The sequence below is a fragment of the Nicotiana tabacum genome, chromosome 19 (genome assembly GCF_000715075.1).
Source record: "Nicotiana tabacum cultivar K326 chromosome 19, ASM71507v2, whole genome shotgun sequence".
Taxonomy (NCBI): domain Eukaryota; kingdom Viridiplantae; phylum Streptophyta; class Magnoliopsida; order Solanales; family Solanaceae; genus Nicotiana; species Nicotiana tabacum.
In genome coordinates this window covers 66,914,319-66,986,407 of record NC_134098.1, presented here as the reverse complement: position 1 = coordinate 66,986,407, position 72,089 = coordinate 66,914,319, and the positions used below count along the sequence as shown (strand labels likewise).

Sequence of the window (72,089 nt, the reverse complement as noted above, 5' to 3'; positions counted from 1 at the left end):
GGAAGCGCAATCGACACTCAACCGAGATAACCCGACCAAGCAAACCCGTACAATGCCTCCTACCCAAACTCACCCATGAATAAAGAGAAGATATATTTCATTACTTAGGCAATGAGAAGGTTACATGAACAATCCAAATTTCATTACCATTCGAACTTCATTCAAGATCTCCCAAAATATTACATTACCCATTTATAGTTTAGAGGTGGAAACATATGATACAAATACAACATTACTAGTTTGACTTTTCCGACAGAATCATACAACCCACATTTTGTCAACGGAGCCTCTAATAGATACAAAAGAGTACTATGATAGTACCGGCAACAAGGGCCGAGATAAAGCGGGGTCAGCTGGGAAGAGGGTGCACTGCTATTACTGATCAAAGTTGTCTGCTGTGGAATCACCTACATCCATTAAAGATGCAGCGCTCCCAGAAACAGGGACGTTAGTACATGACGAATAGTACTAGTATGAAAACCAAACACCCCTTCAAGGATTGGAAGTACAACATGAATGTGACGAATCATAAAAGCAATAAAAGAGCTTAAATATCCGTTAAAACCATAACAAATTCATTAAAGATTTCAATAACATTTATAACTTTCAAGCTGGGGATCCTCTATAACGACCTCTACCACGATACCACAATCTCTACACAAAGCGGCCCTGCCGCCTCACCCCAATGTGTGCGAGTGGAGGTGTAATTGCAATGCCACAATGTCTACGCAAAGCGGTCCTGCCGCCTCACCCCAATGTGTACGGGTGAAGATGTAATCACAATACCACAATCTCTACACAAAGCGGCCTTGCCGCCTCACTCCAATGTGTGCGGGTGGAGGTGTAATCACAATACCACAATCTCTACACAAAGCAGTCGTGCTGCCTTACCCTAATATGTACGGGTGGAGGTGTAATCACAATACCACAATCTCTACACGAAGCAGACCTGACGCCTCATCCCAATGTGTGCGGGTGGAGGTGTAATCACATTGATTTCGTACAAAATTTTCTTCCCAAAAAGGGTGTGACATAATTAAATCAAAATAGAGAATCATTAACACATGAGGGTTCTGACACGTTATGCAATTTGGGAATTAATTTACTAGCTTAAATATCCCACCTCAATGGTGTTTCAAATTCGAACTATACACGATGGAGTTTTGTAAGAATACGAGAGTTCCGATACTAGTAGAAGAAGAGTTCAACCTTCATACCTCGAAAGAGCTTTCCATGTTGCAACAATAACGTCCTGACACTCCTAACGATACCGATCTATAAAATATGGGAGAATTACAAGCACGATTAGAGGAATTCGTATGGCAAGAGCTGCTACAATGACAACCCAACCTTTCCACAACCAGTTCAACAACAAAACCACCCAAGATTATCCAACAACTTTCCCACAATCCCTATTAGCTCATGCATGTGTAAGTCTGCTCTCATCAACCATAACCAACCCAAATCCGAATTTGGAGAATTGGGGGGGAGAAATTCTTACCTTTTAGATACCCTAGCAAGTTCCTCTTGATAAAATTCCAAGGCTTGATTCGAGTTGAGTGGTGAAATCCTTGGATCCTCCCATTTCTCTCTTTAGAATAGTTCTCTTATCTCTTTAAAATATCAGATAATCCCTCAAAAATGACCCCTAAGGCTAGCTAAAACGAAATGGGACCGGGTTATAAAATTAAAAAAATAAAGCCCTGATGTAGATCTGCGGTCGCATATCACTTCTACGGTCCGCAAAATGGACCGTATAATGGCCATCTGGAACTGGCCACTTTTGTGCGGGTATGTGATAAGTCTGTGATCCACAGATCAATTATGCAGTCGCATAATGGACCACAGAACCTCCTTTCGAAATTTCTCATATTGGTTCTGCGACGGATGTATGGCACGCGAAACAATTATGCTATCGCATAGTTGACCGCAAAACAACATCCAAAATTAGCCTAATTCCCTGCTTCACTCTGCGACAGATCTGCGGTCGCATAATGGACCATAGAAATGCCCTGTTCTGCAAAAAATTTCCTTCAACCCCCCCAATGATCTTTTCAACCCAAAAAGTCCATACCGCGACGAGCAAGCGATTTTCTACAATCCTCAAATGCATTAGCCTACCTCGGCACCACAAAACCCCGAATTTTAAGTGAAATTTTACGGGGCCTTACAATCCTCCTTGTCTAACGATCAACATGATTTTCGGAGGGAATAAGATTAATGGTGTAACCTTTTTAGCAGCAAAGAAGACAAAGGGTATCAGTGACTCATAGCAAAAGACTCCGGGAAGTCGTCGAGGACGATATCACCTTCACGGAGGAGAACACCGATGGACTCCTACTACCTCACAATGATCCTGGTAATTTCTCTTAATATTTTAGATTTAAAAATTAAACGTGTTTCGTGGACCTAGGGAGTTCAACCAATATTATTCAATGGAGAGTGCTGGAACAAGCCAAGCTAAGCGGAAGCATTATTCAGACCACAAAGATCCTCGTTGGGTTCAATTTGGCAAGCGCAACAACCCGAAGGGAAATTTTATTGCCCACAAATGCTGAATGGATCATGAAGACAACCCTGTTTGAAGTAGTAGATGGCGACATAGGCTACAACACTATTCCTGGAAGACCATGGCTACACGAGATGAAGGTTGTGCCATCAACATACCATCAATTTATGAAATTCCCAACTCCAGAGGGAATTAAACAAATAAAAGGAGATCAACCGGCGACAAGGGAGATAAACATGATACGTCCTCTTCAAGAGAACCGTAAACATAATAGGGCCCTCTCTTATGAAACCCTCACACTAAAGGGTTGGTTCCGGAAGAGTTTATGCCCAGAACCCAAATGCTATCGGGGAAAAATGCACCTGAAGCCTTGCATAATTCGATGCAAAAGAGCAAACTTTACGCAATGCTTGAATGAAAAATACTTTTATATAACAAACGTACCAAGCAACACAAGTACAAAAGTATGAAAAGAAGATTAAAGAAGAGCGAAAGCAAGAAAGAGTTGAGTGTAGAGAAGTTGAGAGAGTTTGAAAAACTGTGAAGTGTAAAAGAAGAAGAGTGAGACGTATAAGTAAAGGAATAGGCGGCTAAAATCGTGGCTATAATTACCTCGAGAACCTGCAAAAATATTACTGAATCGTGGAGTAACGTGTGTTCGGGGCATTAATTGCGGAGAGACGTGTGTCTGATCAAGCGTCAGAAACTTTTAAGAGGGGATCAGAAAATTTTCCGCCAAGGAAGGTATCTTCGCCGACTTTCCGATGACACAAAGATGTTCCACCGGAAAGCAGGGGGACTATCTGTATATCGGTTCACATTATATATTCGAATAATAGAGCGACACATGGAACCAGAGGTAGACAGAAAGCGAGGCAAGTAGAAGCCAAGACCTGAGACAGCAGCTTCAATTGACACCGGAAAGATCCCGAAGGGAATGTTGCTAGTAAAGACAAATGAATGTTTGCCACCCGATGACAGTCAATGAAGGATATTCTTCAGTATTAAATACACAATCCGTTATAGAGAATTTCGGCATTCATAGCCTGCCGTTACATATTCATCAATGATCCTCATAATTGTCATTTAAGAGGGGCTTGATCATAGGACCTTGTTCCCTTGGTGCAACTATAAATAATGGCTTTAATATTCATGGTAAGGGACGAATTTTCTCACAAACTTATGCTACATATTATTCAAAAGCTCAATAACACTTTATTTCTTGTATATTGATATTATTATTACTGCTTTCGGAAGCTCTGCTCCCGGAACCAAGCTATTTGCTGTCTTATCTCGATTTCAATGCTAAGTCTTGCATTTTATTTAATTTATTTGTCATTTTGGGATTAAATAGATTCGCTTGTCTATAAATCACGTTACAAATTCAACTTGTACCGTTTTACGGATAGACAATTATATAATCATTGACCTGCATCCATCTGTTAGATGAGAATAGCATTCGTTACCATTGAGTAGCATATTGATTACCTCCTTTAAGTCAGATTTAATGACCAAGGGATATGAGCTGCAATCCGTAATAACTCTGCAAACATATAGAGTAGTCGTGAAAGGAATATGCTTTGATGTATCCTAATATCCTGTTACTTTTATATTTCGGAAAACCCCTCCTATGCCTCCTTTTCCAGAATTATCAAACGAAGCTCCATTTATTGATCTCATAATTGAAGTGATAGTCAGGTGATCGCTTCCATTTGCTGTAGCTACTGGTATATTTTGGATTTACATGTGAGCCATTGATATAATTCTTTAGGAACCAAAAAGATATACAGTTTAACGTAATTCTTTAGGAACTCCTCCAAACAGTCAAATTAAGAGCAATCTTGTGGCATGCCCATGGTTTTGCCTTTTGTCATCTTACCCAAAATTCTTGAAGAACAAATGAAAATTGGCATCACCACTGGTGTGTATTCCCACCACATCCCTCGTTAGCACTTAGCACTAGAAGACAACTTAGGTTCGAATGACCCAAACGTTGGATCAATAATAATTCCACGACTGAGATTGGTGGAGAGAGGAAACTGTTGGAATCAGAGGGGTATTACTGTAATTGCAAAACTCGAATCTAGAGTTAACTATGATGTCGTGTCCTGCTGACTAGTGTCCAGTCCACCAGATATCGCCGTTTTAGCTTCCCTATCCCCCTTTACTCCCCTATTCCCCTGCCCTTATATTTTTAGCCATTCCAACTTACTACTGTTTCTCTAGTCTCTCTCTTATCCCACTAAAATCCACATTAACGGTACAAATCTTTCGCTCTTGTACCAATCTTTCTCCCGCTTTTCAATCTCTATCTATTTAATATTCTACGTAGCCTCCTTTAAACTTGTACTTACTTGATCTTGATTGGGATTTCCAGTAGCATTTGTTAAACCATTTAGCTAGTAGAGTAGAGCTTATAGTAATGGATCTGAAGGAAGTAAAGGTGAGTCATGATCCATAAGTCATGTATAGCGATCTCGTTGGCTTTTCTTTTCTGATTCTGATTGCTGATCTCGTGTTGTCTTTGGATGTTTTCTTTTAGGGATCAGAAGTAGAGGAAATGAAAACTTGCAGTGATTGTCATACCACAAGAACGCCTCTTTGGAGAAGTGGTCCAGCAGGTCCTAAGGTAAACGTTTCTAGATCAAAATCTTATTGAACTATTTTGTTTTCTTGTGTTAGCTACCTTATCATAGTTCTGATTTAATTTATTTTTTGTATTTAAGTCGTTATGTAACGCATGTGGGATCAAATACAACAAGAAGAGGAGGCAGCTTTTAGGTCTGGACAAAGGAAGAAGTGTTAGCAAAAAGAAGAGGAAAATCAGTGGAGAAAAAATAGTAGAGAAAATAAAGGACAGTCATTGAAAATGAAATTGATGGCATTGGGAGGCAAATTAAGAGAGGAAGAACAAGCGGCGATACTTTTGATGGCACTTTCCTGTGGATCTGTTTATGCTTAAGAAAATTACTACTATAACCCTAAGTCCTAGTAATAGTAGCTGTAGCACCAAGTGGAAACCCCTTGTATTCTTACTAATCAATTGACCCATTTTAGTCCAAGCGCCTTTTTGATTTTAGAGTTTCAGTTGTAATGCCTAATGAAGAGCAGCAGATGAGAATGAACCAATGTAGTAGTAAATCTTGATTCTTTTTGATCTATTTCGAATCTAGAGTTTGATTCAAATTTTGACTTTGGAATTTTGTCGTGTTACTTGTACTTTCTGTCGAGGATCTTTCAGTTCTGAATGCATCTGTTAGATAGACTCCATTAATTACCATACAAAGCATGAAACTCCTCTCTTGACTCGAGGGAAATTTCAGTTTTCAAACTGGGCATCCCAAAAGTAGAAATCCAGCTAATTTTGTTACTACTGAGTATTAAATTCAACGCCCATAAGTTGGTACTGGTACTATCAACACCATGCAATTTCACTATTAAAATATTCAATTTTGGTTGGTGTCAAGTGCATCAGGCTCACCAGTGATTACTGCTCTAGGGCGATTTTGAGTAGGCAGCCGTAACTATGTGCCAAATTTTTTAAATTCGTTACTGTCGCCTACATTATTGTCATTGTCAGCTTGCGCCACAGGATATTGTGTTAAAGAAACAGGGAAGAAAGGAAAAAAAGACAACGAACATAAGGGAAAAATTTATAATTGGTGGAAAAGTGGGGAAGAAAGAAAGAATTTGACTTTTAATATTTTTTTAGCTCATTTGTTTTTATAAAAATTAAACTAGTTGAATCTAAATATATTTGATACCTAAGATTTTGTCTTTGGATTAAACACTGAATATTTAGGGTGCGTGAATGATTTTATCACTTATTTTCCCTTGTTTGGTTGGTGAGTGAAAATTTTTTTTCCGAAAAATATATTCTAGTGTTTGGTTAGAGAGTATAAAATAATTTTTTATGCTGCTCTCCTCAGCCCAGCTTCCCCAAAATTCTTATGGTTTCTGTACTCCCTCTCCCCCCCCCTCCCCGAACACTATTTTCTTCAAGAATTTAATTATTCTTTTCAAAATTCACACAAACCCAAAGGAATTAATGTGCTGCTTTACCTTTTCACACAAGAACACCGTTGAAATTTGGGCTCGATAACTTAAAAAAAAATACTTTATTTTGTTGAAAAAGAAAGTATCCTTTCTACAACATGAAAAGAAATTACTCATTTTGTTGAATGAAAGAAAATATTTTTTCTACATCAGGAAAAGAAAATACTTAGTTTGTTGGAATGAAAGAAAATACTTTTTCTACATCACGAAAATAAAGTATACTCGTTTTGTTGAAGTAAAAGAAAATACTTTTTCTATATTATGAAAAAAAAAAGTGTTCATTTTTTTAAATGAAAAAAATACTTTTACTGCATCATTAAAAGAATATACTCATTTTGTTGAAATAAAAAAAAATACTCTATCTACAACATGAAAAAAAAGTACTCTGCAGGAAGTCCGATATAGGTCTTTGCACTAAGGCTGTGCATTTGGACCGGATATCCGAAATCCGAACCGATCCACTCTATTTCTGATTTTTGAATTTCGAATTTCGGATATTTGGATTGGATACGGATTATGTTTTATAAAATTTTGGATATTCGGATTGGTATGATTTTAATCCGATCCGATCCGAAATCCAAAATTATATGGACCTATATAAATACTACACTAAAATTTTAGGGTTAGGCTTATTCATTTTTCAGACAGCCCCTCACTTAGGTTATATCGAAATCTAATTCTCTCTCACATATTTCTCTGTCCAACTTCCGCCTCTCTTCAGTCTTCACTCTTCAGTGAAGAGTCTGAACCGGAACTCCAAATCTATATCCTCTCAAGTCTCAACCAGAAGAGTCTTCACAGTCTTCTCCAAGAGTCCAAAACTCCAAATCCCTGTTCGATTTCCAATTTGAGTCAAGAGCAAACGACGCAAAACTCTAATCGACGGTAAGACTGGCATCTCTCTCTAACTATTAGTTATTATTGATTTTATGGTTGCTTTTTTCCTCTTTCTTAGAGCTCAAAGGTGGTATTTTTTACCTTTTATTTCACGATAGAAATCAAATAGAGGTATTTTTGTGTGTGTGTTTTGTGTGAGTTAGAGAGAGATTACATGATCTTTTTTTCTGAATTTTTATGCTGTCTTTTTTCAATTTTTGTATGTATGTATCGATTTGGCTTTATGTACTGTCTTTTATGTCTCTTTCATGTTCTGTTCTTCTACTTCTGATTTTACTTTGATTTTTTTGTTTTGGCAGATGAAAAATGAGGCAGAGACACCGAATGAACTTCAAATTATTGAAAAATTTGGTGAAATGATGCTTCATATGATTCCACAACCAACAACAGTGAATCTCAATCTGGTTCGAAGAAAAGAAAAATGGTTAAAGAAAGATCAGTTGTTTGGCACCACTTCACCAAATTGCTTGTTTAGCGGCACAAGCAATTTGTTATCGCATATTCTCAAATATCCGAGCAATCCCAACAAGGCGAAAACAAGCCAGACAATATTAGCTTTTCAACAGAAAGGTCAAACAGGTGAAGTTTCACTTATCCCTTGAAAATTTGATCAAGAGGCATGTAGGAGGGGTTTAGCTCGTATGATTATTAAAGATGAACTTCCCTTTATTTCTATTAAAAAAGATAGATTTAGAGACTTTGTGAGAACTCTTCTGTTACACCCCGTGTTTTCGTACGTAAAAATACGCCATAAGTAAATTGATGAAAGCTCGGAAATGAGATATTACATCCCGCATTTTCATACGTTAAAGTTTCGTCAAAGTTTGACATTTAGAATAAAATACGACCCGAGCTAAAATATCCGGTATTTATGAACTAGTACCATACAAGGTACCACATGACCATAATAGTAAGGTGTACAAAGCGTGTTAAAATTGAGTAGTATTTTAAGTAATTTGAGATAATTCTTAATTATATGAGTAATTGATTGATTATTGGTTAATGAAGAATTAATTAGTTAAATAAAATATTAGTGGATAATTAAGACCTTGGGATAAGGCCTAAGAGGCCCAAAAACGTGGCAGAGACACCGAATGAACTTCAAATTGTTGAAAAATTTGATGAAATGATGCTTCAAATGATTCCATAACCAACAACAGTGAATCTCAATCTGGTTCGAAGAAAAAAGAAATGGTTAAAGAAAGATCAGTTGTTTGGCACCACTTCACCAAATTGCTTGTTTAGCGGCACAAGCAATTTGTTATCGCATATTCTCAAATATCCGAGCAATCCCAACAAGGCGGAAACAAGCCAGACAACATTAGCTTTTCAACAGAAAGGTCAAACAGGTGATGTTTCACTTATCCCTTGAAAATTTGATCAAGAGGCATGTAGGAGGGGTTTAGCTCGTATGATTATTAAAGATGAACTTCCCTTTATTTCTGTTGGAAAAGATAGATTTAGAGACTTTGTGAGAACTCTTCTGTTACACCCCATGTTTTCGTACGTAAAAGTACGCCATAAGTAAATTGATGAAAGCTCGGAAATGAGATATTACATCCCGTATTTTTGTACGTTAAAATTTTGTCAAGGTTTGACATTTTGGATAAAATACGACCCGAGCTAAAATACCCGGTATTTATGGACTAGTACCATACAAGGTAACACATGACCATAATAGTTGGGTGTACAAAGCGTGTTAAAATTGAGTAGTATTTTAAGTAATTTAAGATAATTCTTGATTATATGAGTAATTGATTGATTATTAGTTAATGGAGGATTAATTAGTTAAATAAGACATTAGTGGGTAATTAAGACCTTGGGATAAGGCCTAAGAGGCCCAAAAACGTAGCAGCCCCCCTTATAATTAAAATGACTCTTAAAAGTCTTGCATAGATGTCATATTGTGGAAGATTAAAGTGGCTTAGTCACCACTTGAAGTGGGCCCACACCCATTCAAACACACTTAAAGAATTGTGACCATTTTGCTTCATTTGGTCTCTTAGATTTTCAAGAGATTCAAGTATACTGTTCTTTCTATTAGAAACTCACGTTAGAACATATTGAAGAAAATCATAATATTTTACTATCCCAATACCAAATAACACATGATGGAGCACTTGGTAGGCATTGGATTTATATTACTATTGTGAGATTTTGCAATTATAAGGGAATACAGTGTAATTTTTCTCAAAACAATCGGTTCAGGTATGTTAAGGCTATCCCTTCTTTCTTTTTTGGCATGATCTATATAATACAAACGAAGCGAGCAAATTCACAACTTCCATAAATGACTCTATTCATAGAAGTATTAAAGGTGCCTATATTCTTGAATTCCCATGTGTCTTATTATTACATCTTTTATTCATGGATCTCAGAAAATACGTAAGTTGATAAAGTTACTTCATGATATTATTCAAAGGCATAATGGTCTTATGACATTCCGAGAGATTTTATTAATGTACTTCTCATGCATTGCGTTCATTTATACATATATATTGACCCATGATCAGATAGCGTTATATATGCGTATATATGTACATTATATATATATATGGGATATGGAAAAAAGGTTACGGCGTTATATACGCACCACCACCTGATCAGCTGGTATACGTTGATGATTTACCCACAGTGGCCGAAATGATATAATGGGATTCCCTCAGAGGCTTGATAATGATATGAACGTATATACCCATGCATGGTATGACATTTATACAAATATGCATGACATTATAATATTAAATGATTCACAGAGCTATTCAGATATACATGTTGAGTCTTTTACTCCATGTTTCTCTCATGTCTATTGTTTACTAATTTTTATTCCTTACATACTCGGTACATTATTTGTACTGACGTACCTTTTGCCTGGAGACGCTACGTTTCATACCCGCAGGTCCCGATAGATAAGTCGAGAGTCCTCCAAGTAGGCTATCAGCTCAGCGAAAGGTGTTGGTGCGCTCCATTTGCTCCGGAGTTGCTTGTTTGGTTATTATAATTTAGACGTGTATTGTTTGGTATGGCGAGGCTCTGTCTCGACCTTTATGACAATTATGTATTCTTACAGGCTTGTAGACAGACGTCATGTACGTAAAATATTTTATGGCCTTGTCGGCCTATGTTCAGTGTACGAGTGGTTATTTTGGTCTTATTGGCCGTATGTATTATGTATAAGTTGGTACTTCATGTTGTATTCTACTTAGCTCACGGCATCCTCTCCGCCTCAGTTATCTATGATAGTATGATACGAAAAGATACGTTATATTGGTACTCGGTTGAGTAAGGTATCGGGTACCTGTCGCGGCCCATCGGTTTGGGTCGTGACATCTTCAACCTTTATTTTATATTGCATCTCGTACTACTATGACTAAGGATTGTCTTGAGATATACCATGAAGAGAGACTTGCTTTGAAGTCAATTCTTAAAGAATCAAAACAGAGAATATGTATTACGACTGATACATGGACTTCAATTCAAAAAATTAATTATGTGTGTGTTACAACCCATTACATTGACAAGAATTGAAAATTGCATAAAAGGATATTGAATTTTTGTCCAATTACTAGTCACAAAGGTCAAGGTTTAGCTAGTGGTAATTCTAAGTGTTTACTTGAATGGGGAGTGGATAAAGTATTTACTGTGCCAGTTGATAATGCGAGTTCTAATGATGTGATGGTTAGAGAGTTATCCAAGCAATTTACTAGATGGAACACTAATTTGATGGAAGGTAAGCATGTTCATGTGAGATGTATGGCTCACATCATCAATCTAGTTGTTCAAGATGGGTTGAGAGAAGGGAGTGTGTCTGTTGAACGAATAAGACAAGCTGTTAGGTACATAAGACAATCTCCCGCAAGATGAAAAAAGTTTAAAGAATGTTGTGATCTTGATAGCATAACTTCTAAAAAATCATTGTGCTTGGATGTTCCTACTAGGTGGAACTCCACATATTTGTTGTTGAAGGTTGCTACAATTTATGAGGAAGCCTTTACAAAATATTGTGGTATTGATTATGGTTTGATGTCATGTATTTCTAATTGCATTTATGAGGATGGATAACCTGCTGGTCCACTTTTAAGTAAGGATTGAGATAGTTTAAGACGTATTGTGAAGTTTTTGGAAATTTTTTATGAACTCACCTTGAAAGTATCATGTACACTTTATATTACGTCTAATGTGCATTTTCTTGAAATATGTGTTGTTGATTCTTCTTTGAAAGAGTTGATGCAAAATGAAGATGCTTTCTTGAGAGAAATGGCAAAGAATATGAAAGAAAAATTTGACAAGTATTGGGGGGATCCATATAAGATAAACAAAATGATTTTTATTTCATGTGTGCTGGATCCATGCCATAAGTTTCATACTCTTTCATTTGCGCTTGCTGCTATGTTTGGAGAAACAGTAGGTGTAAAAATACAAGTGGAGATGAAAACATACATGGATACTTTGTTCAATGCGTATGCAATGAAAAATGGTGGTTCTGGTTCATGTCCATCTTCTCCATCTTCTGGTCCATCTTCTCCATCTTCTTCATCATCGCTCTCAAAATTCATGCTAGATTTAAAGAAGCATAAGAAATATGGCGGAGTTGACTCTAAAATGGAGTTAGATAAATATTTGGGTGAAGATGTTGAGGAAGACCATGAAAAGTTTAACATTATGGGGTGGTGGAAGTTGAACTCACCTAGATTTCCCACTCTTGCTGAGATGGCACGTGATGTGCTAGCCATTCCAATTTCTAGTGTTGCCTCAGAATCAGCCTTTAGCACCGGCGGACGCATACTTGATCTATTTAGGAGTTCATTGACTCCTAGATTGGTTCAAGCTCTTGTGTGTGTCCAAGATTGGATTCGGAATGAATCAACAACTTCGGTTAAAATTGAAGAAGATTTAGATAATCTTGAACAACTTGAAGCTGGTAAGCCTATCTTATTTCTTTTATTACTTGTGTTTAATGTATACTTTATTTGTATGTTTATTTAGATTACTTCTAAACTAATTTCTTGTGTTACTATCTTATTCTACATAATTTATTAATATGGGAAGAGAGCCTTACATTGTCGACATATAGTGATTTTTCATTTGTCGTACAAGCTCAGGTATTTCATTATCTTCAGTACACTTGCTTCTTGTTTTGCTGTATATTTCTGGAATCTGGATAGCTTAAACTATGTCTTCTTCTTTTTCTGAAAATGCTCTTTGAATTGTTTGAAATTACAGATTTTTAACTGGTTGTCTCACAGTCCTACTGAGAATCTGAGATTGAGAGCTACATTAGGCCTGGTTGCTGGTTGTGTTAACAGTATATCTGTGGCTTCCCAAAAGTTGGAACTTAGAACTCTTTTGTGTAATCTGTTAAAGAATTCAGTTTATTTGGTAACTGTTGGGGACTTTAGTAGTTTGGTTTGTTTTATTTTGTTATGAAAGTATGAAGATTGTGTTTTTTTTGGGGACTTTAGTTTGGTTTGGTTTGAAAGACAATTGTTGCATTATATAATATTTCAGATTATGGTTTGTTTAGTCCAAGAAAAAGCAGTTGAACTGTTTTAGGAGAAGAATGGTGTTTTCATCATATTCACTCAATTTTTTTTGATTCTGATTGAATGGTTCAGCAACAAGGTATTTTCTCCTAACTTAATCAAAATGGTTCAGAAACAAGGTGTTTTCTCCTAACTTAAGTCCTAACCAGCAATCTGGGTATGACTATGTGAGTATGACTTAATTCAGCAACTTTTAAAACGTCTTTGGTGAATGGTGAGTATGACTTAATTAAGTGACAATCTAACCTGACAATCCAAAATATTATCCTATCCAAAGTTTAAAATTCGATCCTATCCAATGTTAATTCGGATCGGATTCAGATTGCCTTTTTCAGAATCCGAAATTCGAAATCCGAATCCAAAATATGCTAAATCCGATCCGATCCGTGCACAACCCTACTTTGCACGGATTGCAAGGTCATCCCGAGTAAGAACCTCTCGACCCTTCATAGGCTCCTAGTCATGGACCTTAAGATCACGAGGAAGAGGGGAAAGAGGGTGATGTATAGCCAACGTAGGATCAAGTGGGGAGCCTTGACGGAAGCTAAAGCGCAAGAGTTGGGGGTCAAGCTATTGACTATGGAGGCTTGGAGGAGTAGTGGGGATGCAAGCGTTATGTGGACCACGACTGCACAGTGCATTAGGGAAGTCGCGAGAGAGGTATTAGGGGTCTCAAAAGGTTACTCTGGTGGTCACAAGGAAGACTGGTGGTGGAATGGAGAGATGAAAGGAAAAGTAAAAACCAAGAAAGCAACGTATTTGAAACTAGTGGAAAGTGTAGATGAGGAGGAGAAGAGGGCGAATATGGAGCATTATAAGTTAGCTAAGAAAGAGGCAAAGCTAACAGTTACGCCGGCCAAGACTGTAGATTTTAGTCGTTTGTATGAGGGACTCGAGGGCCGAGGTGGGGATAAGAGGTTGTTCAGATTAGCCAAGGCGCGAGAAAGAAAAACGCGTGACTTGGACCAAGTGAAGTGCATCAAGGAAAAAGAAGGTAGAGTTTTGTTGGATGAGAGGCTTATCCGTCAGAGATGGTAGACCTACTTTCATAGTCTCTTAAAGGAGGAGGGGGACAAGAGCATTATACTGGATGATTTGGAACTCACTGGGAGTCGTTGTGACTTTGGGTATTGTAGGGGGATTAGAGTTGATGAAGTTGAGGGGGCTATGCGTAAGATGAGCAGGGGCAAACCGATCGGGCCGGATGAAATCCCGGTGGAGTTTTGAAAGAGTGCGAGCAAGGCAGGCTTGGACTAGCTCACTAGGTTATTTAATGTCATTTTTAGAATGAAGAAGATGCCCGAAGAGTGGAGGTGGAGCACAATGGTTCCTGTATACAAGAACAAGGGTGATATCCAAAATTGCAATAACTATCGGGGTATCAAGCTGCTTAGGCATTCTATGAAAGTCTGGGAGAGAGTGGTAGAGCTAAGGGTGAGGAGGAGTATGTCTATTTATGAGAACCAGTTCGGGTTTATACTGGGGCCATCCACCTTGTTAGGAGATTGATGGAGCAGTATAGGGAGATAAATAAGGACTTGCATATGGTGTTCATCGACTTAGAAAAGGCGTACGACAAAGTTTCGAGGGAAGTTTTGTGGACATGTTTCGAGGCTAGAGGTGTATCTATTGCCTATGTTAGGTTGATTAAGGATATATATGATGGAGCAAAGACCCGAGTGAGGACAATGGGTAGGAACTCGAACCATTTTCCGGTTATGATAGGTATTGCATCAGGGGTCGACACTCAGCCCTTTTTTGTTTGCTCTGGCGATGGACGTACTGATGCGCCACATCCAAGGAGAGGTACCGTGGTACATGCTGTTTGCAGATGATGTTGTATTGATTGACGATACGCGAGACGGTATGAACGCACAATTAAAGGTGTGGAAGCAGACCCTGGAGTCTAAAGGTTTCAAGTTGAGCAGGAGCAAGACAGAATACTTGGAGTGTAAGTTCAGTGGCGAGACTCAAGGCGGGGAAGGGGAGGTGAGGCTGGACTCGCAGGTCATCCCTAGGAGAGGAATTTTTAAGTACCTTGGGTCTATTATTTAGGGGGATGGGGAGATTGATGAAGATGTCACATATCGTATTGGGGCAGGATGGATGACATGGAGACTCGCTTTCGGTGTTTTGTGTAACAAGAAGGCGCCACTGAAACTTAAGGGTAAGTTCTACAGAGTGATGGTCAGGCCAACGATGTTGTATGGGGCTGAGTGTTTGCCAGTCAAGATCGCTCATGTCCAGAAGATGAAGGCAGCAGAGATGAGGATGTTGAGATGGATGTGCGGGCACACCAGGTTAGACATGATTAGAAATGAGGTTATTTGCAACAAGGTGAGTGTGGCCCCTATTGAAGATAAGATGCGGGAAGCGTGGCTTAGGTGGTTTGGTCATGTGTGGAGGAGGAGCACAGATGCCCCGGTGAGGAGGTGTGAGAGGTTGACATTAGAGGGCCTACAGAGAGGTAAAGGTAGGCCAAAGAAGAGGTGGGGAAAGGTGATTAGGCAAGACATGACGGAACTTCAGCTGACCAAGGACATGACCCTTGATAGGAAGGTATGAAGGTCGAGGATTAGGGTAGTAGAGTAGGTAGTCTAGAGTGTTTATAATAGTAGTATTGGCACGCAGTCTCGCTTTCTGTTAGTAGTAGGGTTTTCATGACTAGCCGTTGTTTCCTTTCATTGTTGATCACCTTACTATCTTGTTGTTTTTATTCTGCTTTTATATAGCTTTTTGGTATTGTCTCTTCTTGTCTATATTTTCATTAATGTTGTGCTTATACTTTCCTGAGCCGATGGTCTATTGGAAACAACCTCTCTATCCTTATAAGGTAGGGGTAAGGTCTGCGTACATACTACCTTTCCCCAAACCCCATGGTGTGAGATAATACTGGGTATATTGTTGTTGTTGGTGGTGGGCGAAGTTAGGGTGGGTGGGGGTGTGGGGTGTGGGAGGGTAGGGGTTTGGGGTGGGTTGGTGGGGATGGAGAATTGGGTGGAGAAGGTTGAAAAAAGAGTTTTGGATAAGAAAAATATTTTTCTCCTATTGGAAGAAAATGAGTTAATGAAGAAAATATTTTTCAAAATATTTAAGCCAACAAAACATGAAAAAATTGAAAAATATTTTTCGGAAAATATTTTTCTTCATACCAAACACACCCTTAGAATAGTTTATTTTCTCCGCATCTGAGTGTGTATATTTTTCTACAAAATTAATAAGTATAAAATTCAAAAAACATTATAACAAATATTATATCCATACAGAAAAATATCAATTTATATGGTATTGTATAAATTGCTTCTTTTACCACATTCTAAAAGCTAGAGGTAGTTACATACAACACTAGTGGTGATTCGACGATAGTTGTAAAATGGTGGCAGATGGTGATGTTAGTTGTTTGAAGGAAATTGGCAATGATGGTTGTAAAATAGTAACTGGTGCCAGGTGGCTATGCTATGGTGACCAAAAATAATGGACATGCGATAGTGGTTGATGCAATGGTTGGTACTGTTGGATTATATTTCGCAGCACAAACAATCTCAATATCATATTCACGTGTAAATTAATATTTGACACACATAACTAATAATAATTATATCAAGATTAAGAGTATAAGTATATTGAATAGACTAGAGAAATTATTTTATTAAGTTAGTATAAAATACTTATCTCTACTTGATCCGTTCAATACATACAAAATGTACTAGCTCAAGAAGTCGGAATTAAACTATTTTCATAATCAAGATAAATTACATTTAATCTTATGCTACAACCATTCCGATGGTTTGTCCAATTCTATCATTAGATTGTGAACATAAACTTTATGACTTATAAGAACCGATAATTTAATCTTTCGTGTATAAGCTAAACTCTATACACTAAATAATCTACTATATAAGCAAAGGATACACAAACAAATACATGATCTATTTAAAATAAAATTTTATTGAATTGAATAAATAAATAAAAGATTGTTCCATAAAGAATACTATAATAATACACATGGTTTATAGTATATTCTAGCAGGTACTATCGAAGCTAGTGATAGAGGTGGTTGGTGACGACGACAACGTGGTGGTGGTAGTGCGGTAGAAGCTTGTGGTAGAAGTGATTGATAGTGGTGAATGTGGTATATATTATCGATTGGCAATAATGGTCGTGAATGAAAGCTGGTGGCGATTGATTGTCTAGATGGTGGTGATTTGGTTGTGGGGGTTGATGGTAGTGATTGTGCTTGGAGGTGGGCAATAGAGATATATGGTTGATACTGGTGGCGGGTTATGAAAGTGGATGATGACAATAGGTTGTGAAGATGGCTAGCAGGTCGTGAAAGTAGTTGTGGTTGATATTTAATAAATAGAATATTGGCAAAAGGTTATGTTTATAAGAATTTTTAAATGATTTTAAGAGTTTATATAAGATCCAAATGATTTAAATTTTGTATACGGTTAAAATCGGGCTCGCCCCTTATGTGACCAATCGAGACTGGAATATGATTGTCACGACCCAAAATCCCACCATAGGCGTCGTGATTGCACCTAGTATCTAAGACTAGGTAAGCCGATTTCAATTACATTTTGAAGCTTTTTTAAAAAAAAAATTAAATAAGTAATCAAAACTAATAGCGGAACAAATATGAATATATAACCTCTCAAGACTGGTAGTACTGAATCACGAACTCTAACTGAATACATGGGATGATCACGAGGACCGAATATACAATACTATTTGATTAAAAATTAACAGTACAATGAAATGAAAAGACTCCAAGGGACTGCGATGACCAAGCAGCTCTACCTTGAATCTTTACGATCCCTCTTTAACTCTGCTCAAGTCCGATATCTCCAATATCTGGCTCTGCAAAATAATGTGCAGAAGTATAGTATGAGTACACCACGGTCGGTACCCAGTAAGTATCAAGACTAACCTCAGTGGAGTATAGACGAGGTATAGTCAAGATACTCACTAGTCTAATAGCCTGTGCAATATAATATACAAGATAGTAGGAAACAGATAATAATAAGTACATCATAAAACAACCAGTGATATGCACAGTGTGAGCACCTAATTTTTGACTATATTTGAATTTTTATCATCTTCTACTATGTAAATATTTTTAGAAATTTAATATATATATTTTTAGCTTTGTTACATTTTTTAGGGTAAAAATTAATAATAATTTAAAAAGTCAATTATTACTATTAGTATTATTTTTATTTTTATCTTTATTTTAAATAAAATGAATTAAAAAACAAAACAAAAAATAATAATTAATTATTTTTTTCAAAAAACAAATATTCGGATGGGAATTAAAAAATAGTAAAAGTAGAAATATAAAATTAAAAGGTAAAAGTAAAAGAAGGTAGAAATTATTTAATAAAAAAAAGTAAAGAGAAAGTGAAAAATTAAAAAAATAAAAGTAAAAGAATGTAAAAATTTAAAAAAATAAAAAATAAAATAAAGTTGGAATTAAAAAATAAAAGTAAGGGTATCTGATTTTTAAAAAAAAAAAAGTAAAAGTAAGTGAAAATTTAAAAAAAGAAAAGTAAAATAAGTGGGAAATAAAAAAAGAAAAGTAAAAAAAGTGGGATTTTAAATATATTAAAAGTAAAAAAAAGTGAGAAATTAAAAAATAAAAGTAAAGAAAAGTGAGGAATTATTTTTAAAAAAATAAAATAAGAAAAATAGGAAGTGGAAATTCTTTTTAATTAAAAATTAAAAAATAAAAAAAAAATCTGAAAATTCCGAAATTTTTTCTATAAATAGAAGAGAAATGTGAGGGAAAAAAAAGAGGAGAAAGGAAAAAAAAATAGGGAGGAAGGAATTGAGAGAAATTTATTTTCTTCTTCTAGGATAAGGAAATTTCTACTCGTGTCATTCTTTCTTCGTCTTTCTTTCGAAAAATCCAGCAAAATCACCCCCCAAAAAATAGATTTAAACCCAGCAAAAACAAGCCACTAAATCACCTGTCTTGCAAGATCGATCGGGGTTGCAAGTCACAATTTTTTGTTCGAGGTTTCGTGGCCGATGAAAGCTCCAGTCAACACTCGTCGAATTGTTTAGCGCTCTTGTAACTTCAACTCTATTAATTTATATCAAAGGTCCGTTATTTCTCTTTCTTCACTGATTATAATTGTCCATTTACCTTCTTGTCTATTGGTGTGATTATTGGGTAGCATGAAGTAGTAGTTCACTCTATTGATATTTGAATAATTTGAATATGATTGTTTCCTTGTTCATATGTTTATTGGACTATGATGTTAATTTTAGAGTTGCAAAGTTTTGTTTTGAGTTGATTTAACTGGATAAAGGGTCTATTGAATCACTGTAATTTGGCTTGTTTACTAATTTTGTTCATGAGATTGTGGTGTCATTAGTTTTGTTTAAGAAAAGTACAGAATATGTGATATTGGGTTGGATAATTTGCTTGGACCATGATTTGTTTCTAAGGAAATTGGTTTTTGGGCTGTTGGAGAAGAAAAGATTTTGGGCCAAAAGATTTAGTCTTATCAGGCCCAAAGTAATAAATAACATAGCTGACCCATCTTTCTCTAAACTAGTCCACTTTTCTATAAATAATAAATTCACTTCTTCCACAAATAATTCCATACCTCATGACCTTATAATAATCTCAAAATTAGTAATTGAATAATATTCGAATATCGTAGCTTGCTTTAGGCGCGATTAATAATCAATCATCGTGACTGTGGGTACGGTTCTCGTGGCATGGTCACGATACGTAATTTCCAATTCGAGTGTGCGTTTCACGTGACTCGACCACAACTTCAAATAATAATAAAAAAATTAAACACATTATAGATTGCGGGTGCATTTCACGTGACGTGATTTGCGATGTGTATAAACAACGAGTGTACGACAACGTAACTCGTCTCATATTAAATCCATAAAAGTTTAAAATTGAGTAATGTAATGAAAGCGGTAAAAGGAATAAAAATGCACATATAGGTTTAAACATCTATTAAATCAGATAACTAGGCCAATTATTAATAGTTGAACAATCGTGCTAAAACCACAGAACTCGAGAGTGCCTCACACCTTCTCTCGGGTTAACAAAATTTCTTACCCGGTCTTTGTGTTCGCAGACCATAAATAAGAGTCAATTTCCCTCGATTTGGGATTCTAAAATAAATCGGTGACTTGGGACACCATAAATTATTTCAAGTGGCGACTCTGAATAAATAAAGAATCCCATTTCGAATAATGTCATTTAAATTGGAAAAACTCCCTATCCCCTATCCCCTATCCCCGGGAAAAAGGAGGTGTGACACATAGCAAGATAACAAAACACCATTTAATATCGCTCAACAAATAATAAATACAAGTACACCCAATTAAATTAAATTCTTTAAATAAATGTCCTTCACATATAATTCTACCAAATAATTCTCTTTCAAATATAATTTTTCTCAAATAAATATCCTTGAATATACCTTATATAGAATTGTACCAAAAGTAGGACACCCCTACTATATAAAGGGGTCAGATCATTTATAAAACACATCATATCAACGCAACATAAAGCAATATACTGACACTTTCTAGCTTTTATTATCTTGTTACTCTATTAGCCTGTTAATACTTCAGTTGAAACATCTTTAGTTCGAAGGTGGTCAAACTCGAGGGCCAAGGCAATTCGATATGTGTGGTTTGCATTTATTCTTCTATTGTCAATTTCAATATTAATCTGTCTTCTTAATTTGTGTCAAGTTATATCACGTATCCTTAAAATCGCGTATAAATTCAATTGTTATCCATTTTTGAGGGTAAACAGATCTATTAAAAGCTAATATATACTTATAAAGAAAATACTTAATATAATAGGCGAACAATTGAATGTTTCATATTCAGATAGACAAAGTGTAAATAGATCCTAAGAAGGCGAGGTGTGGGAAGGAGGACATAGGTTTTCAATAATTCTATATTGAATGCGTGCTTAGTTTTTAGATTCTTATTTATCTTAGTTAAAAATAATAAAAGCAATGAAATCATAATCTGATAACTAGGACTATCTGAAAATAAAAAAAGATTGCAGTGAAAATAAAATAAAATATAGAAGACTGGATGGGATACTCTTTCCCTATCTCTATGCTAAAAACAAGGAAAATCAAGGATAATCTTGCAAGTTGCAACCCTCCTTTTTCTTCCTCTGCAGTAAAAGGTGGACAGTAAAACAAAAAAAAAAAATTTAATGTCGTGTTCAATATTCACGCAGTGGGGACTATACAACTAAAATTAAAGTCGATAGTTCGGATGATATGAAGATTTCATAAAAAAATCTGAATAAACAATTCAATTTTAATGTCGTGTACAAATATACATGTGGTATGGCCGTATGGACTATACTACTGAAAAGTCGATACTTCGGATCATATAAAGATATCATAGAAAACCTAATTAGTTGTAGAAAAAATAAATGCACTGGGGGAATTAAGGTCTAATTAGTAATTAGATTAAAGTCTAAGTAGAAACAAACAGGTAAAGAATTATACATCAAAAACCATAAAAGGGGTAAAATTGGGTTCTGGATATGTATGCTCGTTGGGTAAAATTAAACTAGGATGTGGATGTGTATATATTGGACTATAGTGGCCAATAATCTGATATCTTAAGAAGAAGTTAATTTATTAGTTGATCCATATGTTTTTCAATCTCGACACATTTCCAACTCCAATCTAATAAAGGGCATATATGTTCTCATATATGCGACCTACACTGGCAAATTAAATGTCTGAATCCTCCGATTCTAACACAAAAGTAGAGAGGGTCAAGAGACGATCAAATGTTCAATTGTACTGTAAACCAAAATGTTTGAGGCGAATTGGTGTAATTTGCCCTTGGGCAATTTCAATTTTACTTAAAGGGAAATAGTTTTAACTTAAAAAAGAGACTTCTCAAAATTTTGTAAGAAAATGGTTTCATGTTTTCTAGGCAATTCTGGAAGAGAAAAGTGGAGAAATTGACACGAAGCAGAAGAGTCCAGGAGTCACTAGAAGCTCTAGCCACGTCTAGAGAAGTTGACACGCCAGCTAATACACACCAATACAGTGATCAGAAGTTTTTAGTTGCTTATATAATCTCCTCAATATACAGATTCGATGCAGACGGAAACCATTATAAAAGTAGTAGTATTTATTGCATATATATACAAATACAAAAGCTCCAAGATGCAAACAAGATTGGCAATTTCTTCAGCTACAAAACTTCATCGACTCTTATTGGCACAATCTCAGAAGAGTGTTGAATACCTTCCAAACAGATTTTGCTCTTCTACTGTTGGTCGAACAGCTGATCCCGCCGTCCATTCTGGACCTCTTGAAGTAAGTCATCTACAAACTAAATCTCAACCATTTCAATGTCTGAATTTGTGATAATGATGAACGTAAATTGGGGGCTGAGTCAAACTTGGACGATATAAAAACAGGTGAAATTAATAAATGGATCATGATTCAATATGTTAAAAGTTACTTGGGTCAAAATAGAAAATTAGAAATGGCTAGCTCAACTAACAAGTTATCCTGTGTAACAGGATCGTATCCCCTTTATTATTTGTGGTTTAGTAAAAGTATAGGTAAGTCTAATTTTTATAAAAATGTTAGCTTAGACGTTCAAATTTACATGATTTTATATATCCAAGGACGTAAGTTTAGGTTGCAATTACATTTTGATTCACTAGCTTAACCTGTTTTGAAAGTTTGTTGGGGTCAATGAACTAGTACGTTGTATTAATTTGCAGGGAGATGACTTAGAAGAATCAGTAAAAGCAGCAGAAAACGAAGGGAAACAACCAAATATAAAGCCCGGTAAAGATAACGAGGCATTTGTGCCACCAAAATCACCAACAGGGTCATCCCAGAAGATAGAGAGTACAGGGGTAAACAAACCTATAGACCCTTTGACACAACAAAAGCGACATAAATCTAATGTTAGCCGCTCTAATGGAGCGCTATCATTAGAAGATGTTAGCTGCGTGGGATTAGACGGTACACCGTGGCCTGACGAAGCGAAAGACAGAGGAGCGCAATTAGAAGATGACAGAGAATACTTCAAGCATCATAAGCCCTCGCCTTTGGCAGAGATGGAGATGGCTGATACGAGGAAGCCTATTACACAGGCCACTGATGCACCAGCGGGTGCTGGTGTCGCTTTTTATCCGGCGCCTGACGGCGGGGTAATGGTTTGGAGGCCGGAGCAATTGGAGACTGCTGAAGAGTCTCTGATGAGAGCGATGGAGATATGGAAACAGAATTCTATGAGAGGTGACCCTGATTCACCACATGGTAGGATTCTAAGACAACTTCGTGGTGAGAACTGGTGATCTGATGACTAGTTCACCTAGTAAAGCAGCTAATTAGTAGCCAATACCAGGTCTTTAGTTAGTCCCAGGTTTTTGGCTGTCATGCCTGTGTGTAAGTGTAAATGGAAAAGGAAATGGAAACTTAATTAGTTTGGATTTGAAGAAATGGTTTCTGTTCATTTAGATCAGAGGGTTGCAGATTGGGATTTATCAGCTTTAAGAAAAAAAATCTGTTTTGGACAGTACGCGAATAGAAGATACAAATGCTATCATGTGTTGGTTTAGCATGTAACATGTTTATCATTAAAACGGATAACAATTAAATTTGTATGCAGTTTTAATGATATGTGGATAGATTCAACACAAATAATAAAGAATACTAAATAAACGAATTAAAGATAAAATGAATAATCAAATCAGTTATAATGTTATGGTCCAGTTTGAACTTTTGAACTTGGATTGGGTAATAGTTTCTGCTCTCGATTGAATTCTTGATTCGGGGCCAATTGAGAATAAAGAACAACAGTAAAGTAAGAACTATGCAATAGCTATGAAGTAGAAAAATGAGTTTGTATTGTCTTAATATGCAATACCATGTATCTTATCAAAGAAAAACGTCATCTTTATATAGTAGGAGAATTTCATCCCTAGTACAAGTCTAAAAAAGATAAAAATTCACATCTCTCGTTAATTACTGATCCGTAACCGCCATCGAGCGAGATCCGTGCTGTGATATCCGGTTGGTTCGGGAAATCACGGCCCTATATCTGTCGCATACCATCGTTCATTGCGCTTCCCGAAGTATCAGAGTTTGTCCTGAGTCCGGGGTACGTCGTCTTATCAGGTCCGATAGCGAGCACTCCATTCGGGACTCGATACAAAGAGTTCCTAGCTTCGATTTCGATCGCATATATTCATATTCTTACTTCGTTTGATCCACTGAAAAATCGGGGTGTGCGTTAACCCCGATTTCACCCGTATACAAATTAGTTCCCTCGTTTCTCAGAGAGTAGGTTTTGCCGAGATGATGAAAAACGATAGATGAACCTCGGTTCCTTCCTTCATACGTTATAACCGAGGTGACAAGTAAGCCGAAATGTCCCATCAGTCGCGTCGTTTCGACTTCGAATACGTGTCGGTGATCGGCTGGTTGTCTTCGAACGCGTAACGTCGCGTATTGATTGCATTTTTCCCTATAAAAGCTTTGACCTTTTATACTTCTTTCACTTTCCGATCCTAGCTTTTACCTTTGAATTTTCAAGCGGCTTCAACTTTTTCAAATATTCATATCTTCATCTCTAATCTTCAAATCTTCATATTTGTTCTACGATTTCTAATTCAGATCTTCATATCTTCATTCCGCATTCAAACCTTCATACTCTTTTCTTCAAACCTTCATACTTTTCCTTCGAATCTTCATACTTTCCTTCAAATCTTCATAGTTTCCCAGATCACGATGGCTAAAATTTCCAAGTCAGTGCCTCAACAGGTTGTCCATCCGGCCGCAAATGCCGAGGTAGCTGAGCCGAGATGGATGCAGTCAAGGTCAAGGTCGAAGAGTGGAAAGGCAGGATGGACCGCCTGGCCTCGGAAAAGGAGACTGCCCGGGCGCAGTTGACCTCGGCGGAGGCCCAACTTCGAGCGACGAGGGAAAAGGCTGAGGCACGGTCCCAAAAAATTGAGGAGCTACTGTCTCAGCTAAGCTCGGCTATTGCCGATCGAGAGACTCTTTCCAAGGAGCTTAAAGCGGCCAAGTCGGTGGTAGAAGTAACCAATACCGATGAGATGGTGACCTAGTATAAAGCCCGAACCCTCGGGGTTTTGATTTGTCGGCCGAGGTCGAAAGTTCTAAGAGGATCGAGGCCGAGGCCAAGAAGTTGGCGTATCTCGAGGACGAAGAAGACTCCGAGGGTTCGGGCGGATTCGGGGACGGAGAAGACTCCGATGGTCTGGGTGATGAGGCGGGCTCTGGTGGAGACCAAGCCATTTAAATGCCTTGTAGTTTTCTCCTTGTTTTTGTACTTTTGTATCTTTTTGTCGAGGCCGTTTGGCATTTATAAAGATCTTTATATATATATATAAGGCTCTTTTTCCCTTCGATATTTTTTAAGCTTGTTTCTTTTCGCTTTTTTCTTTATGATTGTGAAGAATGCCTTAGCACGTAATAATTAGGTCTTGTTCGGAGGTTCGAACAAGCCTTGCTCTCGATATTATTTGTTTAAGACTCGTGGGGGGCTCGGTATGACTGGAAGTTTTCTCCAAAGTACTTAGAACCTTTTAGATTACAATTTGCCAAGGGTAGCCTTTTGAACCAGTTTAGAAATTTTGAAGGCCTTAATTGTTTTTGGTTACAGGTCTCGGACGTCTCCGAGCCGTTTTAAGACGGCCGTAACCTTTCTAGTTCGGGTGTTGCCTAGTGGGATTGTTACCCCGAGTCATCCAGGCTTAACCGAGATAACCGTCCCTAAATGGAGGTGGCCGTAGCCTTTAAAGTTCGGGCACTGCCAAATAAATTTTGTGCCCCCGGGCTTCATTATCTCGGGTTGTCCGAACCCGTCTTGGGCGGAGGTCCCCGAGTGAGGTGGCCCTTGGGCTCGATGTCTTTAGGGGATCGAATGTAAGAAAGAAAAATTTTCAAGGGGCAAAATATTTATCCGCAAGGTAGAAACTTCCTTTCAATTTTGTGCATAATATACAAAGTTACATGTGTTCAAGCTTTGTGTCCGGGCTCGGGCGGTCTATGTGGGCACGGTTCATTCGACCGTTTGGCCCTTACAGTAAATCCTATCGATTGAGCCTAGATTATTCGAGCACAAAGTTTCTTTCCTTGCCAAAATCATTATCCGAGGGTGATGCCCCCCAGTGTTCGAGGTCGATCATAGAGAAGCCTCGGATACTGTTGACAATCGGTCTTCGATTCTAAGTTAGCACTATCCAGTGTTGCCTCGTTAAAAACCTTGTCGGAAAATCCATTTGGGACAAAACCGGTTCAAGGGAAAAAGAGTGCAACGCGTACTTTTAGGCCTAAAAATTTGTATCGTTCTTTGACGATTACCTGCAAGAGTTAGTCCAAAATGTAAATAAATAAAAGAAGTAAACGGGGTCGTACCTTAGCAGTAATATCGTTTCAAGTGAGTTATGTTCCAGTTGTTTGGTAATCGCTCACCATTCATTGCTTCAAGTTTGTACGACCCTTTTTCGATGATCTCGATAATTTGATACGGACCTCCCTAGTTCAGCCCCAGCTTCCCTTCGTTCGGGTTCCTGGTGTTTAATGTGACCTTTCTCAACACTAAGTCCCCGACATTGAAGTGTCGAAGGTTGGATCTTCGATTGTAATACCTCCCGATCCGTTATTTTTGGGCGGCCATCCGGACGAGGGAGGCTTCGCGCCTTTCATCTAACAGTTCGAGGCTCATATTTATCGTCTCGTTGTTTGATTCTTCGATTGTATATCAGAACCTGAGACTCAGTTCTCTGACTTCGATCGGTATTAGAGATTCGGCGTCGTAAACCAACGAAAATGGGGTGTCCTCGGTACTGGACTTCGAGGTCGTACGGTATGCCTATAGGACTTCGAGAAAGATATATTTCCATTTTCCTTTGGCGTCGGTCAATCTCTTTCTGATGTTTTGGAGTATGGTTTTGTTCGTGGACTCCGCTTGCCTGTTCCCACTAGTGATAGGGTGTTTACAAGATTCTTTTGATCTTATGACCTTCGATAAACTTGCTTACTATGCTGCCGACGAACTGCTTCCCATTGTCACACACGATCTCGACCGGCATACCAAACCGACATATTATGTGGTCCCAGATGAAATTAATGACGTCCTTCTCCCTGACTTTCTCAAACGCCTAGTCTTCCACCCATTTAGAAAAATAGTCAGTCATAAACAATATAAATTGAGCCTTACCGGGTGCCCATGAAAGGGGGCCGACGATGTCCATCCCATATTTCATGAACGGCCAGGGTGACAAGACCGAATGTAGCAGCTCCCCGAGCTGATGAATCATCGGAGCATGCCTTTGACATCCGTCGCATTTTTGTACGAACTCCTTCGCGTCCTTTTCCATGTTAATCCAATAGTAGCCGACTCTGATTATTTTCTGAACTAATGATTCGGCGCCCGAATGATTTCCCCAGGTGCCTTCGTGAATTTTCCTCAGAACATACTCGGTGTCTCTTGGTCCTAGACATATTGCGAGTGGGCTATCGAACATTCTCCGGAACAGTGTACCGTCTTCGGACAAGCTGAACCGGGCCGTCTTTGTACATAGAGTCGTCGATTCCTTAGGGTCCGAGGGCAGTTTTCCGGTCTTCAGATATTCTATATATTTATTTATCCAGTCCCAAGTTAGGCTTGTTGAGTTTATCTCGGCATGACCTTCTTCCACTACCGATCTCATGAGTTGTACGACCGCCCCCGTGTTGAACTCATCGTCGTCGACCGACGACTCCAAGTTAGCAAAGGCATCAGCCTCGCTGTTTTGATCCCGAGGCACATGTTGTAGAGTCCACTCCTTGAACCAATGTAACATTACCTGTAGTTTATCCAGGTATCTTTGTATTCGTTCCTCTATGACTTCGAACGTCCCATTAACTTGGTTCACCACAAGGAGGGAGTTGCACTTAGCTTCGATTACCTCTTCGCCCAAGCTTTTGGCCAGTTTGAGACCTGCAATCATGTACTCGTACTCGACCTCATTGTTAGTTAATTTTACAGTCCTAATATATTGTCTAACTATATTACCTATTTGTGGCTTCAATACAATGCCGAGTCCGGACCCTTTTGCGTTCGAGGCGTCGTCTGTCAAAGAGGGTCCAGATTCCCGAAGAAGTCCCCGAGCTTAACAACAAATCTTTCTCGACCTCGGGTATTAGGGTCGGCGTAAAGTCATCTACAAAGTCTGCTAAAATTTGAGATTTAATGGCGGTCCGAGGCCGATATTCGATATCGTACCCGCTAATCTCTACGGCCCATTTGGCTAACCGTCCTGAGAGTTCGGGTTTATGCATTACATTCCTTAACGGGTAAGTGGTTACGACACATATGGGGTGACATTGAAAGTACCATTTCAGCTTCCTAGAGGCGCTTAGCAAAGCGAGCGCCAATTTTTCTTGGTGAAGGTGTCTAGTTTCGGTCTCACCTAAAGTCCTGCTAACATAGTAAATTGGAAATTACGTACCTTTCTCTTCCCGGACTAGGAATCCACTTACCGCTATCTCTGATACTGCCAAGTACAAGTATAGTTGTTCGTCTGTCTTCAGTGTGTGAAGCAGCGGTGGGCTCGATAGATATCGCTTGAGCTCCTCCAAGGCTTGTTGGCAATCCGGGGTCCATGAGAAGTTACCCTTTTTCTTCAATAGCGAGAAGAACTGGTGGCTTTTGTCAGAGGACCTCAAAATAAATCGTCCCAAAGTGGCTATGTGTCCGGTTAACCTTTGTACGACCTTCACATTGTCCACAACAGTGATATCTTCGATGGCCTTATCGGGGTTGATCTCGATTCCCCGGTTGGATACCATGAATTCCAAGGAATTTACCAGACCCGACTCCGAATGCACATTTCTTCGAATTCAGCTTCATATTGTATTTCTTCAATATGCTGAAGGTTTCCTGCAAATGTTTCAAATGGTCCTCTGCTCACAGGGACTTAACCAACATATTGTCAATGTAAACCTCCATTAATTTTCCTATTTGTTCTTCGAACATTCGATTTACTAGGCGTTGGTAAGTGGCACCGGCGTTTTTTAGTCCGAACGACATCACGTTATAGCAGTAGGTGCCGTACTTAGTGATGAAGGAAGTTTTTTCCTGATCACCCGGGTCCATCCGAATTTGGTTGTACCCGGAATAAGCGTCGAGAAATTTGAGGATCTCGTGGCCGGCCGTTGCATCGATCATGCAATCGATGTTAGGCAAAGGGAAAGAGTCCTTGGGACACGCTTTATTCAAGTCTTTATAGTCCACACACATTCTTAATTTGTTCCCCTTTTTTGGGACTACTACTACGTTTGCTAACTAGTCAGGGTATTAAACATCCCGGATGGACCCTATTTTAAGGAGTTTAGATATCTCGTCCTTGATGAAAGCATGTTTGACCTCGGACTGGGGTCTCCTCTTCTGCTTGACTGGGTGGAACTTCGGGTCCATACTTAGCTTGTGAGTGATTATTTCCGGCGGGATCCTTGTCATATCAAGGTGGGACCCAACGAAACAATCTTTATTAGCTATAAGAAATTGAATGAGTTTTTTCTTGAGCTCGGGATTCAACCCCATGCCCAGGTATACCTTTTGATCGGGCAAGCGTTCGGTCAGTACGACTTGCTCCAGTTCCTCGACCATTGATTTGGTAGCATCGTAATCATCGGGAGCTATGAAAGACCTGGGAACCCCATAGTCGTTGTCCTCACCCATCTCCTACTTCTCTGGTTGGGACGGAGTCGGTGTCAGTAGTTGCTATTTGGTTTCTCCTTTGGTGACCGGACCCAGCTCCTTCGATGTCGAAAGTGTGGATATCGGGACCACCTCGTCGACCGCAAACATCTCTTTTGTGGCCGGTTGTTCTCCGTAAACTGTTTTTATTCCTTCCGGCGTTGGGAACTTCAACACCTGGTGCAGAGTCGAGGGTACTGCCCTCATGTCCCCTTCGATCACATAGAACTTTGTTTCATGAACGGTCCCAGCGATGTTCACTGGTAATGTTATCTCCCTTTTAATGGTCTCACATGCCATATTGAACCTGTTTAGGACTCGAACCGCAGGCACGATCTGATCTTGTAGGCCGAGCTGTTCCACGACCCTCGATCTGATGATGTTGGCCGAGCTACCTGGATCAATTAACACACGCTTAACTCGAGATTTATTTATAAGTACTAATATTACCAATGCATCGTTGTGGGTCTGCACGATCCCGTCAGCGTCTTCGTCATTGAAGGACAAGGTTCCCTCCGGCACATAATCCCGAGTCCGTTTTTCCCTTGTGATAGATACTTTGGTGCGCTTTAGCATCGACCCCGCCGATGATCATGTTAATGACATGCTGAGGTTCCTCCTGTTCGATCTGTTTACCAGAATCTCTATTCCTAAAGTGGTTCTTGGCTCGATATCTTAGGAGCTCTCGGAGATGCCCGTTATTGAATAGCCGGGCTACTTCCTCTCTTAATTGTCGGCAATCTTCTGTCCTGTGACCGTGAGTACCATGATATTTGCACATTAAGTTCGGATCCCTTTGGTTTGAATTGGATTGTAGAGGTCGAGGCCATTTGGTGTCTTTGATACGCCCAATGGCTGATACGATGGCGGCGGCGACGACGTTAAAGTTGTACTCCAATAGCCTTGGCTCTTCCTTCGGCCCGATGGGCCTGTCGAAACTATTTTTGCTCATGAGCCCCCTGTTGTTTTACCTCGATCACTTATTCTTTCACTTTTCACGGGGTTTTGCCCAAATCCACTACATCTTCGGTTTCCATTGTATGGCTGATATCGATCCATGTTCAACCTTGGTTCACGATCAACATCTTTTCTGGATCTGCCGACTGTTCTGACGGGATAAACGGACCCGGAATGGGCCCCGAGTTGATAGTCTTCGACCCTGATTTTTGATTGATATCGATTATGCACGTCGGCCCAAGTGACAGTCGGGTACTCCACCAGATTTTGTTTCAACTGTTGTGAAGACAACGAGCTTCGAGCATTGAGTCCATGGGTGAAGGCTTGAACGGCGCAATCGTCCGCGACCGGAGGCAAGTCCATCCGTTCCATTTGAAATCGGGACACGAATTCCCTAAGCATCTCATTATCCCTCAGCTTCACTTTGAAAAGGTCTGACTTCCTGGTCTCGACCTTGATAGCCCTGGCGTGTGCTTTTACGATGGAATTTGCAAGCATAGCAAACGAGTCAATAGAATTAGGAGGTAGGTTGTGATACCATATCGTAGCTCCCTTGGACAGAGTTTCCCCAAACTTTTTCAGAAGGACAAACTCGATCTCGTCATCCTCCAAGTCGTTCCCTTTGATGGTGCATGTGTAGGAAGTCACATGCTCATTTGGGTCGGTCGTTGCGTTGTACTTCAGAATCTTGGGCATGCGGAACTTCTTTGGGATCGGCTTCGGCGCTGCGCTCGGAGGAAAAGGTTTTTGAACAAACTTCTTGGAATCCAGGCCCTTCAATATCGGAGGTGCTCCTAGGATTTGGTCGACCCTGGAATTGTAGGTTTCCACCTTTTTGTCATTGGCTTTGATTTTCTTCTCCCCCGATTCTATCTGTTTTGTCAATTTCTCGAGCATTTTTATGATCTCGGGGTTAGTCCCCGATTCATTTTCATTCGACCTTTCCGCGATCGGTTCATTTCTGCGGGTGACTTCCCGGGATGGCTCGGGCTCAACCCTGCTTGGCGCTCGGCTTTGGTTATGCAACTGGGCTATCGTTTCTCGTTGAGCCTGTAATATTTCGAATATCACCTGCAAATTGATCCCATCGTTTTCACCACTGTGCGTATTCTGGACAATTGATCGGACTTCCCTGCGCACGATGTTCTCGGGACCGGTAGGAAAATTTGTGTTGATGGCCACATGGGTACTGGCGTCGATAGGGTCCGCGACCTGAACTCCGCCGAGATTGAATAGGGGCACCTTCGTTATTGGGTGCTACATTATTGTTCTCGTCATGGTGGCTGGACTCCACATCCATGTTTAGAGGGGCAGACTGGGGTTTGACATTTCGATTTTAACCTGGAATCGAAGACACTTCAAAGAACAAGTGTAAAATAGGGTGTGTTACGGGAATTTGTATCAAATTGCCGCTATTATCCTTAGCCCACGGTGGGTGCCAAACTGTTTACCCTCAAAATCGGATAACAATTAAATTTGTAAGTGGTTTTAAGGATACACGGATTGACTTGATACAATCAATAAATTAAGTTACTATTGAATAAATAAAGATAAAATAAATTCAAACCACATGCGTTGGATAGTTTCATCCTTAGTGAAATAGCCACTCTCGAGCCGGGCTCGCCACGACCGGTAAATTATTGAAAAAGAACAAGAGCTAAAGATAGAGAGAATAATAATATATTACTTTTGAATGCGTGTTACAATATGTTTCATGAATTATCAGACCCCCTTTATATAGTAGGGGAGTCCTATTTTAGGTACAACTTTATAAAAGGTAAAATATCTTTTGATTCACTAATTGCCGGTTCTTTATCGATACGTGCCGAGATCCCCGCCGTAATATTCGGCCGGTCACGGATATTTCGGCCTTCTGTTGGCTATGTCGGATTGTCTGACAATGTTCTTCGAAGTCGATCGAGGTCAAGACCAATTCGGGGATCATGGCCTCGATATTCTCGAGGGCAGGCGTCATGCCCCCGAGTTCGGTGGGACTTTGACCCGATTTCGGTCCCTTGCCACCATGTCTCGAGCCTGACTTATTTTGTCGGAGGCCGGGATGCACCCTGAGCTCGATTTCATCGATTTCACCCATATACAGTTATGTTTGTCACAAAATAAATATTGCTCTCCCACAGACAGATGGTTGTGAGTTTATGTTCCCATTAAAGGTCCAGCGCATATACGTTAATTCATAAGCAATTCTACCGTAATGTGTTCTAAATATCCCTATTTAGGTTTAATGGTACATTCTACTAGAGGATGAATGTTGTCACTGAATTATCCATCAATTTATATTCAGTTTCTCTGAAATACCTCATGAAGTGCCAGAGGATAACAATTCTGAAATTGAAAGGGAGTACAATCTCTGCTCGAACAATTTGGCATACTTAATTTTTACTATTTTGAGAATCAATCCTAGAAGATAAACATTGATGCTGTTGCCCTAATCGTAAGTCCGGTTGTAGGTGTACCTTTTCTCCGAACAAAATTATTAACGTTATGATAGTTCTAAGGGCGAGATAACGTTGATCAACTGATTAACGATGAATGCATGTATTTTATGAAGTATAATGGATGTAACTGACACATGAGCTCCTATTTGTAGAAGTTTGAATAGGCAATGTACTTCTTTAAGCGTAGTATAAGACATGGAAGCTTCATGTATGGTTAATATGTAACTAAAGAACGCCGAACTAATAGTTAAATAGGCAAAATACACAGACTGCCCCTAAATTATGGATCAAATCTCTGTTATATATTTTTTATGGACAAAAATTATTTTGCACGAGTGTCCCCAAGAGATGCTACTTTTTTCTTGACTAGTTTTTCAAAACATGTGTAATATCACGCACCAGTCATACAGCGACACGTGTCATTGGCTTAAAAAAAAAAAAAGAAAAAAAAAAATTGAAAAGGAACCCATCTCCTTCGGTGTGCCTTCACAGTCCCACCACCACTACTCCTCCGTCAATAATCATCTTTCATCCTTCATCCATTAACATACGCATATTCAAGAAACAATCATGGATAGACTAAAAATATAACCCAGTTTTCATCGTCCCACCATCATTACTCACCTTCCACAGCTTTCTCGTTATCTCCATTGCCGTCGAGCATCCAAAAAACCCAAACCTCTACCTTACAATTCAACAAGAAAAAAAAATAGAAGCCCTGTATTTTTTTTTTCGAAAACTTTTGAGATATAATAAGTGGGTTTTCTTTATGGCTCCCCCATTGAAAAGGGAAAAAAAAGAGAAGATTCTTCTACATTATTCTTCTAATCTCACTTGAAGATTTCATTACAGATTCTTCTACATTGTTTATAATTTCTTCCATAATTGATTTTTTCATCTGTTACAATTTGAACAAATTTTTTCATTGAAAGTAGAGAAAATGGATAGTAAACATTATCTTACATTTGAACCAGATTACTTTAGAAAACTAAAAAAAAAGGAAGATATTAGAAAAGGACAAAAAGAAAATCTATTTAACCGTTGGATAAGTTTCATTAAATCTAGACCCTTCAAATAAAGCATCAGATATACAGTTTTTTTACAATTCATACACCTTATTTTGTTTGTAAAACACGCACCTGCTACGCAAACAAAGATGTGTTCTGTAAAGGCCGAGTGTGTAAGAAAATTTTTGTCCGCAAAAAATATATAATAGGAATTTGGTCCATAATTAAGGATAATTTATATATTTAATATTCAAACTTGGCCTCTGTGGTTCATATTGTGATTTCAAAGTTGGTGACTTGTTTATATAAACTTATTTTTTTTTATCGGTTAAAAAAAAAATGATTCATTTTTAAATTTGAAAACAGTTTAATTTAAATTTTTAATTTTACCCTTAATAAATTTTTTTTATAACAACACAAATACTCTAAACCTCTTTTTGACTTGTTTAGGACCACAAATTTTAAAAAATTTTATATTTTTTAAATTTGTGCCCAGTCAAACAGATTCACATAAATTGGAACAGATGGATGGAGTGTATATAAGATTTGCAAGTACCGGTGCAAGCCTACCAGACAAAACTTCTTATCTTAGACCTGTATTAAATAAATTCTTTTATACTATTACTGTAATTTACTCGATCGTAATAGTTTGTTTGCTTTATGTTTCAGGTATCTATTCATAGTTAGTACTGGAGCTAATTATTTTTAAGATAATCTAATAGTATAAAATTCTTGTACACCGATCAGAATACTAAAGTTAAAACTCTTAATTGAATTGTATGGGCATTATTATGTGTCACAGAGAGAATGGTGGCTTAGCTTAGAAGATAAAACTCTAGGAATGGTGCGGTCATCAATACACAGGCACTCCTCCGTCAAACCCCACACCAATTGTCTTTATTATCTCGCCCTCTTTTATCCCTTCACTGCTGCAGTATCTCTTTCCAGTCTCTCTTCTCACTTTTCCACCCAAACACTCCTTTTCTGTAGTGTCGTAAACAACTTTGCCCTTACTTCTTGTATTTGTACATTCAAAACTCCTCTTTTTGCCTTGCTTCATCTCTTCTCTGGATTGTTGCAAATTCAGAGCCTCCTCAACATGGGAGCTCCCCTGCATTCTCAATTACTACTATTTATCTGCAGCCTCAGTTTAGTTCTGCTTTCGTTCAAAATCCAATTAACTTATGCCATGTCAACAATTACAGCAATGGCCAAAGACCAAATAGCCTGCACAATGTGCTCCTCCTGTGACAACCCATGTCAGCTAATCTTCTCTCCACCACCACCATCACCTCCGCTTCCATGCCCGCCTCCACCGTCACCGCCGCTGCCACCACCTCTGCCCCCACCCTCATCAGTCTATAATAGTCCACCGCCTCCTTCACCGTCCAGTTCTTGCCCGGGAAACTGCTCTCAGCCTTTATCACCGCCTTATAATGGCGGAGGTGTCGGTGGCGGTGTCGGTGATGGTGACTACTTCTATCCTCCGACCAACCCTTCTATATATCCAACTCCTCCACCTCCAAACCCCATCGTACCGTACTTCCCTTTCTATTATTACAACCCTCCTCCACCTAGTACACTTATCTCCGACTCCGCTCAATTTCAAAACCATCCTTTTATCACTTGTCTCATCCATGCCATGGCCATTTTCTTGCTTCTTTGACCTTAAAACAAGAGCAAAACATTAGAATTAACTGTTTTTTTAACAGCTGTGTTTACTTTATTCCTTCTATATATCCAATTTGAATATATATTTCAGGTTTAGGTAATCTTCAGAATGCCACAGAATGAAGAAAGGCCAGGGGATAGAGAGGAGGAACAAGAAATGGTGGACAAACAAACCGGGCCACCAAATTGCCATGGAAAAAAGAGTGTTTATTGGAGGACATCCTAGTCTTCTTTTGCACACGTGGAAGTAGAATATTATAGCTCTAAGTATTCTTACCCATGAGTCACATTCTTACTACATTTAATTTACATATAGGACCAAAAAAGAATTCTTGTTGCATGCATGCATGTACTCATCCTATATGAAAATGTTTGATTATCTTAATATTCATGTTTCAAATTGTTCAATGACAAATATATCATTTCCTTTTGCTTTGTCACCATAGGCAAATTTATCATTTAGAGTTGGTGAGTATATATGGTCTAAGTATGCATATACAGTTAGACCTCTCCATAACAACATCCTTATATAATAGCACTTCACTATAAAAGTCAATTTTTTCCGAAACCAAATTTCATGTTCTGTTATAATATATGTTTTCTATAATAGCAATTCACGATAACATCCAAAAATATCTGAAACAAACGAGGCTGTTATAGAGAGGTTTGACTGTATATAGCTCAAGTCGAACTAAAGGCCTGCGTGTAGTTGTCAATCGACCTGATTTGTTAATTGGCGCGCGAATTTTGCTCATTGTGAGGAAACGAAGTACTAGAAGATTCACAACTAGAAAACTGTTGAAACCCATCCACACCTTTCCGATCGAAATCGATCAGAAAATAAACTAACCGATGGCTGTGGGAAAGGAGGTAAATTGGTCGCAAAAGTCAACGAAAATATTTCTCACAAATATACCGACCACCTTCGGTCGGAAATAGTAGTCCCACAACAAAAAATAAGAGACGGAAAGTGGTCAATCATTGACCAAGACCTGGTCATACTTGCATAATATCTACCAAAATAAGTTTTAATTAAAAATTTTCAATTATACCGACCGCAATCAGTCGGAAAGTTGATATTATTTTTCCCCGCTCGGTTTTTTAATATAACAAAAATTATATATATATATATATAATTTACCGACCGATTTCGGCCGGTATTATTGTTTTGATTATTTGTTATTTACAATATCTACATATATTTAACAATACACACACTCATATATATGTCACGACCCAAAATCTAGATACACACATACACACACATAATCTTGAATATTTTATTCTCGATCACCTTATTAGTACTTTGCTCGGATATTTCATCAGTGGATCAATTAAAAATTTAATTATATTCGATTAAAACTTACTATAACATATTTAAAAACAAAGTGTATATTTCTATAAGATGTAGTGCTATGTTAATACTTAACTTTTAGCAACAACAACATATGTCATTTATGACTTGTACGCAAAATTTGAGTTCATTCCGGATTGATTTGATATGTTTCGGCGCGAGGTTTGAAAGTTGAAAGATTTAAAGTTCAATAAGCTTGAATTGGGGTATGATTCGTGGTTTTAGTATTATTTGATGTGATTTGAGGCATCGACTAAGTTTGTATGATGTTTTAGGACTTGTTGATATATTTGGTTGAGGTCCCGAGGGCCTCGGGTGGATTTCGGATGGTTAACAGAATTTAAGTTGGATATTCCTAGAATGTTCGATGTTAATTTTTCAAGAATACGTGGTATTACAATAAGAATAAGAAAATTAACTCCAAATTTAGTTTTGCTTGAAGCATTAGATCCATATTGAAATTACGGAGCCATAGTAAAAAGAATCGTCTAATTCGGACATCGTATGAGAGAGTTATGCCCATTTATGTGTCGAGAATGATTTTCTGTCGCCGTCAGCGCCCAGGGTAGCGTGGGGTACTATCCCTGGTGCTGGGACTGCTGGAGGTACTGGAAAGGGCGCCACAGGTGGCGTAGACGTAAAAATCCCATAAAACGAGGAGTTTTGCCATTTTTACTCATTTTTGAGTTTGGGAAGCTCGGTGAAGGCAATTCTTGGGCTAATTTTATGGAAAAACATTGGGGTAAGTGTTCCTTATCCTATATTGATTATATTTCATAATTCCATATTCATTTATATCATGAATCCGTGAATTTATGGAAGAAAAATCAGATTTTTATAAAATCTTCCAAAAATGTAAAATGAAGATTTGAAGGTCAATCCGATGTTGGAATTTGATAATTTTTATATGGTTGGACTCGTATCGGAACGGGTGTTCGGATTTTATTAGTTTCATCGGATTCCGAGATGTGGTTCCCACTGCCGATATTTTCGAGCGGAGTTGGGAATTTTTGTAAATTGTTAAATTGTAAGCATTAGAGTAAGTTGTGATTAATTTGCACGTTGTTTGAATAGATACGAGTTGTTTGGCTTGAATTGAGGAGATAGGAAGGCGTATGGAGGTTGATATGCGGGGAATAGAATTTTCGGAGTATTGTACAACTTGCTCGGTATTAGATTTGGCTTGTTCGAGGTAAGTAACTCTTCTAATCTTGGAGCTGAGGGTATAAACCCTGAATTATATGTGTTATGTGTTTGGTGTTAAGGTGACGCACATGCTAGGTGACGGGTGTGTGGGCGTGCACCGTATGAACTGTGATTCCGTTATTCTTGTGGAACTGTGTAGTTACCTGAACTTATCTGAAATCATGGAAATCTCTACGTACTAGAGCTATTGAGCTGAGAATCATGTTAAAATCATATTGAGGCTATATGCCAGTATTATTGAGACCCACAGAGGTCATATTATTGTTGAATTTGTTTAAATTGAAATTTTAAAACTCAGTCATGTTCATTTATTTCATATCATCTCTCAGTCTCTATTGCTATTTATTGATTCATCATATCATCATTTTGGGCTAGTTTCATGACATTGTGAGCCCGAGAGACTGGAGAGATTGATGACTGGGTGATTATATCTCAAAATCTATAAGGATAATTATGGGATCGGGCTGCACGCCGCAGCAGGTCATATTGGCTTTATATACTTTATTATTATGGGATCGGGCTGCACGCCGCAGCAGGACATATTGGCTTATTATAGCATGCGAGTTGTCCGTGCAGATACAAATATTGATACTATAGCACGTGAGTTGTCCGTGCAGCATGTGAGTTGTCCATGCAGATTATAGCGCTTGGGCTGAAGGATCCCCTCCGGAGTCTGTACACACCCCAGTGAGCGCAGATACCTAATGAGTGCGTGTGCCGAGTGACTTAGGAGGATTGAGTGATTTGGGAGGATTGAGTGACTGGGAGGCATGAGTGGCTGTGCGAATTGAGTGGCTGGGAGGACTGAGTGACTGTGAGGATTGAGTGACTGGGAGGACTGAGCGACTGTGAGGATTGAGTGACTGGGAGGACTGCGTGAAATGATACTCGGAGAGTATGCATATGGTTTTATCACTGAGGTGCATCGCATTGACATGCACACTTGACATACATGCATAGGGATGCATTTTCCTTATGTTGTACGGTATCACGTCATTCATGACTTCTCATACATATTGGCATATGGGCATATTGATGCATTTTCCACTGGCTATGTGGAAAGAAAATGAAACATCTTATTTATTGTTGAAAGGAATTTTGGAAAAATTACTGTTTCAAACTTACTCATATTTTTGGCAACTTCAGTAAAAGACTTGAGTTTTCACTGATACACTTGAAAGGTAGAGCTATTTTCAGAAATCATAATTAAGTTGAGCATGTTATTGTTGAATTATTCCTAATCATATTGTTATGAAATATTGTTGGCTATTGGTGTTGGACCCCGACTTATGCTCCAGCTCGTTACTACTTTCAACCTAAGGTTAGGTTTGTTACTTATTGAGTACATGGGGTCGGTTGTACTCATACTATACTTCTGCACCTTGCGTGCAGATATTGGATGTTGATGTTGTTGTGATCGACGGGAGCTAAATTTGAAGATGTACCTGTGTTCCGGTCATAGCTGCCTCTTGTTCATGGTAGCCTTAGATTTATAAAAATCTGTTTATATACATTTCGAACAGATGATGTATTTATATCATACCAGTTTTGTAAATTCTAACCTTAGAAGCTCATGATTTGTACTACCAGTCCTTGGGGAGTTTAATAGAGTCAGTTAAATATTATTTGAATCAGATATTTGTAAATTAGCTTACCTAACAGGTTGAGTTAGGTGCCATCACGGCTAGTTGGATTTTGGTCGTGACATATATATATATATATACATACATAATCTTTAATGTTTTATTCTCGATCACCTTATTAGTACTTTGCTCGGATACTTCATCAGTGGATCAATTGAAAATTCAATTGTATTCGATTAAAACTCATTATAACACATTTAAAAACAAAGTGTATAGTTCTATACGATGTAGTGCTATGTTAATACTTAAGTTTTAGAAACAACAACATATGTACACTTATATTAATATTGCATACGCTAATATAGCATTAATATAACACTTGTACAATAGTTTGGGTATTTATTGCTCTCGGTGTATGATAGAGTGCTAGTGCTATTGTGCGCTACCTTCACCGGAAAATGCCGCGAGGTCGACCTCGGAGACATGCAATAAGTGTGGAATTGAAGGAGTTACCATCGAAGGGTTCAATCACGAAGTCAGTAGAGAAATTAGATGAGGCAATTACGGTTATAGCTGAGGAAAAACCAATGGAACAGTGGCCAGCCCTAACAAAAGGGCTTAAGACCCCGCCGATAATAGCTGGAAGTTCAAATTCAGTACAATCTGTGCATAGTAAAAGTGCAATTATCATAATTGAAGGACCTAAGCAAACAGGAGGTGACAAGGGAACGGGAGAGCCTGGAGCTCAGAGGAAATTGGAGCTACCTGCTCAGCCAGTTGCAGCGACAAAATGAAAGAATCTATTTGCTGAGAACAAGATGGCTACTAGAGGTATGAATCTACATTACATTGCTCCTACGATTAAGAATGGAGTTAAAGTGGCCAAATTAGACAAAGAGGTGGTTGAGAGAGCTACTGAGCGATGGAAAATGGCTGTAATAGTGTATGTAGTGGGTGAAACGCCTACTATAGATGCATTTGAATGATTTGTCACATTCCAATGAAATTTTATTGCTAAAACCTCAATATACCTTCATAATGATGGGTATTTTGTGGTAAAATTTGCTATTATAGAGGATAGAGATGATGTGTTGTATTCCGGACCTTATACGATGAATAGCAAACCAATTGTGGTTAAAATGTGGAATGCTGCTTTTGATTTTTCAAATGAAGTACTGAAGACCATCCCACTATGGATTCAACTTCCTAAGCTGCCATTGAATTACTGGGAGGATGACTCGCTAAGTAGAACTGGTAGTACATTGGGTGTTCCTATATATGCTGATGCTTGCACCACTAAGGTTGAACGTATATCATATGCCAGAATTTTGGTTGAGATGGATGTTACTAGACCTCTCCCAAGACAGATCATGGTGGAAGATCCAAACGGAAAGGAATTCGAACAGGAAGTTTGGTATGATTGGATGCCTATGTATTGTAATAAATGCTTGCAACTAGGGCATGTGTGCCAGGAACCACAGAAAGAAGCTATGCCAAAACAAATAAATGGGAAAAATCAGAAGCCTCAACAATTCTAGAGGAGAATAGGGCATGAGGAAGGGGGTACACAAAGGGATCAAGGCGTACAAAAGGATGCTATTCCACAAACTCAAGTACATGATAAGAAACAGAAGGGAATTGAAAATGTACGGCCACAGAACTCTTCACAAAGTCCAGGAATGAATGCAGATGATGAAGGTTGGAAGACTGTTAAGAACAAGTATGTGTCAAAGGGCTCAAGAAATGTGGAAAAGAACATGGGGGTGAGCACATCCAATGGTTTAAATACCCTTGATCCATCAAGTTCTCAAGTGCCTGCACAAGTAAGCTTGGGGCCTAGCAGCATGAATAGGTGGGAATTGATGCAGGAGATAGATGATCCTTTTATACCAAAATGAATATAGTATCATAAAATGTGAGAGGCTTGAATAGAGTCTATAAACAAAGAGAAATAAAGTAGTGTTGATAGCAATAATTGAGCACAAGGTTTCGGTGGAGTTAATCAGCAATTACCGCTTGACATACTTGACCACCTTGGTTTCTTAAAAGGAGAACTTCCTATAAGATACTTAGGGGTACCTCTTAGCACAAAAATATAGTCCTTGGCTCAATGTAAGCCCCTAATTGATAAGATAATAGGCAGGGTCATAAGCTGGACATCAAAGCTACTCTCTTATGCAGGGAGACTTCAGCTAATCAAGAGTGTTATCTTCTCCATCCAAACATTCTGGTCTCAAATTTTTACCCTACCAAAGAAGCTGATTCAATTGGTCGAAAGTGTATGCAAAAGATTCTTATGGATAGGAGGAGTAGATAATTCAAAAATGGCACTAATTGCGTGGGATAAAGTCTGTATTCCAAAAGTTACAGGGGGACTAAATATCATGGATATTCACGCTTGGAACAAGGCTGCTATATGAAAACTACTGTGGAATGTTTGTACCAAAAAGGATAAGCTATGGGTGAAGTGGATACATTGCTACTATGGGAGAAGAACCACACTGTGGATGAGTCAAACTAAGCAAGCATCTTGGATTGTACAGACGATCTTAAAAGCAGCAAAATACCTGGAAGAAGTGGGACTACAAGAGAAAGAATTCATACTGATAAGGACCTTTTCTATTCAAAGAATGTACAGGAAGCTTCGAGGTGAGTTCCCTAAATGCTCTCGGAGAAGACTGATATGTAACAACTATGGGGCTCCTAGATGGGTGTTTATACTGTATCTAAACTTACAAGGGAGATTACAAATAATAGATAGAATAGCTAAATGGAGTCAGATTGAAGACTTGACATGCCCACTGTGTGCTAGAGAACCACAAACAACTGAGCATCTATTCTTTAAATGTGAAATGACATCGCAAATGTGGGAGAGATTATTAGAATGGCAGGGAATCAAAAAGAGAGCTCAAGGATGGTCTGAAGAAGTTCAATGGGCAGAGATTCATGCAAAAGGACAGTCAGCAATGGCTAATATGTATAGACTATGCATGGCAGCGTGTGTCTACCATATATGGATGGAAAGGAACTTGAGGATATTTCAAGGCAAGTCCAGGACAAAGGAGATCATCTTACGATTGATAGCACAGGAAGTCCATAATCGAGGGAATCAGTATAAGAAGCTAACTAGAAAGTTGCAAGCTATGAAGTGGTACCCTAGAGATTGAGGATAGCCTTAGTTGTTTTGATTCTTGTACTCAATGATAGAGTCTGATGAGTATAGGACTTGGGGCATGATGTCCAAGTTCCTAGTACAATAAGTGTTGTAATGTTATATTTGGTTTGTGAAATAAAAAATATACTTACCAATGTAGCATTAATATATATTAATCAATCTTAATATATATTAAGTACTAATCTTAATCAATCTTAATATTATTATAAGTATACATATTAATGCTATATATTAATGCTATATTAACAAATGCAATATTAATAAAAGTATACATATGTTGTTGTTGCTAAAACTTAAGTACAATACATTTTATTTTTAAATGTGTTATAGTAAGTTTTAATCGAACATAATTGAATTTTCAATTGATCCACTGATAAAGTATCCGAGCAAAGTACTAACAAAGTGATGGAACCTAACCTCACCCGCTAGGTAAGCCAAATAATAATAATATGATTCAATTAATATTTAACTGACTCTAATACACTCTACAAGGACTGGTAGTACAAATCATGAGCTTCTAAGATTTGAATTTATAAAGTTGGTGTGAAATAAAATACATCATATGTTTGAAATATACATGAACATATTAATAATTCTAAAGCTACCAAGAACAAAAGGCAGTTGTGACTGGATCACAGGTACATCTTCAATGCTAGCTCCCGCCATGCACAACAACATCAGCATCCAAAATCTGTACGCAAGGTGCAGAAGTGTAGTATGAGTACAACTGACCACATGTACTCAATAAGTAATAAACCTAACCATAGGTTGAAAGTAGTGATGAGCTTGTACCAAGGTCAGAGTCCACACCCATATCGACTAACATCTCATAACAATAAAATTGAGGCAACACAAAGAATAATTCAATAATAAAATGCTCAACTCGTTCACAGTTCCGGAAAAATAAACATTTTCTTTTCAAGTATAATAATAAAACTCAATTCTTTTCACTGAAATCACCAAAATATCAGTTAGTCTGAAAACTGTGATTTTTTCCAAAAACTTTCTTCCACAATAGGAAATTTCATTTTCAAATGGCATGAGGAAAGTACATATCTATGCCTACATATCAATGTGCATACCAATGCTATACAACATAGTGATAAAATCATATGCATACTCTCAGAGTATCAATTCACTCAGTCCTCCCAGTCACTCAACCCTCTCAGTCACTCAGTCCTCCCAATCACTCAATCCTCACAGTCACTCATGCCTCACAGTCACTCAATCCTCCCAGATCACTCGGTACTCGCACTCGGCACTTGCACTCAGTAGGTACCTGCACTCACTGGGGGTGTGTACAGACTCCGGATGCGCTCCTTCAGCCTAAGTGCTATAACAAGCCAATCATGGCATAAATCAATAAAATATGCTGCGGCGTGCAACCCGATCTCATAAACATCCTCACCATCAGGCCCTCGGCCTCACTCAGTCATCAATCTCTTCAGTCTCCCGGGCTCGAAAATGTCATAAAAACCAGCCCGAAAATGATGATATGATGTATCAATAAGTAACAACAGAGACTGAGATATGATATAAATGAATGAACATGACTGAGTTTCAAATTTCAATTTAAACAAATTCAACAACAATATGACATTTGTGGGTCTCAATAATACTGGCATATAGCTTCAACATGATTTTAACATGATTCTCAACTAAAATTCCTTTAACATATGACAATACAAGGAAAATTCCAAGATTATTTTACTATAAAATTCCACGAAATCAATTACGTCATAATTTCAACGGTGCACGCCCACACGCCTGTCACCCAGCATATGCGTCACCTCCAACCAAATCACATAACACGTATATTAAGGGTTCATACCCTTATCTCCAAGTTTAGAAGTGTTACTTAACTAACAAGACGAACCCAACGTCGAGCAAGCTAATCAATACTCATGAAATTCCATTCCGCGCGTATCCACCTCTGAATGCCTTCTTGTCTCCTCAATTCAATGCCAACGATCCGAAACTGAAATTCACCCCTTAATGATACTACAATGATCTACTATACTAAGAAACTTGAATCTACAATATCAACATCCAACGTAACCAATATTAGTAACCAATTCCATATTTTAGGCCATTTAGACAATTTACCAAACACCTAGTGGGCATACATTTATACATTTCTTAACCATAGAATTAGTTCTTCCAATTACCATCATTTACCAAGAATTCATCCCACCATCATTCTTTAACAACTTATAATCCTAACATCACATGTGTGACCAACCATTCTCACCCAACCAACAAAATTCCATCAAATAATCACTTTTCAATTTCTACAATGGGTATTTATTTAAATTGAGAATTTATGGCTTCCAATCACTATACCATGAGTTCCAATACTTGATTCATACTCATATTTCCATAATAAATCCATACATGTATACATAATACTCTCACACCCAAGAATCATACTTCTTATGACCTACTTTTAATCCAAATCCCGAAATTGAAAACTAGGGTATGGAACCTTACCTCTTTGATGAAGAACTTGAGGGATTTCTTGTTGGATTTTAAGACTTGGACAAGAATTTGATGAACAAGATGCTTCATCTACTTACTCTCTCTAGAACACTCTCACTTTTCTCTAAAATCATCAGATAATTGCCCCAAAATAAGCCCCAAAGCCTATTTATCAAAATGGGGTCGGGTTATGAAAATAAAAAAAATTAACCCTCCGAAATCAGGTCTGCGGTCGCATATGTCACGCCCCGAGCCTGGGGGGGAGACCGGCACCCGGTGCCTCACCTATCCTTACGTACCAACCTGTGACTAAGAGACTCTGAACATATGATATCATACTTTGGCCATGGGCCACATTGCAAGACAACTGCGAATGCTGACTAAATATCAATATAAAGCTGGGCCAACAAGGCCGTCATAATTATTGCAGCTGACAAACCAACCAAATATACATACAAGGTTCGCAAGCCTAACGTACTGCACTAACTGACAGGATATGTCTACAAGCCTCTACTGATGGATATACTGTGATCGGAACAACTTTCCTACCTACTCATAACATATATACATATATACACAAGACGTACATAAAGCTCTAGACCCGGTAACTCCGAAAGGCATGGAGCTTACCGATCAAGCTGAACTCGGGCAACACTTAATAAGGAGATCTACTTGCATGTCTTTCTGAACCTGCACAAGTGAAATGCAGCGCCCCCCAAAAAAGGGACGTCAGTATAAAATAATGTACCGAGTATGTAAGGAAATATATTAAAAGCTGAAACTGAATTGATAATATAATAACTGGAAGTAACTGGGAGTCAAAGATAATTTAAAGATATGCTCACCTGCTGATACTGACTCAACTCTCTCAATATAGTAAGTAAAATAGTTGTCCGGCCCTATAAGGCTCGGTATATACATATATAACTGCTCTGTCGTAGTAGGCTCGCTCATAGGCGCTTGGCCATACTAGGCTCTGTATCTCGGCCAACTGAGCTCGCTCATAGGTGCTCGGCTACGGTAGGCTCGGTATATAGCTTACCATCTGATCAAAGGTTGCCCAATAGGGGCCTGCCTATCGATTATAGCTCGATGGTAATGAAAATACTGTAATACTGTATATATAGACTCTCTTCTCTCTTGACTAGAAGGAGGAAATACTCAATTGAATATTGTACTTACAAGACTAGGAAAAATATACGTAAATTTCGGAACATGAATTTTTTCTTTATACCTCATTATCAAACTTGTGTAATTACGAGATCATGCAAAATGAAGGAAGAGCTTAGCCTTAATATACCTGGAGTAGGGAAAAAATCCATATATTAATCTTGGGAAAGATTGTATCGTGCTCTCTTAGAATTGCAAATTCTGTTGCTATTACGCAGTGTAACTTTGTATGAAAATTTACCCAAAATCCGTCACTTTCCTTAGTTTTAATTCACGTTTTTTGTGAATTAGACTTGAAGATTGTGAATTGATCATTCTTGTATGAAATTGCACCGTAATCTTTCTTTGTGAAATGATCATATTCTTGTATGAAATTAGTTGAATTTAAGAAGTCTTATCTTAGTGGGTGTGGGCCCCACTAGGTGATGACTTAGCAAAGAACCCCTCTAAAATTTGCCACCTTTTTTGTGTGAGTTAATACTCATCATCAAGGCCCCTTTGGGCAGCCACGTTGGGGGGGTTAGACTTATCCAAATGTTGTAATTAATTAGCTAATCTCCCACCAAAAATTATTAATTACCCAATCATACACATAATTAAAAATTATCTCAACTTACTTAAATTACTACTCACTTTTAACACGCCTTATACACCTTAATATCATGGACATGTGGTACCTTATATGGTACTAGTCCATAAATACCGGGTATTTTAGCTCTGGCCGTATTTTATCCCAAAATGTCAAACTTCGACGAAATTTATTTTCTTCGATTTGCTTACCCTCTCACCTTCACGAATTTACTTAATACTTATAATCCCAAAATAATCTCATCCCCAAACTTACGTCGATTTACTTACGACGAAACTTTAACGTACGAAAATACGGGATGTAATATCTCATTTCCGAGCATATATCAATTTACTTATGGCGTACTTTCACGTACGAAAGCATGGGGTGTAACAGCATAATGAACCGCAGAATGGGTATGCGGGTCGCAAAATGCACTGCAAAATCGATGCCCAGAAATGGGCTTTACTGGACAGGTCTGCGACCATTTTGCGGTCGCATAACTACTTCTGCGATCGCATAATGGTTCTGCGATCGCAGAATTGGTCGCTGAATCGCATTTTTCCAGCCTTTGGTAATTTGGTCATAACTTCTTGTTGGAATGTCCAAATGACGAACGGTTTGAAGAGTTAGAAACTAGACTCAAAGATATTTCATTTGATAGGTATATAGTCACATAACCCCATATATATATGTAGATAATCTCGTTCAAAGTTGAGTCTTGTGCGTACCCATTCGAAACTTTAGTCTATCATGAAATTTTCAACTTGACTTGGACTTAGGGCTCTTCTTAGACCATAAACCATTCTTAATGCGCCTCATACGTATATTATCATGATCAATTAATATCATTCATACAATAGTCCTTGTATACACTCAAAATAATACAATTAGCGCACATCAATTTTCTTAATAGCGCTTAATTACTTCAAAATTTTCCGGGGTGTTACAATACATATATATATATATATATATATATATATATATATATATATATATGTGAGTGTGTGTATTATTAGATATATGTACTCTTTCCATATGTATGCATATTAATGCTATACTAATGCTATATTAATGTTATATTAATGTATATTAATGCTATATTAACATATGCAATATTAATATAAGTATACATATGTTGTTGTTGCTAAAACTTAAGTATTAACATAGGACTACATATTATAGAACTATACACTCTGTTTTTAAATGTGTTATAGTAAGTTTTAATCGAATATAATTGAATTTCCAATTGATCCACTGATGAAGTATCCGAGCAAAGTACTAATAAGGTGATCGAGAATAAAACATTCAAGATTATGTGTGTGTATATGAGTGTGTGTATTGTTAAATATATGTAGATATTGTAAATACCAAATAATCTAACAATAATACCGACCGAAATCGGTCGGTAAATTATATATATGTATAATTTTTGTTATATTAAAAAACCAATTGTACTTTATATAGTATCTATAATTAAATAATTTATTTTTTAAATATAAAATTAAAATATCGGCCGACTTCGGTCGGTATTAAAATTAAATATATATTTTTAATTTAAACGGGTCAAAGCCCACTTAAACATTCCGACCGAAATTTCTGACCAAAATCGGTCGGAAATTTTAAAATAAGGCTAGCCTAGATGGGTTTTCCCCCATTTTCCTCTTTTCTCTATATCTCTTCTATCTCTCTTCTTCTCCACCCCCTGTCGAGATCCCATCAAATCCCCACCCAAAATCAACTCCTATCTCCCTCCTTACCCAAAAACAAAGCATTTTGAAGTCTCCCTCCCCTCCCCTGCCACTGTTCCGCAGGCCTCATCAAAGCTGACGCCACCACTGCCTCCTCCGCTAGCACTGCCTCTTCCGCCACCAAAAATCAAACCCCCTTATCCTAGCATTTCAAGTTTAGTTATCTACATTTTTGAATTTAAGTAATTTTAATTGAATTTAAATAATGTTGACAGATAGGCATAATGATGCATTTATTTTACACTGGTTATCTGGAAAGAAAATGGAACATCTTATTTATTATTGAAAGGATTTTGGGAAAATTTTTGTTCTCAAATTTATTCATATTTTTGGCAACTCCGGTAAACGATTTGGTTTTCATTGATGTACGTAGAAGGCAGAACTATTTTCAGAAATCATATTTTTGTTGAGCATTTGATTGTTGAGTTACTTCTGGTATTACTTGTTTTATGTTGTTATGAACTATTGTTGGTTATTGAAGTTGGGACTCGACCTTGGTACAAGCTCGTCACTACTTTCAACCTAAGGTTAGGTTTGTTACTTATTGAGTACATAGGGTCGGTTGTACTCATACTACACTTCTGCACCTTGCGTGCAGATGTTGTTGTGTTCGTTGCGAGTTAGATCTGAAGATGTACCTGCGTTCCGGTTGTTGCTGCCTCTTGTTCATGGTAGCCTTAGATTCATAAAAACTATGTTTATGTACTTTTCAACAGATGATGTATTACTTCATACCAACTTTGTATAGTCTATTCTTAGAAACTCATAATTTGTACTACCAGTTCTCGGGGAAATATATTGGTTTTAAATATTTTATTTTAATTAATTGCCTTATTAATTTTATCTGAATTGGATAGTTGGTAATTGGCTTACCTAGCGGGTTGGGTTAGGTGTCATCACGACTAGTTGGATTTTGGGTCGTGACAAGGTGGTATCAGAGCTCTAGGTTCATAGGTTATACAAGTCATGAGAAAGTGTCTAGTAGAGTCTTGTGGATCGGTATGATGACGTCCATACCTATCTTTGAGAGGCTACAGGTCATTTAGTATATATACTTCCCATCTTTCTTTCCTTATCGTGCGGAATTGATTCAGCTTGAGACATAACTCTTTGAATTCCTTCCACGTCCGTATGCACACATGAGCGCTCGATTTTAACTGTGCATTGCTGGCTTGTGATTCCATAAACGATGTTTGAGATGTGTATTCCGTGTTCTGGTGATGGGCCAGTCTGGAGGACTTGAGGCCAGGTTTAGACCGTAACTTAGGCTCGGTAGCTTCAGTTGTAACCTATACATTTAGACTCATATGTCCGATAATGTCCCTACGAGTGGAATTTGTGGCTCGATGAGCGGTGAAATGGCTTTGTGATGAGTTTGATGTAACTGCGGGATGTGTTAAGACGATTTGAATGTGACAAGAAGTGTTTCCTTGAAATGTAAAGGAAGGCCATTGGGTGTTTTATTTTCGTTTTGATGTGACGTACATTCTCAAGTGTGAATATTTTGAAGGATCTTTCACGTTGTTAAATTTTGGAATAACTTAAATTCTCATGACTGGTTAATAAGTTTGGACTCAGAAAGATTAAGTGATTTCATAGTAATTGTAACTGCGAAAGGGTATAACAAGGTACCGATTTGAGGCTAAGCAGGTGGATTATCTCCTGTGGAGTAATCTACGTAGGTATGTTCCTTATAATGTGAGTGGACAGTTTCTTTTCTGCCAGTGGGGCGTATGTGTTGATATTTGAATTTGAATCTTGTTGAGAAAGTTGACTTGAGTGTTAAGAGAATGAATGCGAGTTTAGCGGATGATTAGGTTTTTTTTTTATGGTTGGCATTGCATGAGCTTGAGGAGAATTTTCGTTGTACTGACTACGGTATTATGATAGTAACAGAGTATGGATATTGTGAGTTATCGAGTGTTTAAATTTATGGCTTTGAGCCAAGTGGGGGAGTCTGCTATTGACAATTCAATTCATGGTTATGTGTTAATTTTTTATTTTGGCCTGAGGCATACTTGGGAATCAGTGATGACTTGCAGGGGTGGAGTTCGAGAATGACTCGAGTAAGGAAAATACTGGATACGGGTTATATTGCACTTTATGAGTATATGAAAATCATAGGATGAGTGATTTGTTATTTGTGAATGATATAGTGCCCACAGAGTATGAATTTAATCGGTGGTCTTAAGGCAAGATTACCTCTTTGAGTGATGTTGTGCTAATGGGGCACGTGTTTTTCAGCTCATTTAGGCGGTGTAATTTGAATTTGAACAAAATGGGTGAATCTCGAGAAAGTTCCAATAGGTTCGAGGTTTATATATAGCAATTGAGAATTTCTCCGGACTTGTGTATGGATAAAATCTGACATTTGCATTTGATGGCGCATGGACTTGCGGAAATTCTATATGACTATGGATTCTACATTTTAGTATACGGAAGGTAAGAAGAACAATTTTAAATTCACATAAGGTATTTTCAGAATGAGTGTTACAGTTGTGGTATTTATGGAGGTGATTAAGAAGAATACAGTTGCTTATGGGCCATAGGGCATTGTGGTTCTATGCTAAGGTTTGTGGGGTGAGTTGTGGTTAAAGATCGTGGTGTTTTAGCAAGGAGAAGTATCAATCTGAAGACAAATTTGAAAGGGACTCGGAGAAATAGGACAACTGGATAGTAGACTGGACCAGTATGGTAATGGTAGGATCGGTCCTTTGAGTAATTACGATGTGGTAAGACTTTACAGATGTTTTGGTGGCAATATTCTTGTGTTTGGTGACATGCGTGGCCATGTCGAGTTAGAAGAATTCAGTTCTAATAGCTTGGTTAGGTGCAAATGGATTGCAGAGTATTCTTGATGGTTTCTACCATGGTTTGAAACGGATATTTTTTGGTGTGGGGAACGTGTTGTGCATTGTGATTTCCTCCTGGAAAGAAGCAAGAGAAAAGTTTCTAACTAATAGGGTATGTAAATTGTTGGTGACTCAAAGTTGATAATGAGATTCTTGTGCTTGTCACATGATGGCATGATTAATGCGGTGTGTTGTGCGGGATTAAAATCTACATATACGAGGTGGCAGTTCAGTCTAGAAGGGAAGGTCCCAAATTTTGGACAACATTGTCAACTTCAGATATTTAGACGAATGTTATTACTTCTTGGTAATCCTTGAGAAGGGTGCGTATTTCAAAAAGCGCATTGTGTTTTGATGTCACTGGTATTGCGGTACTCACCTGGTTGATAGACTACTGATATTTAAATTATTTCTATGTGGTACGGAAAAATTATGAAAATATTCCGAGTGGGATGATCGTGCATTACGGATGTGATAGTCATTCGGGCGTTGGAGATTGAATCAGAAATGGTGATTCTTGTATTCTTGGGATTTGAAGACTGGGAGTTTTTAGGAGCATATTGTTTCATGGTTGTGGACTGTGAAGTAGCGGCCGAAGCCAGCCAGATGATAGTATGTATTATGATTTTAGTTATTGTGGATTTTTGGAGGGTTATTTATCTATTTATGGGTAACCAGAGTTGATTTGGGGGTCTATGGTAGGCCCAATTAGGATGTGTATTCTACACCGAGTCAGATTGGTTGGCTCCATACTGCTATTGTTGAGGGATGTGCCATTCGGTTGATGTTGAGCTTATTCGTATTCTGAAATGATCTGTGAGTTACTCTTTTATGCTACGAGGAGTTGTGATTCAGTGTTTATGCACACATGGTGCGGTTCTATTGGGGGCCTCATGGCGGAATACGAGCGAGATGAGTATTTGGGTATTGCATGATCAATTGCGTATTGGTTATGTTCTTTCAGGTTTTGTGATACATTCTGTCATTTTCCTCTCTGTGGTTATTGATTCTAAGCAGGGTGACTCGAAGTATATAATATGGACCGGCGTTTGGATGGGGTCACGCATTGTAGCGGAGTTATGTAAAGGTATGTACCTTGTGTTAGAATCGTGTGATGGTTCTATGGTATATGATGGATTTCCAGCATTTCTTTATGGTAGTACTTGTTAATCTTGTGGGGCAGTTCTCTCATTTGAGTCATTTTTCATGACTTAGTACATTTGAATTGTTGTGTATTGGCGCACGGATGGCACGGTTTGTGGCTCTGAGTTATATTGGTGTGGCATGTCTATGGGATAGTTGGGTTTAATAATATAAGGTCATTGGACCTAGAATGAGTACTATTAGGTTTGAAACGGTATATTCGGGAGGATAATATTGAAATTCGGCTTAGAAAGTATTATGGTTCTGGTTAAGGCAGAGAGCTCCATGACTTGTTTATCTGATAAGGGGTCCTGAGATTTCTGCGTGTTTCTTTCATTATCAGTAGTGTACGAAGGTTTTGGAACGAGGTTTTGTTTGATATGGGGTTTAATACCAGTACCGGGTTAGCTGGAGTAGTTACTATGATCGGGAATGGTGTTGCGAGCATGTGAGTTGTGTAGTATGTTATGCGATTATTTCTAGGGTTATGGTCATGGCTCGATGCAGCTTGTTCAGACTTATACAGTGTGTAACTGTGAGATTCGGGTCTTGTATGAAATTCTGAAGGTTGGGAATTGAATTCCAAGGTTTTTGGGCTAAGGTTAAATTAAGGATTTTCAGTTGTATTGTGTTGTCATGCCTATGTGGAATAGGGTGACGTGGGATCACCCCCGGGTACGTGCGTGGTAATATGGAATAGTGATTTGATGGCTTGGAAACAACTCTTGGCACGTTCGCAGGACAAACGTATATTTAAGTGGGGGAGAATGTAACGACCCGGCCGGTCGTTTTGAGTATTACTGTCCCGTTCCCCCATTCATTGCTCTATTTGTGCTTTATTAGTATATTATGACCTATCAGATTAGTTAGTTCGGGTCCGGAAGGATTTCAGAATGAATTGAGACACTTAGTCTCAAAATGGAAAGCTTAAGTTGAAAAAGTTAACCGGATGTTGGCTTATGTGTAAACGACCTCGGATTTAAATTCTAATTATTCCAATAGCTCCGTATGGTAATTTTGGACGTAGGAGTGTGTCCAGAAAATTATTTGGAGGTCCGTAGTGGAATTAGGCTTGAAATGGCGAAAGTTGAATTTTTGGGAAGTTCGACCGAAAGTGGACTTTCTGAGGTGTTGACATTTTGATATGAGGGTCGGAATCCGATTCTGGAAATGGGAATAGCTTCGTTATGTCATTTATGACTTATGTAAAAAATTTGAAGTCATTCCGGATTGATTTGATATGTCTCGGCACAAGATATAGAATTTGAAAGTTCAAAGTTCATAGATTTTGAATTGGGGTATGATTCATCATTTTGATGTTGTTTGATGTGATTTGAGGCATCGAGTAGGTCCATGTATATTTTAGGACTTGTTGGTGTATTTGGTTGAGGTCCTGGGGGCCCCGGGCGAGTTTCGGATGATTAACGGATCAAAAATTGAAGTTGTGAGGTTGTTGAAGCTATAGACCTTCTGGTGTGATCGCACCTGCGGAGTTAGAGGGTGTCAGCAGAGGTCGCAGGTGCAATGGGATTTCCACACATGCGATTGCACAGATGCGGGCAGGGATTCGCAGAAGCGGAAAATGGTGAGGAAGCCGGGCAGCGCATGTGCGACATTTTCCCGCAGAAGCGGGTGCACAGGTGCGAGCCCATGCTCCGCAGGTGCGAAAAGCCTGGGTAGAACTCTTTAAGTTCGAGGGTTCGATATTTTCACCCATTTTCGGATTTTGGAGCTCGGTTTTGGCGATTTTGGAGAGGAATATTTCCACACAACTTGGGGTAAGTGTTCTTGACTCCCTTGTGATTATATTTCATGAATTAATCTTTATTTTTGGTGTAAGATTATCGAATCTTCAAGATAAATCGAAGGAAATTCCTATAATTTCATAAAACGAATTTTTGAGTTTTGAACATCGATTTGGAGTCGGAATTGAGTGAAATTAGTATGGTTGAACTTGTAATTGGATTGGTTGTCGGATTTTGTGACTTTCGTCGGGTTCCGAGACGTGGGTGAATAGCTTCATATGATGTATTATGACGTGTGTGAATTGTCAGTTTTGATTTTTAGATGTTTCGGGATTAGTTCGGAAGAATAAATTTCATGTTAGAAGCTTAAATGAAAAGGGTTGTCCGGAGTTTGAATTTTGTGCAAACGACTCAGGAATGGAGTTTTGATGGTTCCAATAGCTCCGTATGGTGATTTTGGATTTAGGAGTGTGTTCGGATAATTATTTAGAAGTCCGTTAGTTAAATTCGGCTTGAAATGGCTAAAATGGAAGTTTAAGTTTGAAAGTTTGATCAGGGAGTTGACCTTTTTAATATCGGGGTTGGAATCCAATTCTGGAAATTGGAATAGGTCCATTATGTCATTTATGACTTATGTGCAAAATGTGAAGTCAATCGGACTTGATTTGCTATGTTTCGATATCGATTCTTTGAGAATACGTGGTATCACATTAAGCAAATGAGCTCCAAATTCAGTTTTGATAAAGGCATTAGATCCGTATTAAAATTACGGAGTCATAGCAAAATGAATCGTCGAATTCGGACATCGTATGAGAGAGTTATGCTCATTTTCGTGTCAAGAACGATTATTTGTCGCCGTCAGCGCCAAGGGTAGCGTGGGGCGCTATCCCTGGCGCTGGGACTGCTGGAAGTACTGGAAAGGGCGCCACAGGCATTGCCCCACTCCACATGTGGCGCCGTGGCCATTCATGAAGTGGGGAATGGATATAGTGGGTCCTTTGCCACAAGCTAAAGGAAAGGTACGATTTTTGTTAGTATTAACGGATTATTTTTCCAAATAGGTAGAGGCATGAGCTTTCAACAGGTGTGAGAAAAGGAAGTAATGGATTTTATTTGGCGGAATATTATATGCCGATTCGGAGTGCCAAAAGAAATCGAATGTGATAATGGCCCATAGTTTATAGGCTCGAAAGTCACAAAATGTTTTCAAAGTTTGCAAATCAAATGAATAACTTCCTCACCTTATCATCCCGGGGCAAATGGACAAGCTGAGTCAACAAACAAGATTATTATTAATAATTTGAAGAAAAGATTAGAAGAATCAAAAGGCAATTGGCTCGAGGTGTTACCAGGAGTATTATGGGCTTATCGAATAACAGCAAAGACAGGCACGGGAGAAATACCATTTTCACTTGTTTATGGTTCAGAAGCCTTAATCCCAGTTGAAATAGGAGAGCCAAGTACGAGATTCACACAAGCAACAGAAGAATCAAATGATGAAGAGTTAAGAATGAACTTGGATTTACTCGAGCAAAGAAGAGAAGCAGCTCTAATAAGGATGGCATCACAGAAGAAAATCATTGAACGATACTACAACAGGAAGGCTCATCTCAGATACTTCAAGATTGGGGACTTCGTTCTCAAAAAGGTTTTTCAATCAACAAAAACAGTTGGAGCAGGAAAGTTGAACCCAAATTGGGAAGGTCCTTATAAAGTTCGAGGTATCGCTGGGAAAGGTGCTTATGAATTAGAAACCATGGATGGCAAGGTGTTACCTTCGAATTGGAATGCTGTTCATTTGAAGATATTTTATTTCTAAGCAAGGATATACCCACAGTCAGGTATCACTTAACTACGATTTTGTTTTGTTTAGTTAAATTATACTAACAATTTTAGATGATAGGCAAAAAGCTAGCCCACACCAAATGATGATATTAGACCTGAAAGACACGCGGGATACAAAATTATTTCCGGTCTGGGTTACAACCTTTCTGATGGAAATAAAAAGGGTTAAGCAGTCATCATCTAAAAATATACCTCTGAGTCCCGTATGTATTTTCCTTTTCAGAAAATGGACCATATGGAAGGAATAATAAAGTGCTCGAGATTTTATACTTTAAAGCTCTAACACTTGGGGGACTATGGAAGGCAAAGAAGACTGAAAGTCAAAAAAGACTAAAGAAGACTAAAAGAGTCAGAATTCAAGTCAAGCCTGGATCAACCCAAAAATCAAAATTCAAGAGCTAATCAAGAGCCAAAAAACAAGCCTGATTCAAAAACCTTTGTAATAAGCTTTGATAAAGTGTAAATTCGTGGATGTAAATTACAAGATCATACGAGTACTTAGGTTAAGGGAAATGATTAGTCATGGGTTGCAAAATATACCCTAGAATTTTATGAAATATGTTATAAGGAATACAGTTATGAAAGTGTTGTAGATGTTGTACAAAAAGTTACTTGAATACATGTAAAGTGTTATATAATTTGAAAGTTCAAAATATGAACTTCCTCAAATTATTCAAGAAATCTCTTCGAAACATGTATTTTCCTACTTCTTTCATATACTTACACCAATATGAAGTTGAGACGTCTTCTTCATTAGTGTCGTTTATAAAAGGGCCCTCTTTTATAAAATTCATGTCTACCAAAATCACGAAATACTAAAGCATTTTTAAAATGCAAGTCAAAGAGTAAAACATAAACTCAAACGAAATATTATATAATAAACCTGGCTAAAACTAAGTATAAACTTAGTTAAACCCAAGGTATTAGTTTGATTACAAACCCCAAAACGGACCAGGGGTAAAAACTAGCCAATCATTCCAAAAATAAAAAACAAAAACAAACAAAACAAACTTTCCATCAAAAGTTCAAGAAACAAACTAAGAACACTATGGGGCAGAATCTAATATGGCATCATCAGCAGCGGGAGAAGATTCGACTTGAGCAGAAGAGGCTGGAACACCAACTTCACTAGGAGTAAGTTCATCACCTTCGGGAACTCCGACCTCAGGTTAGGAAAAGTTCTGACTTTGCTGAGTTTTTTCAATAGTTTCCTTAGCTTTTGCAATCTCAGCATTCAAGTCAAAACCTTCCTGGCTAGCCTCCATCAAAGTCTCGAGGCGCGTGTTCAGAAAAGCCCAGCTTACGTCAAGAGTTGATTTATCTTCGAGAGCCTCCTAGTCTTTCTCCCATTGCTCAATTTCAGCCTTTAACTCTTCTCTTTCAGTCAAAGAGGCATCATAAGAAGCCTTCAAAGGGGCAAGGGATCTCTCCAAGTACTAGACCTTATCAGTAGAGGCACAAAGGTCTTCTTGAGCCTGAGTGAGTGTTTGAACAAGCTCCCCGGCATAGGTCTCCTTTTGATTAAGGAGTTCTTTCAAACCCCGAATCTCTTCAGTAGCTTCGGAAAGCTGCTCTGCAAATGAAGACTCAAGAATGTCTTTATCTTTGCCAACTTGACTGGAAGAGGCTTTTTCAATTGCCAATTATGCCGCCATCACTCTTACTTGTTGTTCCAAAGCACACTTCTCCTCATCTAAAACTTCTTTCTCAAACTGAAGACCCTCGTATTTTTCCTTCTAGTTGTCCGCCTCCGTACGATAATCGTTGAATAGTTGTCCAGTGTAGGCAATTCTCTTCATAAGCTCTGTGCCTATCAAGTTGATCTACAAAAGAAAAAGAAGAAGTGATTATCAAACAAAGATAAAAAATCATGAGGAAAATAAAGGAAAGAGCTAAGACTTGTACCTTCAAAGATGAATGAACAATATCATTCATCCACATCAAGGAACTGTGGCTTTCTAACTTCGACTTCTCAACTGGGCCAAGTATAGGTTTTAGCCATACGTTGGCTTGACCAGATTTTTTAAAAAGATTACCATCCTCGGGGACTTCTATGGTAACCATTTTCATCATCCTATTTCTACTAGAAGTACCAACTTCAACATGAAAAGTGGTAGCAATAGGGACAGTTGAGGAAGTGAAAACAACCACGGGAGGAGCAGTAGCAGCAACAACAGGAGCGAAAATCTGAGAATCAATCTGAACTGACACTGGAAAAGAGGCAAGGGGTACTTCTTCGGAAACAGGACCAAAATTTTCACTATCAAAACCACGGGAAAACAATTGATCGATAAAGTCACGAGGGGCAACATTCATCTCTTCATCAGAACTCACTAAAGTAGTACTTTCAGGATCATTCATAGGAACTGAACTTGGAGGAGGGGTGGTTTCATCATCCGAAATAACGCGCCTCCTAGCCCGAGGCTTGCACACTAAAGGACCCTCTTCTTGTTCCTCTTCACCCTCCGAGCCACGAGCTCCATCTGCTTTTCTCTTTGATGAAGAATTTAAAATCATCTCTTGAGCAAGGGACAAAGAGAGTCTTGATGAAGTAATAGATGCGGCAGTGACACCTCGAATGAGAAACCCTAGCAGAGGAAACAATTAGTAACCTCCAAGTAAATACAAAAGAAAAGAGGAAAATTAAAGAGAATGATACTATGAGTCTTGACTTTCCAACCAAACCTATGAGAAAAATATTTCCAAGACCTTCCTTCCATAGGAGCAACCAACAACAATTTCTCTACCCAAGCACGAAAGTTTGGTATTTCTTCAAAAACTTCCATGGTTGCTTAAAAAAAAAAAAAGAAAAAAAGCCACGAGATCGTAAGTTTCTTCTTCCCTCATAAAAGAAGAAGAGAGATACTTTAAAAAAAAACTTACGTGCAAAATTCCACTTTTCTGGAAAAGGCATGTTCTCCTCACCCACCAAATCACTTGTGGGAGCAGCAACGAAACGGGCATACTAGCCACGATTTCTATCATCTTCAGGACTAACTAAAACTCTTTTGCTTTTGGCCACGAGAGTAAAGACCACTGAACGAAACAACTTAGGGGAATAAAGATGAAGCAAATGTTGAAAGGTAAATGGTAAGAAAGCCAAATTAGATAGGTATCGTAGACATGCAACAGCTCTCCATACAATAAGACCGATCTGTCCTAAGAAAACGTTAAAGAAATGACAAAATTCTATGATCGCTGAGTCAATAGGTGGTCTGAAACCTAAGGTAAAAGGATATGTGTAAACAAAAGAATAACCATCCTGGTACGAAGTTATCCTTTGGTTTGAGCCAGGAACTAAAATTGGAAAATCAGATTTCTAGTGGCATTCTCTTCGCACAAGAGAAATCAAGCCATTAGTAATCTGGGAAGGATAGACATCGGCACGATCATGGGAAGTCATAGAAGTAACTTGGTTCCTAATCGATTCACAATCAGTAGAGAAAGAAAATTCTTGAGGAACTATTTCATCAACCGTTGGTTCTCGAATGGGTTCACTTGATTCCCTATTTCTGGCAGAAGATCTATGGGTTGAAGAATCCCTAGTCCTAGAAGAAGAAGGAGTAACAATGTTGGTTTGGAAAGTAGAACCACGAATAGATACAGATCCTAAACTACGTAATCTACCACCTCTTCTACTCCTAACAGGAGTAGTTGAAGGGGGAAGTTCATCTACAATTACTACTCTGCGAGGATCGGGTTTTGATGAAGACATGGTTATACAAGAAAATAATGCGTGCTGAAGAACAAGAATGATTAAAGAAGAAGAACACTATAGATTGAAGGTTTTATGAAACTAAACGCACATGAGGTATTTATAAGAAAAAGCAATTGTCATGTAAAGTAAGTCATGATGGAAACGTCATAAAAAAATAGTCACTTCGTGACTGACGCAACTGCAAGAAAGCCCTAAAAACTGCTGAAGAGTCGCAGACCCAATCAACGAAGGCCATGTGGCACATACATTAAATGAAAGTGACATGCGACGCGTTAGTTCTGAAGAAGACGCGATGATACATGGGAAACGATGAAAAAATATTCCCTCCATAAATACGTACTTTCCAAATATTCAATTGCAAAATATTCGGCAAGTGGGGACTATCTGTATTGGTAGAAAATAAATAATACACGTGGAATTATATGTGGATGACAGGGCATGATACGTGGATCACTAAGAAGATGACAAATGGAGTGTAATAATTAAAAGATACACGAGTTACAAGAGGTACGAACAAATCACTCACGAGATGAAAGGACGCAGTTGCTCGATCCTACATTATTCAATGAAGAGACACGGATGAAATGAATCAAGACAATAAAAAGAAAAGATTCACGAACCTCCAATTAATGAGGAAGAAGAATCAGAATCATTACAGAATCTTCATGGACAGTTACGATCGCCAATTATAACGGTTCATTTAATGTCATTAATGCTCACAATGACTCAGACATAAAAGGAATGAAACGTTATATTTGTAAACCCCTATATAAGGGAAGAGAATATCACTTGTAAAGGCACGTTCTGATTCTTACTGGAATACAATTACTTTCTTTTGTTTTCAATCAATTATTTCTATATTTCTTGTCACGTTTATTTCCTTTTATATAATTGAGAAAGTACGGAATTTCTTGGTTATCAGTAACCCGAGTTCTTCTAAAAATAGACTTTGACCGAGAATCTTATATTTTGGTTAAACAATATGACCATAAATGTTTACCTCCACATTGTCATATGACTCATATATCCATGTATACTGGATTGGGGGATGGGCACATAAATAGGGCTTAATTTGCGACACCACCATCTCCCTCTTTTTTTTGGGCCAAAAAACTTCAAACTTTCATTTCTCAACATCGGCCCGAATGGAAGGTAAAATAGGTACTACTGCCACTTATCAAAACACAAGGGATCCTGACAACAAAACATTCTCTAAGGAATAACTTAGCAAGAAGAAGGGATATAACATGGCAAGAGAAGATAGCTTCGTAAATTGGTCTACCAGATATATGGTATTCTTCCATCTTAAGGAATGTCAAATTATGACCCTTAAAATTGGATTTCTGAAGGATCTTTAGGAAATGTTGAACGTTTAACGTGTCTTAGAATCTACCAAAATTCGATGTTTGTCCAATGATGAGATAGGAAATGAACATGACTAGTATCCCAGAAGTAAATCCATGCATAAACGAAGAGCGTTCAATTTTAGCCAAGGATCCAACTAAAGTGTGAAATATTTTGTCTGGAGAATGCAGTGGCATGACTGAAACTCAAAGAAATTGATAGGGCTGCACAAATGGTGGTGAGCATGTGATTTAATTCGATACAACTCACGATACCGCAGCAGCTTGTATGTCTATAAACCGGTTATACTCTAACTAATAGTAATAAAGTTGAATAACATGCATGTAAATATATCTTGTATAATACTCAGAGCGTCTTTTGTGTTCATAGCTATAATTGCAGAAAAATGTATGTCGAGCTATGCTGGCCTTAATCCATATATTTATGGAACTTACAGAAAGGAAAATATTTAAGTACAAAGGACTCAAAGCATAACAATATTTCACTAATAATATTATCTTTTGACTACTTTTTGAGTAATCAAATTCATTTCATCGTTCAGATTTTAGATTTCAATGCCGGTCATATTTTATCTACTATACAAACTTTTCAACTATTATTCTGATACTGCTTCTCCAACTACTTATGCAATACATCAGCCTAATTAAGGTCAGCTGAATAGTGTCAAATAAACAGAGTACTGAAGAAGTCCTCATCCACCATCCATCTAATTAACGACGGCTCGTTGAATTACAACGGATCATAAAGAGAAATGTATAAGAATGGATTAAGAAAGACAATAGCATTACTGGCGATCTGTTTATGAGAAAGAAAAAAAAATTGTGTGCACTAATTCATAAAAAGTAAGTTGTTTCACCTTTTTATCAAGATTCTCAGGCTGACTGCCACGAATAGCGAATAAGAATAAAGAGACAACTGGAATATGGTTTCCGTCGTTTTTCTTTCTCTTTTGCAAAAAGAAATATACTCCTCTTTTTCCCATTTAATAAAACTAAACAATATTTCTTCATACCTTCAATGAAAGGGTGAAGGTTTAATCAATAATTGTAAATGGAATTCTTTTGTCCTGCACTCATGTGGTCTGTGTAGTGATTAAGATCTCTTAGTTTTCCTCATAATTTTACTCAAGTGATTAAGATCTTTTCAGTTGACATTTTCTTTCTCCAACATTTCAAAATAATCAAAAATTAATAGTATCCCATGTTATTTCAAGTTTGCTTCTACTCGTATCAATTACTAACAATTTTATCTTTTCAAATTTTAATAATTATTATTATCAAATTCGATAATCTATTCGAATTTTTATTCTAGTAAAAACAACGTCCAATTAAGTTTATTTAATTGAAAAGGGGAATTAAGAGAAGAAGAAAAAGTGAAAAACAAAAAAAATGTGGTAACATCATTTATATCATATTATCTTTTATTTATTTCTTATACTCCTCCCTACGAGTTCCCCCACTTTGCTTTCTTGGTGACTCGAACCTGTAACCTTCAACAGAGGCGGACCCAGAATTTTTACGGGACGGAAGCACATTATTCTGCTCAACCAGTGCCCCCTAAATGCTTTTAATGTTCAGGGTGCCAACTGTTTTAAATTAACCATTTTCAAGGTATATACGTATATATATACAGGATTTCGGCCAAAGTTTACGGGGTCCGGTGACCCCTCACCCATACACATGGATCCGCCTCTGACCTTCAAATTTGTAGGTGGTGAAGGGTGCTTGCTACTTGAGCAACCCTCTCTTATTATCATATATTCATTTGTCAGTTTTTTCTTATTCTGCTAGCCCTAAAATGTCGTTGCACTTTCAAAAATGATCTTTGTTCCGAGATGACCCGAAAAGCAAACATGTGTGGACACTATTGGAAGCACAATCTGCAACCTTTCTCATTGTGCAAAAAAATGTTGTAAAGAACCGATATATTGATAATTAAACCTTTCAAAACAGGAACATCGTGAATGATCAATAATCTCTAAGCAATAAAATTGGTGCACAGAAACTAATTCGAGGTTTCACTATAGAATAGGATGCGTACATGTATTTAATAAGAAAAATTTAGTAACATCAGCAATAATGTAGCTAGAACTAAGCATGTGATTCTTCAATGGTACTTGAGCCACTTTATTCCACTACCTAAAATGCAAAAGAAGACTATTCCTACTGTCCTTTTAGAAGCATATGAGATGTCCTCCGAATCCACATTCTTTGTGTATGGCAATTTGACACAACATCTTAATTATTTGTCCACCGCTTCTTGTTGCTCCTCTCTATCTCTAATAATTTGCCTTAATTTCTTCGTGCAGCCTGCACATTGTCTAAACCTGAAACGTATATATTTTTTATTTGGATAAAACAATGAAGTAAACAAACACAGATGTTACACAACAGTTAATTCTAAAATTTGGGTACGAACAAAGTCCCACTCAAACTTCAATAAGAAAAACACGTTACATATAACATAAGGATTTTCCTAACGATGTGAAAACATTTTAAGGAAACATTGTGCCGATTTCGCTAAAACGAATAATAGTATTGAATACTGCTTTAGGCTAAATTAGCCTGATAGTTTAAAGGTCTATGTGGGGAAAAAGGAAAAGGCACGCAATGGCAAGAATGAGACAAGTAACGACGGGGTGATTCTTGAATTGAACGGATTTACTAGAGTTAGCTGAAGGTGGTGTGAAATACGGGTATATGGAAGGATTATTATAAGGTGGTGTTAGAGGCTGCAGAGAGCAGTCTCCCGGGCAAGAACGGGGTGGTAAGGGAGGCGGTGGACAATTATTGACTGGTGAGGGTGGGGGAGGAGATGGTGGAGGTGGCGGAGGTAGTTCTGGAGGCGGGGGTGACGGTGGAGGAGGGCATGGAAGTGGAGGTGACGGTGGTGGTGGAGACAAAATAGGCTGACATGGGTTTTCACATTCGGCGCACATATTGCAAGCTATTTGGTCTTTGGCCATTGCTGTGATTGTTGACATAGCTTGAACAATTTGGACATTGAGTGAAAGGAGGAGAAGCAAATTGAAGCTACACAAAATGAATTGAGAATTTGGAGGAGCCCCCATTTTGAGAAGGCACTTAAACTTCAGTGTATCAAAATGTAGAAATACAATAAGTTGGTGGAGAAATGGGGATATATGAAGGCAATGAGTGTGGCATGTGGGGATCTGATGGGCCAGTGCACGTAAAAGCGGATTCACAGTTTAAATTCTATCGACTCAACTTTTAAGGGTTTTAGATTATTGTATTTTTTTTACAAAAAAATATGAGTTTAGATGTTATAATTTTAGTGAAATTATACGCACAAATTTATATGTGTCAAAAGTACTGAGTTCAAATAAATATGATGATGTATTTACATCTGCCTGTGCATGTATATTGATGATCGCGTACTATTCCTAGAATCCTAGTGTTTTATCTTCTACGCTACCAATATTTGTGTGACATAACAAAGCCCGTCCCAATATTTAATATATGGAAAGGTACGCAGTTTGTATGGGTGGCTTGCACTGGGATTTGCATTTTTTACAAGTAAAGCAGCAGGTACGTAGAAGCTTTAATTTCACTGAAAATTCCAGCGGGCACGGCGCTCTCGGGGCATTCAGTTTGTAAATCACCGTCATAATTTAATCGGTAATGTTAAGATTGTAAATCACCGTCATAACTAAATCGGTAATGTTGAGAATTTGAGTTTTTATGACTTTTGACCACGTAAAATTCAATTGGGCCTCCTTACTTTTCTAATATGTAAGAAAGAAAGAATTTAACTTTTATAGAATGATAGTGTACGTAACTTCTCACTAATTGATTGTCGGAAAGATCACCAATACTAAAATTTGATCGTTCACAATAAGTAAGATAACAAATATAAAAAATATGAAAATTACTTGTTAAAACAGTTTAAATGAGAAATGTGTATACGGTCATAATCGAGTTTTGCCCTTCGTATGATTAATCGAGATTGGAACATGATGGTTCGAGGTTCATCATTGTAATATCGAGCCATGGTGCGAAGTATATGATGTCGAGCTCGAGACCCAGAGACCGATCAAGATCGAGGTCGGCCAAGATCGAGCTCGAAGACTCAGAGACCGATCGAGTTCGAGATCGGCTAAGATCGAGATTGGCCAGGATCAAGATCAAGCCAAGAAACAAAAAAGTCGTTATAGCCGCAATTAGGGGGAGAATCTCGGCGGAAATCACGATACAAATCAAGGAGAGATTAGTTAGCCAATCATGGATTTCTTACTGTATTTAGAATTGTACCATAAGTAAAACTCTCCTACTATATAAAGGGGGTCTAATAATTTGTAAAGGGAGGATATTCACGCAATACAAAGCAATATACTATTCTTTTCTTTAGGCTCTCAATACTCTGTTACTCTGCTCATATCTCATTTGCTATTTCATTTGGTTCGAGGGTAACTTAACTCGAGGGCCAAAGCTGTACATCTCATTTGATTTGCTTTTATTTTTCTTTACAGTCAATTTCAATATCAATTTGCATATTTTCTCAGTTTGTGCCAAGTAAAATCACGTGTCCTTAAAACCACATATAAATTCAATTGTTATCCGTTTTTAGGGTAAACAGTTTGGCGCCCACCGTGGGGCTAAGGATAATAGTGATTGTCTGGTGCTAATTTTCATAACACACACTGCTTTACACTTATTCTTGTAAGCGTTTTTGATTCCAAGATCAGCATGTCGAACTCTCAAGCAGTACCCACACACATCGACAACGACCTTGGTATTCATGGCGAAAACGACAACATAGCCGCCCCAGGAAACGAAGTGCTTCCAGTTGACCTCGAGGGACTACCAGTTGCAGACCCCATCGACGTCAGTTCCCATGTTGCCCTGAATGCAAATCTGGGCATCGACCCCGAAAATAGCGTCCGCAGAGACGTTCGATCAGCCGGTCAGAATGCACAGGGCGACGAAGAAGGAGGAATCAGCCTTCGAATAATATTCAAAATGTTGCAGGCTCAACAAGCTGTAATAGCACAACTTCAAAATCAGAACCACGCACCGAGTAGGGTCGAACCCGAGCTATCACAAAAAATTATGCACAGGGCCGAACCAGTGTCGGGGAGGTCAAATGTGAATGAGTCAGGGACCGACCTCGCTATCTTGAAAATGTTCGAGGAGCTGACAAAGCGAATTGAATTGGGGGAGAAGAAGATTGAAGCGAATGACAAAAAAAATAGAAACCTATAACTCCCGAGTTGATCAAATTCTAGGAGCACCACCGATTTTGAAGGGTTTGGATTCAAAGAAGTTCGTACAAAAGCCCTTCCCCCCGAGCGCGACTCCTAAGCCCATTCCGAAGAAATTCTGCATGCCAGAAATTCCCAAGTATAATGGAACTACCGACCCCAATGAGCATGTCACTTATTACACATGCGCAATAAAGGGAAATGATCTAGAGGACGATGAGATTGAGTCCGTACTGCTAAAGAAATTCGGAGAAACTTTATCAAAGGGGGCGATGATATGGTACCATAATTTACCACCTAACTCCATTGATTCTTTTGCCATGCTCGCGGATTCCTTCATCATAGCGCATGCCGGAGCGATAAAGGTTGAGACTAGAAAGTCGGACCTCTTCAAAGTAAAACAGAAAGACAACGAGATGCTCAGAGAGTTTGTATCTCGGTTCCAAATGGAGCGTATGGATCTGCCCTCGGTCGCTGACGATTGGGCCATTCAGGCTTTCACTGAAGGCCTAAACATACGAAGTTCGGTAGCCTCACAACAGTTGAAGCAGAACTTTATCGAATATCCAGCTGTAACCTGGGCCGATATGTATAATCGGTACCAGTCAACGATTAGGGTCGAGGATGACCAGTTGGGGACTCCTTACGGGTCCGTTTATCCAAACAGGACTATGGACAGAGTTAAAAGGAATATTGACCGAGAACCACGGTCAAACAGAGATCGATATCAGCCATACGGTGGAGATCGGAGAAATAACGGGCCTGGACGCAACCCCGTTCGAATTGATAAAAGAAATGATCGAGGACAGAGCTCTCGAGGACTCATGAGTAAGAGTGGTTTCGACAGAAATGCCGGGTAAGAAGCACTACGACTATCAAAATACAACTTAAACATTGATGCATCAGTTATTGTATCGGCCATTGGGCACATTAAAGACACCAGGTGGCCCTGACCTCTACAGACTGATCCTGCCTAGAGAAATCCTAATCAAATGTGCAAATATCATGGCACCCATGGTCATAGAACAGAAGATTGCAGACAGCTGAGGGATGAGGTAGCATGTTTGTTCAACGAAGGGCATCTTCGAGAATTCTTAAGCGATCGGGCTAAAAACTATTTCAAGAACAGAGATTCAAACAGACAGAATGAGCAAGAAGAGTCGCAGCACGTGATCCACATGATTGTTAGAGGTGTCGATATTCCTCAGGGGCCCGTATTCAAACACACCAAGGTGACGATCACGAGGGAAAAGCGGACTCGAGACTACTACCAGAAGGGACCTTGTCTTTTAATGACGAGGATGCGGAGGGGATCTTACAACCCCACAATGACGCACTGGTAATATCTGTCCTTATGAATAAAATTCAAGTTAAACGTGTTTTGATTGATCCAGGTAGCTCGGCCAACATTATTAGATCGAGGGTCGTAGAACAGCTTGGCCTACAAGATCAAATTGTGCTCATAGCCCGAGTACTTAACGGCTTCAACATGGCAAGTGAAACCACTAAAGGTGAAATTACTTTGCCAGCGAACGTGGCCAGGACCATCCAAGAAACAAAGTTCCATGTGATCGATGGTGACATGAGGTACAACGCCCTGCTCGGAAGGCCTTGGATCCATAACATGAGGGCAGTACCCTCAACCTCACCAAGTTCTGAAATTCCCGACATCGGAGGGAGTCAAAACAGTGTACGGGGAGCAACCCGCCGCCAAGGAAATATTTTCAGTCGATGAAGTGATATCGGTATCGGCACTCTCATCAATGAAGGGATCGAAGGGAAAGCAGGAGGCCAAATAGCAACCATCGATACTGGCCTCGACCAAATTGCAGGAGCAAGGGATCGACGAGGATGACGACTACTGGATCCCTTGATCCTTCATAATTCCCGATGACTCTGATGCCACCAAGTCAACGATCGAAGAGCTAGAACAAGTCATACTGGCCAAGCATCAGCCCGAACGAAAGGTATACCTGGGCATGGGGCCAACCTCCGAGCTCAGGAAAAAACTTATTCATTTCCTTAAAGCTAACACGGATTGCTTTGCTTGGTCCCACCCCGATATGACAGGGATCCCACCAGAAATTACCACTCACAAACTAAGACTGGACCCTAAATTCCGCCCGGTGAAGCTAAAAAGAAGGCCTAGTCCGAGGTCAAACATGCCTTCATCAAGGACGAGGTAACCAAACTTCTCAAAATAGGATCCATTAAGGAAGTAAAGTATCCCGAATGGTTAGCAAACGTAGTGGTAGTCCCTAAGAAGGGAAACAAACTTAGAATGTGTATAGATTATAAAGACCTGAATAAAGCATGCCCCAAGGATTCTTTTCCTTTGCCTAATATCGATCGTATGATCGATGCAACGGCCGGCCACGAGACTCTCAGTTTTCTCGATGCCTACTCCGGGTACAACCAGATACAGATGAACTCGGAAGATCAGTAAAAGACCTCGTTTATCACTAAGTACGACACCTACTGTTATAATGTAATGCCATTCGGTCTAAAAAATACTGGTGCAACTTATCAACGCCTAGTAAACCAAATGTTCGAAGAACAAATAGGAAAATCAATGGGAGTTTATATTAATGACATTTTAATTAAGTCCCTGTGAGCAGAAGACCATTTAAAGCATTTGCAGGAGACTTTCGACATGCTGAGGAAGTACAATATGAAGCTAAACCCTGAAAAGTGTGCATTCGGGGTTGGCTCGGGCAAGTTTCTTGGTTTTATGATGTCCAACCGGGGAATCAAGATCAACCCCGATAAAATCAAAGCTATCGAGGATATCGGTAGTGGATAATGTAAAGGCCGTGCAGATGCTGACAGGGCGGATAGCCGCCTTAGGATGATTCATTTCGAGATCCTCAGATAGGAGCCACCGATTCTTCTCGTTGCTTAAGAAGAAGAGCAATTTTGCATGGACTCTGGAATGTCAGCAGGCCTTAGAAGAACTAAAGCAGTATTTATCGAGCCCGTCGCTGCTTCACACCCCGAAAGTGGACGAACATCATTACCTGTACTTGGCACTCTCGGAGATAGCGGTAAGTGGAGTCCTGGTCCGAGAAGAACAAGATACGCAATTCCCTGTCTATTATGTTAGTCGGACCTTAGGTGAGGCCGAAACTAGATATCCATACTTAGAAAAATTAGCACTTGCTTTAATAAGCGCCTCTAGGAAACTAAAACCGTATTTCCAAGGTCATCCAATATGTGTTGTAACAACTTATCATCTTCGAAATATTTTGCACAAACCCGAGCTTTCGGGTCTATTAGCCAAATGGACCGTAGAAATCAGTGGGTACGATATTGAGTATCAACCCCGAACTGCCCATCAAATCTCAAATCATGGTGGACTTCGTGATTGACTTTACACCGGCCCTCGTACCCAGGTTGAAAAAGAACTACTAATAAAATCGGGTACATCTTCGGGAGTCTGGACCCTCTTTACGGACGGTGCTTCGAACGCGAAGGGGTCCGGACTAGGCATCGTACTAAAATCGCCCACAGGTAATGTAGTTAGACAGTCTATCATAACTACAAAATTGACTAACAATGAGGCCGAGTATGAGGCCATGATTGCAGGTCTCGAACTAGCTAGAAGCTTGGGAGCGCAGGTCATAGAGGCTAAGTGTGATTCCCTCCTCATGGTAAACCAAGTCAACGAGACTTTTGAAGTCCGAGAAGACCGAATGCAGAGGTACTTGGATATACTACAGGTGACTCTACATCGATTTAAGGAATGGACCTTGCAACATGTACCTCGAGAACAGAACAGCAAGGCCGACGCTCTTGCAGACTAAGTGTAATGACTCGGTCGGTCGTTTTGAGTATTATAATCTCGTTTTCCCATTTACTGCTCAATTTGTGCTTTACAGTTGTTGTGTGACTTGCCGGGGTAATTGGTTCGGGTCAGGAGTGGTTTCGGAGTGAATTGAGACACTTAGTCTCTAAAGTAGAAGCTTAAATTAGAAAAGTCAACCGGATGTTAACTTATGTGTAAGCGATCTCGGATTTGGATTTTGATGGTTTTGTTAGATCCGTTAGGTAATTTTGGACTTAGGAGTGCATCCAGAATATGATTTGGAGGTCCGTAATGGAATTAGGCTTGAATTGGCGGAGGTAGGAAATTCGACGATTTCGGTCGGCAGTGGAAAATTTGATATCGTGGTCGGAATGGATTTTCGGAAGTTGGAGTAGGTTCGTGGTGTCATTTTTGACGTGTGTGTAATATTTGAGGTTATTCGGACGTGATTTGGTAGGTTTCGGCATCGTTTGCGGAATTCGGGAAGTTTAGAAGTTCTTAGGCTTGAATCCGAGGGTAATTTGGTGTTTTGGTATTGTTTTGAGTGATTTGATGATTTGTCTAAGTTCGTATGATATTGTGGGATATGTTGGTATGTTTGATTGAGGTTCCGAGGGCCTCGGGTTAATTTCGGGTGATTAACGGATCAAGTTTGGAAATTGGAGGAATTGCTGAAGTTGAACTCAGCTGTCATAATCGCACTTGTGAATATCTCATCGTAGGTGTGAGCCCGTAGAAGCGAGCGGGAGGTCGCAGATGCGAGATTAGAGGAGCTGGGTAGAAGGCACAGGTGCGATAGGCGCAGGTGCGTTGGCATTTCCGTACCTGCGATGACCGCAGATGCGGTGTAGAGGTGCAGAAGCGGTCCCAGGGGTTTTAAGTGATTTCCGCAGAAGCAGAGCTTGGTCCGCAAATGCGGTGAAGGGACCGCAGGTGCGGCTTCGCTGGGCAGAATGTATAAATTGAGGACTTCGTGATTTTTTCTCATTTCCACCATTGTTTAACTCGGACTTTGGAGCTTTTGAGGGGATATTTGAAGGGTATTCAAGGATATTCACTGAGGTAAGTTCCTTGAGCTCTATTATCATTAGCTATGGTGTTTTCTCGTTGATTTCTCACCTAATTAGTAGAATTTTTGAAGTGAAATAAGGGGTTAGGGCATGGGATTTTGGAGAGTGTAATTTGAGGATTTGAAGGACCAAATGATGTCGGATTTTGATGAATTTATATGGTTAGACTCGTGAGTGACTTTTTTCAGA

At 38.6% G+C, this 72,089-nt stretch overlaps 4 protein-coding genes across 4 annotated transcripts; all 4 read left to right on the top strand.

Annotated features, from left to right (window-relative positions):
- Nucleotides 1-4,192: 4,192 nt before the first annotated feature.
- Nucleotides 4,193-5,698, top strand: LOC107798835 (GATA transcription factor 15). The gene is made up of 4 exons (XM_075238936.1): nucleotides 4,193-4,952; nucleotides 5,052-5,138; nucleotides 5,236-5,337; nucleotides 5,382-5,698. Exons 1-4 carry the CDS (start codon nucleotides 4,932-4,934, stop codon nucleotides 5,469-5,471), a joined length of 300 nt encoding a protein of 99 aa, XP_075095037.1. The 5' UTR covers nucleotides 4,193-4,931; the 3' UTR covers nucleotides 5,472-5,698.
- A 16,416-nt stretch (nucleotides 5,699-22,114) lies between these two features.
- On the top strand, nucleotides 22,115-23,565 carry LOC107813413 (uncharacterized). The gene is made up of 2 exons (XM_016638685.2): nucleotides 22,115-22,346; nucleotides 22,763-23,565. The coding sequence occupies exons 1-2, from the start codon at nucleotides 22,125-22,127 to the stop codon at nucleotides 23,342-23,344; spliced, it is 804 nt and encodes a 267-aa protein (XP_016494171.2). The 5' UTR covers nucleotides 22,115-22,124; the 3' UTR covers nucleotides 23,345-23,565.
- A 17,541-nt stretch (nucleotides 23,566-41,106) lies between these two features.
- Nucleotides 41,107-41,532, top strand: LOC142173532 (uncharacterized). The gene has a single exon (XM_075239138.1). The coding sequence runs from the start codon at nucleotides 41,107-41,109 to the stop codon at nucleotides 41,530-41,532; it is 426 nt and encodes a 141-aa protein (XP_075095239.1).
- A 141-nt stretch (nucleotides 41,533-41,673) lies between these two features.
- On the top strand, nucleotides 41,674-43,161 carry LOC142173531 (uncharacterized). Its single transcript, XM_075239137.1, has 2 exons — nucleotides 41,674-41,817; nucleotides 42,538-43,161. The coding sequence occupies exons 1-2, from the start codon at nucleotides 41,674-41,676 to the stop codon at nucleotides 43,159-43,161; spliced, it is 768 nt and encodes a 255-aa protein (XP_075095238.1).
- Nucleotides 43,162-72,089: the final 28,928 nt, after the last annotated feature.

Bases quoted from the DNA above. Each gene is read 5' to 3' on its own strand.
- LOC107798835 (XM_075238936.1), top strand. From the start codon at position 4,932: ATGGATCTGAAGGAAGTAAAG. The intron at 4,953-5,051 runs GTGAGTCATGAT...GTTTTCTTTTAG, and splicing joins TGGATCTGAAGGAAGTAAAG to GGATCAGAAGTAGAGGAAAT. The intron at 5,139-5,235 runs GTAAACGTTTCT...TTTGTATTTAAG, and splicing joins GTGGTCCAGCAGGTCCTAAG to TCGTTATGTAACGCATGTGG.
- LOC107813413 (XM_016638685.2), top strand. From the start codon at position 22,125: ATGCAGACGGAAACCATTATAAAAGTAGTAGTATTTATTGCATATATA. The intron at 22,347-22,762 runs GTAAGTCATCTA...ATTAATTTGCAG, and splicing joins TCCATTCTGGACCTCTTGAA to GGAGATGACTTAGAAGAATC.
- LOC142173532 (XM_075239138.1), top strand. From the start codon at position 41,107: ATGAATAGCAAACCAATTGTGGTTAAAATGTGGAATGCTGCTTTTGAT.
- LOC142173531 (XM_075239137.1), top strand. From the start codon at position 41,674: ATGAATGCAGATGATGAAGGTTGGAAGACTGTTAAGAACAAGTATGTG. The intron at 41,818-42,537 runs GTAAGCTTGGGG...TGGATTGTACAG, and splicing joins GTTCTCAAGTGCCTGCACAA to ACGATCTTAAAAGCAGCAAA.